General features: G+C 33.4%; 5 protein-coding genes across 6 annotated transcripts; 1 reads left to right on the top strand and 4 right to left on the bottom strand.

The window, feature by feature from the left end:
- Positions 1-4,389: 4,389 nt before the first annotated feature.
- On the bottom strand, positions 4,390-9,463 carry LOC124533676 (protein rogdi). Of its 2 annotated transcripts, none has more exons than XM_047109097.1 (7): positions 9,303-9,463; positions 9,144-9,215; positions 8,818-8,949; positions 8,202-8,359; positions 7,443-7,563; positions 7,151-7,360; positions 4,390-5,339 (listed from the first exon to the last, which is right to left on the bottom strand). In XM_047109097.1, the coding sequence occupies exons 1-7, from the start codon at positions 9,336-9,338 to the stop codon at positions 5,271-5,273; spliced, it is 798 nt and encodes a 265-aa protein (XP_046965053.1). In that variant the 5' UTR covers positions 9,339-9,463; the 3' UTR covers positions 4,390-5,270. The 2 variants fall into 2 exon arrangements, with proteins under 2 accessions (XP_046965053.1, XP_046965054.1); XM_047109098.1 differs by having other exon boundaries at positions 7,151-7,357.
- Positions 9,464-11,338: 1,875 nt separating this feature from the next.
- LOC124533369 (TBC1 domain family member 9) lies at positions 11,339-29,875 on the top strand. The gene is made up of 19 exons (XM_047108594.1): positions 11,339-11,553; positions 11,671-11,837; positions 12,216-12,383; positions 12,937-13,033; positions 13,703-13,966; positions 14,518-14,782; positions 16,874-17,076; positions 18,229-18,364; positions 19,225-19,504; positions 20,832-21,025; positions 22,233-22,427; positions 23,022-23,171; positions 23,960-24,148; positions 24,820-24,999; positions 25,266-25,474; positions 25,601-25,710; positions 26,382-26,579; positions 27,242-27,351; positions 27,493-29,875. Exons 1-19 carry the CDS (start codon positions 11,510-11,512, stop codon positions 27,724-27,726), a joined length of 3,393 nt encoding a protein of 1,130 aa, XP_046964550.1. The 5' UTR covers positions 11,339-11,509; the 3' UTR covers positions 27,727-29,875.
- LOC124533368 (alpha-L-fucosidase) lies at positions 29,861-33,297 on the bottom strand. The gene is made up of 7 exons (XM_047108593.1): positions 33,142-33,297; positions 32,296-32,552; positions 32,088-32,226; positions 31,528-31,994; positions 31,315-31,455; positions 30,494-30,852; positions 29,861-30,019 (listed from the first exon to the last, which is right to left on the bottom strand). Exons 1-7 carry the CDS (start codon positions 33,207-33,209, stop codon positions 29,924-29,926), a joined length of 1,527 nt encoding a protein of 508 aa, XP_046964549.1. The 5' UTR covers positions 33,210-33,297; the 3' UTR covers positions 29,861-29,923.
- Positions 33,298-34,772: 1,475 nt separating this feature from the next.
- Positions 34,773-37,718, bottom strand: LOC124533797. The gene is made up of 2 exons (XM_047109312.1): positions 37,200-37,718; positions 34,773-37,033 (listed from the first exon to the last, which is right to left on the bottom strand). Exons 1-2 carry the CDS (start codon positions 37,551-37,553, stop codon positions 36,515-36,517), a joined length of 873 nt encoding a protein of 290 aa, XP_046965268.1. The 5' UTR covers positions 37,554-37,718; the 3' UTR covers positions 34,773-36,514.
- A 601-nt stretch (positions 37,719-38,319) lies between these two features.
- On the bottom strand, positions 38,320-57,968 carry LOC124533721 (polycomb group protein Pc). The gene is made up of 3 exons (XM_047109173.1): positions 57,825-57,968; positions 56,741-57,138; positions 38,320-40,633 (listed from the first exon to the last, which is right to left on the bottom strand). The coding sequence occupies exons 2-3, from the start codon at positions 56,807-56,809 to the stop codon at positions 39,863-39,865; spliced, it is 840 nt and encodes a 279-aa protein (XP_046965129.1). The 5' UTR covers positions 56,810-57,138; positions 57,825-57,968; the 3' UTR covers positions 38,320-39,862.
- Positions 57,969-59,066: the final 1,098 nt, after the last annotated feature.

Below are 59,066 nucleotides of genomic sequence, written 5' to 3'. Positions count from 1 at the left end.
CGGATTGCCTTTGCGAAAGGAGAGTACCTTGTGGGAATATTTCTAGACATATCTTCTGCATATGATAATGTCCTTCTTCCGTTGCTCAGGCAGAAAATGCAACAGCTGAGTATTCCACCGAGGATAGTTCATTTCATATGTAATCTGTTAACTTGCAGATCAATAACGGTAAGACACCAACATCTCTCACTTCCCCCCAGATTCGTCTGGAAAGGTCTTCCTCAAGGCTCTGTACTCAGTCCTCTGCTTTATAGCATATACACTCATGACCTCAATTTGTCTGTTAACAACTTTTGTAACATCCTCCAGTATGCTGATGACATAGTTTTATATCATAGATCAAGTTCCGTTGAAAATTTATCATTTCGATTAAACTCTGCTTTGCATTACCTATCCCAATGGCTCTGTGACCATGGCTTGTCGCTGTCGATAGCCAAAAGTCAAGCAGTGATTTTTACGAAAAAAAGACGTATTCCTGCCTTTGATCTGTTTTATGAGGGTCAATGCATTAACTTTGTAGACAAAACAAAATTTCTTGGTATAATTCTCGATTACAAACTGAACGGAATTTCTCACTCCGATTACATAGCCAAGAAATGTGAAAAATCTATTAATGCCCTTAGAGCAGTGTCTGGAGTCTGGTGGGGAGCTCACCCTTATACATTAAAATTGATCTATAACGCAATAGTTCTTAGTCATTTGGACTATGGACTGTTCGTTCTGGATCCTTTTAATAAATCAGCTTCAGAAAAATTAAATAAAATACAATATAAATGTCTCCGTATTATATTGGGTGCGATGAAATCCACCCCTACTAATGCTCTGCAGGTTGAGTGTGTTGACCCTCCTCTACAGATAAGGAGGCAATATCTTTGTGACCGCTTTATCATCAGATTGTTACAGCTACCCTCCCATCCTCTACTGATTAGATTAAACAAACTATCCCACCTTTGTAACCCAGATAATCCGGCATCCCCATTCCTATTAAACAGTTTCCTCAAGTATACCAAACTCCCCCATCCACTTACCACTTTTCCCTCTAATCCTCTTTTTTCCACCTCCTTTAAAGCACTTATTTATAATCCTCCGGTAATAACAAATCTTGGAATCGTAAAAGGTTCCCCTGATGCTAATATCCAATTTCAAACAATTTTTCATCAAAATTGGCCTAATCATCTCCCTATATATACTGATGCCTCTAAGCTCTCGCCGACCGGCTGCGTTGGTGCAGCTTGTTGGATTCCTAAATTTAAAATAGCCCTATTATTTAAATGTCCCCCCGAAACCTCTGTATTCTCCGGTGAGGCCATCGCTTTACTGGAAGCCGTAAAGTATGCCCTGTCACACAATATTCAGCAAACAATTATTTTATGTGACTCACTAAGCTGTCTGTTAGCCATTAAAGAGAATCCTTTTCGTAGCAGATCAAGACTTTCAATCGTTTTTAAGATCAGAGAGGCCCTGTTGTCCTGTCATCAACAAGGGCTACAAGTCCTGCTGGTCTGGATTCCTAGCCATTCAGCTATATCTGGTAATGAGATGGCAGACTCATATGCTAAGATTGCTATCCAATCTGGTACATCTGAGCATTTTGCCAACACATCTCAGGATTTGCTTTCTCTTGCCAAAGCTGAATTGATTAAATCCTGGAATTCTTTTTGGGTTTCATCAAAATTGGTCAAGGGTAAATATTATTCGGCGTTACAACCTGAAATTCCGAGGCGACCTTGGTTTTCATCTCACAAGCACGCTGACCGTTGGGTCACCTCCACCATCTGTCGGTTACGCCTCGGCCATTCATGCACACCTACTCATCTAGCAAAAATCAGAGTTCGTGATCACTCGCTGTGTGAATGTGGCCTAGACGAAGGCTCTGCAACCCATATCCTGTTCCTTTGCCCTAAACTTCTTCGTCCCATTTATGACATCCTCCCTCCTAAAGTCCCTCGCCCTATAAATGTTGAATGTTTGTTGACGTTTGTGTTTAGTCCATTTTGTTCAATCTTATGTAAATATATCAAATTAAATAAAATTAAGTTGTGAATAGTCCAATTTTTCATATTTTATTACATATATAGTTTAGAATACTAACAACTATTTTTTTTTTTAATTATCCTATTATTAACTCTTAATGTTTGTGTTGTTCTAGGTTAAGGATTAACAAGGAAATTAATACTACTATTCTTGACTTTAAAATTCAATTGAGTTTAGTGTCTCAACCGTACCGATCAATCTCATTCGTGTCTTCTCCATCCTACGTGACATTGGCGAAATAATCTGTGCCCTGCCGGCACAACTAAAAGCCATTAAACTAAGAATTGAATTGAATTGAATCATTCACCTCAACATAAACCGTTTTTGTAATAATTATTTTTTTCTCAAATATATTTATTTATTAATTGTGATTTTTCTGTGACTATGATTCATTCTCTATAGTTCTAATAGATTAATAAGACATTAATTAAAAGCAAAATATTATAAAATTCTTAGTTTTGGTGTATTCTCGAGTAGATTAATAAATATTTCATCAGTAACTTTCATGTTTGGTTTCGCCTCCATTATCCATTGAGGATCTCATTGCCTCACATAATTTATTGACGATGCTTTACCTATTGTAAAGTAGAAATAGTTTAGGGAAATTCATAACATATATTTAGCGTCCAGAAGTACACAAAATAACAAAGCACAACAAACTTTTCTTAAACGCAAAAAGAAAAATGGGGTTTCAACTCATATTAAAATGCTTTCGTTCTATATTAGTTCTAGCTAGTTGTAAGAATAAAATAAATCATAAATATATGTTATTTAGCATACTAAATGCAATGACTACGCCCTATTAAAAAAAATAAAAACACGTATAACATTTCAATTTATTTAAATACAACACGACCACAAGAACTGTTATGTAATAGTATATTTTTTTTACTACTTATTTTAGTAATACTACATAATTATTTTATTGTCAAACATGTCAAATGTTGTTTGTTGAATAACTTATGTATGTTGTTTAAAGGACTGAAATTTAACACAATCATTTTTAAATTAAAAACTATTTTTTTATCACAATTGATTATAGAGCTTTTAAAAAAAGAGTCACAGAACAGAAATTATTATTAAATGAACCATTAAAACTACTATATAACTTCTACTATCATCTCAGAAAGTGCTTGAACAATTTTATTTATTATAAGTGCTTTAAAATACAATATTCATATATTTCCAATTCCATAATATTATACCTTAATTCAAAACTAAACAATCGTTAAATTAAATACATTGAATATCGACATGTAGACAGATTCATATCGGCACCATTTACAATAGAACAATTGAAATTTAGTCATGTATCAATAAAATAGGGGACATTGCACAATAAAGTACATTATCACTTATAGATATTATCACATTTTTATCCACCATCATAATTATAAAAATGCAATCTTTCACTGTTAATTTACTATCTATTAAAATATTTGAATTACAATTTATTATATATACATATATTTTTTATTATATATATATTATATATATATATATACATTCATTACAAAAATACACAGAGCAAGTTACTACATAATGTTTAAAAATTGTGATTTTTCTATTTCATTAAATATGTACTTAAACAATTTGAGAATCTATGAGAGCACTTAAATAATATAATGATAAATAGTTTATTATTTAAATGTTCATACAATACAATATGTTAGTAAAGTAAAGCCACTTATGTAGGAATAAAATAAAAAATCAAACATAAAATAAAATCTGACAGGTTCATAATTGCTGCATCAATAATTGTAATACATAATATATGCAAACTCTTACTTGTAGAGTTTGACATTCTTTATATGGGAATATTTTCATGATTATAGCATACACGGGGACCATAATGTCTTTACTGCCACTTTTGAGCTGATTAAGCTTGAAATAAAACTATGGAGCTGCTTTTTAAAGATATTAAATAACTAAATTATTAATTTTTGGTATTTCACGAATGTTGAGATTGACCTATTTATTTTTAATAAATTTCTATTATTAATATTGCTTTGTATAAAAAAGCTGTACTTATTGTATTGATTCTGAGACTATTCATCCATTCCTTTGCGTAGCACACTTCTCTTTGATCAAAAAAATCCGAGAGGCTTATCTGTTATCAAATTGCCTCTTGTTGTATAATGCAAAGATAGTCTGAACTATATTATTTGTGACATTTATAGCACTGTACTGAACAACCAAAAATTATGTTAAATAATATGCAACATAATATGTGCTAAAAAGTTCAGTTATGTTAAGTGTTGCAAATATAACATGGAAAATATAGTTGAATAAAGTAATATGATTGTACACATACTTAAAATTCGAGTAAATATACATTAGTAATAATGTTAAATGTGAAGATGTAGCTTTGATTTATTGGCTGTTATAACTGTCTAAATAATACATATAAAAACATTCAATTTATTTTCAGATCTTATCTGTATAACAAACATCAAATCTGATTTGTTATTTATCATAGTAGCCTCCAATTATAATGATTACCTGCCTTAGCAACATTAACATAATAGTTGAAACATAGATTTTTCTCTTTTTGACAATTATAATTTGATGTTTAAAAGAAGAATACGAAGCATACTTACCAAGAGGCCATACAATATTTTATCATACAACATTACCATTACTATCTTCTTCTAACAAATGTCAAATCTATGAGAGAAAAAGAGAAAACAATGCTTAACTAAAGTTTTATGTGTAAGGCCGTTACGCTTCTGTTATTATCTGACACTTGTATTAACTTTTCATAATAACAGAAACATTCAAATACTGGTAATAATAGAAATAAATAGTTACTGTAACTAAATATAATTTGACTAAATGCTAAAAAATATTAGAGCAAAATATAAATTTTATAGTACACCAGGAATACATCTTTTACACCAAAAACATTACTGATTAAAATTTTACACAGTTTACTAAATATACTTATGTTATATTAACATTATAAATATACATTATGGTACAAATATTACAACAAAGTCAACGAGAATATCAACAATGGACTCAATAACTATATATTAAATTAATACATGCATGTTTACACTCATCAACAAAGTCTTCAAAATAATGTTTCTATTTGGCTTTGTGAAATAATTATTTCAAACGATACTTCATTATAATAAATAGGAGAATTTGAAGAATTTGAAATAGTTTAATTTGAATAATGAGCGATGACAATAAAACTGTGTTGACAAGTGTAAAATTTGATTTATGTTGTTTTAATTTAATATCATAGAAGCAGATCTTGATCCAACGGTGAAATCTTTATATTGTGAGAAGACACATAGCTGAAAATTAACAAAGATCAAATAAGATATGTAAACATAGAAATTTAATTGTATATATTCTAAGTTATTACATCATCATCATCATGACATTGAATTAAAAATTTGAAAATCTAGTGAACTATAAATAAAAAATATATATCTATTAAACTACTGGAGCGATTTTACTTGAAACTGTAAGTATCACTTAAGTAGTAGTGTAGTTAACTTAGATTAAAAATAAGCATTTCAATACGACTCTTAGTTTTCGAGAAATTCATGGACAAAGATACATATACTCATAGACATATACTCAAATATAATTCAATTCTAACACCTGAGATTATTTTCCTTGTCATTTCAATATTTGTTATACTTGCAAAAAAATCTTTATTTTAACAAGTATTCACAATATATTTTGGAAATTATAATTGTGTAATCGCATATATAAATCGCATTGTATTTACTTATTTATTTATTACAAATATATACGAATTTAATAAATTATTGCATAAAATAAAATATTTTCTTAGAATCTAGATAAGAGTTGTTGACTAAAAGGTCACAGCTAGCACGACCACTCAAAAGTTGATAACCTTAGTTGATGACTATCCCTCTTATCACACACTGAACTATGTTTTAATAGTCATGCTGTATTTTATCCAAATACAACATTATTTTAGTAATATATAAAATATCCAATATAAACTTTTAAACTCTTTGCAGTTGAATAAATTTTTGGAAAAACCCAAGAATCCTATAAAAACGTCCAATGAAAATAAAATATTAATGTTGAATTTATAATGTAGTTTAGGGTATGGTTAATTTAGGCAGTGGGATTTCCCAAACCACGTCATCGCTGCTACGATAAGCTTATGCCCATGTTCAAAGTATATTTCTCTTTCTTTATATTTTATAAAAAAATATCTAGCTAACTTCTTCATATCGTATTTTTGTAACTTAAAATGGCCTTGCAAATTAATATACAACCTCAAGTTCATAGAGAAAAACAAAAAACGAATAGAGGTTCTAGTAATTCATTCATACAAATTTAAACTTTACACTCAATTGATTGCCGTATATGTATATAAATGACGTAATGGTAATCAATCCTACGAACATAACACCTAGTGTGTTAAACACGTAGTGATAGAATAAAAAGCAAATGATAGGCCGGATACAACACCAATAAATACTCATTAAAAACGTCATATAATAATTATGTTAGAATTTATCTGTATTTTTATGATATGGTTACATTTCATTGGATATCAATTAATCAAATATTGGAATCTTATCATTACGCGCCATCTGATTATCTATTATACTTTATTGAGCATTTCAAGAAAATTAGCAAAATTTTACTTTACATGTTTTTCTTGAAAAACGATCACTAGGTTTTATTTAAGATAAATGAGTTTCATCTTTAAACATTATCAACAAGTTTGAAAAAATATGTTCACAGAAAATACTATTTTGGAAATGAAAACTTACAAATGAATTGTAAACAAAATATACAATTATGTAAGTGAATCCTAAAGAGTTTCTGCACTTACATAGTTGATTTTAGACATTCAAATTTCTTACCCACCCTCAAAATCTATTAATAGGAATACTTCCTACTATTAATGTTATTACATTTGGGTTTGATAGAAAAACCATAAAAAAACTGTTAACATATAAAAATACTTTTTTCAATTATAATTTGAAGTGAAATTTCACTGTCTATGTGTAGATAATAAAATTAAACAGTTAAAACTGCCATAACATACAATATCAAGGTCATAAATGTCTAAACTTGACCAAATTTCTTTAAGCGGGTTATACATACATACCTTATCTTTAAGCTGTTGACACATGTGCAAGGCAGCTGTCAACATGAATAGGACATCACTCAGCCAAGGCACTGCACAGTCCGCTTGGCATGAGTCTATACGCATAGTTCCATGAACAGAACTCAACTGATACGCTACGAATATCAATTTGTGAGACTGTATGTAGAATGATATTGCCAAGTCCTCAGGTAGATTCGGTGAAAGAGCCTTCTGAAAAAATAAAAATGTTGGTGTCATATATAATCCATTTTATTATATCATTTTTATTTTTCATTAATAAAGAGGATCTTACCATATTCCTACTCTTCATGAGCTCATCAATAGCTTTCTTCTTCGGTAAGACTAGGGCAGTGCGAGCTCTTTGTAGTGAGCCTAGCAAACATTGTATAATATGTAACACCTCCTCTGAAGATCTGCAATTTTTATAACAAATATAATGTGATTAGTTAAATTTTTTATATATTTGTTTTGCATGCAGTAATTGTGTCATGTTGCGCAGTAATATTCTTACCCAACTCAAATAAAAATTCTTCAATTTTAAAATGAAAAATAGATTTTCTAGTGACACTAACCTTCAAAAACACACATTTATGAGTTATTTCTTTGAGATGCAGCATTTCTGCACAACACTATGCAATATAATAAAATATTACTTTATAGGTCAAGTTAATAAGTTGACCTATAAAGTAATGTCAATCTGTATATTAGTAGATAGTTATGGTATTTTAAACCTTGATGCTTAGCAAAAATATATTTTACATATAAATAAATTTTATTAATTCCACCCCTAAAGGGATAAAATAGAGGATGACAGTTAGTATAAATCTTTTTAGATTTTCGACAGCTTGAACAGAAATTAAAGATCAAGAGCTGCTACAATCCCTTATTTTAATATATATATATATCTGTATGGGAGACTCCAAGAAAGGACATTGGCTAATTATTGACTAAAACATGACAACTATCACTATAAAACATAAGAAAAGCCACAGGCGACTACTAGTAATATATAAAATTAAAGGATCAAGTGACAAATGAATAGAAAATATACCTGAAAACATAGTGTTTGTCTACGTTATCAATATAGCCAATGGCTTGCTGAAGATGATTAGCTGCATCTTGGATCTGCTGTAACTTCCAGGGCCCATCCTGATTAATCGATGTCCGGCATATTGTGTGCATCTGTCTTAGTACTTTGAAACTAATGTCCTTGATTAACAAAATAGAACATTAGACATAAAGAAGTAGCATTTAAGATTCAATATGACATAAAAATTAGGTATAATAATATACCAGTATGTTACATAATATTTTTAAACCTGTTTTATTTTCAGCTATAATAAATGGAATATTTTTAACAGTAAAGGTACAATTCTTGCAACATTTAATAGTATTAGAAATAATTAATTTTTACTTATTATGTAGTTGTTACACTAAAAAAGACACTTTTATTAATAAGCTAAACAATGAACATAAAGATGCTTTAAATATATTTTATCTAAGAAAATAGTGAATAATAATTTGCAAACAGCTCTTTTAAAGTGTCAAAATGTTAAGTACCTACAAAAATTATTGAGACTATTGAAAGAATGAGTTATTAATTTCATTTGCTATAATTTACCCTTAGACTATTTATAATTTATTATATCATAATTAATATTACTTACTGCATGAGTTATGCTGTCACCAGTTAAAGTAACAATACATTTTAACTGCTCAGGTTGCGATGTTAAAATGAATTTATCTTGTTTTTGACCTTCATTTCCATATAACGGTACTGGGAATCTGTGTGCACATTCCTGGCGATTAAAAAAAAATATCAAGTACTTATTTTGCATCTCAGTTAAATTAAACTTAAAAAAAGTCAAATAACTATTCATATTAATATTTTTGTTTGTCGTGTTTATATTATGCAAATTAGAATATAGCGAATACATACATAACGTAAATAAGATATAGAATTAATAATAATGATTCCATTAGTTATACAAACCACTAAGACAGAATGGAGCTGATGTAATATAGCGTGAACTTCCTCACGAAGTACCCATTCAAACTCCTCTTTCTAAAATAAATTAATGTATTGAATGAGTAAGTGTTCATAATTCAGCAGGACGTGACACTGAATTCATAGAATATTAAAAATTCCTACCAAATTCGCAGCTTCTTCTTTTTCGTTGTCATTCATTTCAATAATTTATAATAGTCTGTAATTAAATATAAATTTTCGTATTTTTAAATAAAAAAGCACTTTAATCCCGTCACCAAGTATTCCTGCCTGTCTTGTCTAATCCAACTCCTGTCTGATGTCTCTTGTCTATAATCTATATCTATAATAAATATTGCCAAGCAAAAAAAGTTTGAATATTTAAAAAATTATTGAGTCTTGATAAATAAATATTGTTGTTTATAATTAATTTTACTTTTAATTTTTTTGATCAAATGACCTCATATTATCATATTTCTGTATTAAGTATTAAATAACGGATCACAAAAACAAAAATTGTTAAATACTCTTTATTAAACGTTAAATTTTATTTTGACTGACAATAGTAATCATCGCAAGTAAAACATATTTTTACGCCAAAGGGAAAAATAAATAAGTAGTGACTATTTAAAATGGTGTTTCCCAATCAGATGCGAAAGCTTTTTACTAAACTGGAAACTATATGCCGAGATAAAGGATATATAGCAGGGTATTTTTTAATTGTATATACATTATACATATATAATACACTACTTTTTTATTCTTTTAACTTTTACTTAAAAAGTAAGACCTAGTTAGCTATATTCCAATTAATTATAAAAATAAGATCCACCAAAATAAAACAATTTTAATTTCAGAAAGTCTGGACGTCACATGAAATTTCCGTATACTATGTCAGCTAAACTGGCTCAGTTCCCATATTTTTTTTATTTGAAAAATAATAATATTTGGATGTACTATCCGTTTGGATGCTTCGCAGCTTTTTATCTTATCAGCAAAATACATAATTTAGCAAATTCTGAAGAAAATAAAAGATCTTGGGCTGAAACCCAACGCCGAGCTGCTGAAAAAGAACATCATTAATATTTTACTAACGTTATATAATCTTTAATTATAAAATCAAAATCCCAAAAAAATATATTTATTATAACACTACGAAATACCCTGCCTTATAATTCAACTGTTCGTTTTTTATTTATTAGAAAGTTAAAATAAAAAAAAATCAAAAAATGTATTTATAAAGTTGGTGCTTAAAAAAATTCATCAATCAATCAAAATAGTTAATGAAAAGTGTCATATTCTTTTTTATTTCAAGTACTAACTATGATACATAATTATTATACTAACCTGTACACAGGTGATCCACAGTGTACAAACTACAAGGTAGTCTATTTAAAATTTGCTACTATGGCTTTTAAAAGCAGTTATTTTAATCTCTTCTTGGCTATAATTTAAGTTAGGAACACATTATCTTAAATATAAAATACTTGATTACTATATTAATAATAATAATAATAAAATAGGTTTATTTATTCCACAGTACTACTCTAAGTTACAAATACTAGTTTAGTTGTATCACATACATACAAACAATATATTATAGAAACAACACATAAAATATATATAAAACAAATAATATGGAACAGTGTTGATGTTTATGATTAATTTTTATTTCGTGTGGACCCCTTCAGGGTAAAAGCCTCCTCCATAGAGTCCCATTTTCCTCTATCTTTGGCGATGGTCATCCAATCACTCCCCGCGTAGGCTACAATCTCATCTTGCCACCGGGCGCACGGGCGACCTCTACCTCTCACGCCATACGGCCCTTTCCATTTTGTAGTGTTGATAGTCCATCGATTATCATTATATCTCTACTATTTATTACTATATTACATAAATCTAACTAGAACTACGTCATTAGCAGATTTACCAAGATGTCCAAAATCTCTTGTATTCAAATTTTTTCTGTTAATTTGTAGTTAAAAAGATATATAGGAAGTATGTCTCAACAGTTAGTCCTCCTAATTAATGAAAAATACTAAATGTTAATAAAACCAGTGATTTTATTATTCTTAAGAAATTATATTTGACTGATAACATAACAAATTGTACTTATAAAAGTGTAAGTGATTGTTTAATTTAAACAGCTGTTTTAATATTGGAAAGTCGTAGCTAAATTAGTCAGTGGAAAATGGCAATCCTTAGACTAACTGTCAAACGTAACTTATCATTATTGCATTTTGGCAGTCCTTCGAGTTTTCGAGTTTATTGGTGTTTATTTCATTTATAAATATATCAAATCGAAACAAATAATTGAATATCCTTAGCATGTTTAGCTATGCTAGGTCATTATACATTTAAAAGTGTTAAAAATGTGGGTAAAACCTCAAGAAGTATTTTTGAAGACCCCTTTGTGGTAATTATTTGTTTTATTTATTTCTTACTTATCGTTAATGACGATAAATTATTATGAGTTTAATTTTTTTTATTTTGTGAATTTCGATATTGATTAAAAACATACAATTTTTCGTAGGGATAATGATGAAACCACACTGTATTTCGTTCTGCAAAGAAGAAAAGGACATGGAAAATCGAAAGGACTTTCGTCGCTTCTGGTGGGTACATTAGACAGTGTACGCGATACGAAGCCAGCTCCTTTTAGAATATTACATCAAACTCCTAATTCTGAAATCTACTATGGTATGTACATTATACTTCATAAAATGTTAAATTATTATAATACTAAGATTTTCCATCATATGTTACATATTATAATTATTTACTAAACTGTGTTCCTTGCATAATATATTGAATAGTAAATTGCAAATACACAAATTGTGCAATTATTAAACGGTTCTTAATTATGTTGATCTTTTGTTTCTTTTTTTTTTATGTATAAGTAAAGTACTGAGTGTGATTGATCTCAAACAATATTGAAATCTTATTAATGCAATCTAGTTTAACAGATTTACATATGTGTGTTTGTACATTGAATACATAGATATTACAGGTTTGTTTAAGCATTAAAACAAATTTAAAAAAGCCATTATTTTTCTCTAATGTATTATATTTTCACAGTCATTGCCACAGCATTAACTGAACAAGAGATAAGACAAGATTGGCAGTGGCTATTCGATAATGTAAGCGCAACTTTGCATTCATTCGATTCCGAAGAAGAAATAACAGAATTTGTCTGTTGCAAAATCAACTCTATTATTGCTACGGAACAAGAAAATTTTACTGAAGGTAAATATTTCTTATTAATAATTCAATTGGCAATATAAGTTTTATTATACTGAACAATTTATATTGACTGACTGAAGGTTGATTATTGTAGAAAATGAATTTATCGGTAATCACCAAAACCTTATAGCCAGATCCGAAAGATAACTAACACTAAGAATGTTCAAGATTAATAAGTTGAACTTTAATATTATTAGTCAAAATTATATTTATTAATGTCAAGCATATCTAAACAACGGAATGAGATAGTTAAAAACATTAATATTTAATTCATTAGAATTAACTTGATAATCACAATAAATATTAGTTTATCTTAAGTAAACTAAAAAACTAGACAAGTAAATAAACTCCTTCTTAAATAAATATAATTTTCTGACCATTTAGCAAATTAAAATTACGATAAAAAAAATCGAATTTGCTTTTCGTCAAATGGGAAATATAGGAGACCACTAGTCCTTTATGAATCAGTATAAAAGACATTCTAATTATATATAATATAGAAATATTAGTTTGGGTAATTATTTCAGTAAATAATTTTATTTAATTTAATTTTTAGATGAAGATACCATCACATATAAAAATGTTGTCTATGAATTTCATCAACGATTTTCAATGCCAAAGGATGAGAAATTGGTCTGTTATTATTCTTGCAGGTAAATTACAATATATTTAAATAAATCAAATAATATATTCATTTTTGAATTAATATTTTTAAAGACAATACTATGAAACAAATGGCTAACACTGGTCAATATTTTGGTAATCTTATAAAGTTTCTATAGTTTTTAGTTTGTTATGTTATTGTTGTATCAAGATATAAGACGCATTTAAGGGTATGTCCTTATCGATCTACAATGAGAAGTCATTTATTGAGTAGCTTAACAATAGCACAGTGTTATGTTTACCAATACATATTTGCAAACATTTTTATTTGAACATACAACATAGTTCATACAGTTTATTTTTTATGGTATTGATATTTATAGGTTGGCTGACGAGCATATGGGCCACGTGATGGTAAGTGGTCACCATCGCCCATAGACATTGACGCTGTAAGAATTATTAACTATTCCTTACATCGTCAATGTGCCGCCAACCTTGGGAACTAAGATGTTATGTCGCTTGTGCCTGTAGTTACACTGGCTCACTCACCCTACAGACCGGAACACAACAATACTGAGTACTGTTGTTTGGCGGTAGAATAACAGATGAGTGGGTGGTCCCAGACGGGCTTGCACAAAGCCCTACCACCAAGTGAATGAAATGAAATGAAGTGAAGAGAAAGTTTCTAATTTATATGTTTAATAAAATATTATTTACAGTTATTGGAAGGGTAAAATGCCTCGTCAGGGTTGGATGTATCTTTCCGTTCACTACATGTGCTTTTATTCGTACATATTTGGTCGCAAGACTGCTCTGAAGATACGTTGGGCAGATGTTACAGAGCTCGCTAAAACGAACAGCTTACTGTTTCCTGATTCAATTAAAATGGTAACGAGGGACGGTGAACATTATTTTACAATGTTCTTAAAGAAGAATGAAACGTTTGCACTTATGCAGCAATTGGCAAATATTGCAATGAAACAGTGAGTACAATTAATGATACTTATTTCTTTAGTACTAAGTAAAGATGTGGTTTAAAGTAATGTAGGTGAGGTAGGGATAATTGGAATTCCATATCACTGGTAAATAAATGAATGTCACTCATTTTGAATCACTATCTGACATGACTGCTGCTTAGACACAGGCGCGTAAATAGCAAGCAGCTTTTGATTTAAGAGGTTTAGCTCGTTCTTAAGCTAAGCTAATCCTGCACCTTTCTCCTCCCCCCCCCCATGTAGGTGTAATTGCGTCTAGAAAATGGTGACTTACATTTGAATTGTTTCATAGGAATATACATATGTATATCTCATAACTAGTTGTCAAGTGTGGCTTCGCTTGATTTTTAGGGTGTTGGTTGTCAAGTATTTGTCAAAAAAAGTTGGCTATGCCCTTACTTGGAGTTCAAATTTGCTTCATACTAAATTACATCAAATTCGTTTCAGCGGTTTGTTTGGGAAAGAGCGACAGACATACTGAGTTAATTTTACATTCATTATTTTGATATATCATAATAACCATGTTAACCTTGTTGCAGGTTAATCGATGATAAGTCCGGCTCGTTTAACATTGACAAAGATTTGTTAACCAAGTTGAGTAAAAATGTACCCAAAAAGCCGTCTTTTCTCAAACGCGATTTAGACGCAAGGAAACAGTCGAATTTGTACACGTTACGGTTTCGTTTGCCCCACACGGAAAAGTTGGACGGGACTGAGGAATGTACGCTGTGGACGCCGTACAACAAGCGACATAACTGGGGCAGATTGTATTTGTCGCAGAACTTCATTTGTTTCGACAGCCGAGTGAGTATGATGACCTTACTTATGAACTTTACTTGCTAGCAGTACCACTTTGTCACGAGTATAATAAGAAGTAAGAATTATAAGATTTTAAATTAACATGGTAATTTTTATTATTAAAGTTATTAATTTCGGGATATTTAACATGTTTTTTTATTATTGTTCGGTGGAGCTCGATATTTCGACATTGTCTACGAATGTCTTGTTCACGAGACTGGACACGAGAACAAAATTAATAACTTTAATAAGTAAGAATTAGTCAAGTGCGAGTCGGACTCGTGCCTGAAATGTTCCATACCGTGTTTGGAAGCCAAAAAAATATTAAGTATATCTTTTGATAACACGCCGGTTAAACTTTTATTTGGCATAATTTTGTCTGACAGTTTCAATGATCATAATAAATACCTTTCGTGAAAACGGTGTGAAAAACCGGTCTGTAGTTTTTGAATTTATCGTGTTCAGACAGACAGACAAAACGCGATGAAGGAACTTTTTTGAACATGCAATGATTCAGGTCTCTAAGGGATGTTCTTCTTTCTTTCTCTTTCTCCCTGTCTCCTTCTATAATATTCGGTTTATATAGTACTATTTAACATTATTTTTTGTTATTTTTTTAATAACAATTTTATTTCATGCCAATTAATTATTCGCCGACGCGCCGTTGGTAATTTATTACATTGTGTCATTTGATACATAATATACAACGATAGCAACTTTGTTTCTTTGTTAGTGTCAGTCAATGTTTTAAAGGAAGAAAATTTTATAATGGAATTTGACATCCACCATAAACACCATAAAATTGATAATAAAATCTTGTGCAAGTACAGCGTTTGAAAGATATAGTTGTATTACATTTCACATTACATAACAATGTGAATAGTGTTTTTCTTTACTATGTTTCGATGAGTCATAAACAAAACAGATGTATTCTATTCTAGTGTGAAAACGTGACATGTCACTATCTTAGTATGAATTATAAATGCACAAACAGCAATTTGATCTACGTTTCATTCAATTTAACATATATTTTATAGTATTACGATGGTAGGGCGTTGTGCCAGCCAATTCTGGTTTTCATACATCAAATATTTGACCGAGAAATAGCTTTGTATTGTTGTGATTCGGGTTGGATAACTGATCCAGTGATTAATTTCCATAATAAGTATATAATAAGTATTAGAGATAAATGCTTGCTTACTATTTCGTAGTGTCAATGAGCGATGGTGACCATATAACACCAACTTATTTGCAAGCCAATCAAGCTTTTTTGAAATAAAAAAGAATACTTATCAAATAATTTTGAGTACCGTTTTAGTACATTAAAACAACGACTATACATCTATTATTATTGTTTACAAACCGTTCTCTCATTAACCTAATTAAACGAACAATTAGTATAAAAAATTAAATTTTCTCATTGTTTAATTAACGATTGGTGTCATGTGATATCAATGGAAAAATATACAATGGAATCCAAAAATAGAAATTCTTGTAACAATGTACTTGTAACCAGTTTAATTTTAGCAACCGTTGGTTTTTACCATTTCTCACCACTTAACAACTAATTATTAATTGGCATTACCTTCGCACTATTATGATAAAGTTCTAAATAATTTCGGTCATGGTATCCATTTTGAAAAACTGCATCGCAGATATGACGCATTCTATTATGATGAGACTAGAAATCCAATATAACCGGAAAAAGTTCAGACTTAAGGTAGTTTTCGATCAATACTCTGTCAATTTCTAGACTCCTGGCCTCTACTAATTCTTTTTTTTATGGTGTCGGTTGGCGGACGAGGCATGTGATCACCGTCATTCTATTCAACTATTCCTTACATCGTCAGTGCGCCACCAATCTTGGGAACTAAGATGTCCCTTGTGCCTGCAGTTACACTGGTTCATTAACCCTCCAAACAATAACACAACAATAATGAGTACTGTTGTTTTTGAATAATTGATGAGTGGGTGGTACCTACCCAAATGACTTCCCATAAGTCCTACCACAAAAGAAATTGTTGATTGTTATTTCTTGTATGAATATGATAACTGCTAGACAAACATGGTGGACACTACTAATAAAGTATGTTATAGGTACGTCATCTTGTCCGTCTGACTATACCTCTCCGCAACGTCCACCAAGTGGAGCGTGCTGATTCGGGTGGAACGGGCAGTTCTGGAGATTCGGGCAACATCCTCATCACGACCGCCCACCACACCAGCTTCCTCTTCGGGAACATATCGGACAGGGACTTCCTCGTTCACAAGATGTCTGAGCTACTCGCTAAATTGCCAAAGTGAGTGGTTCTTTATTAATTTGTGCATGTGCATTGTGTTGTTAAAACTAATAGTTTTGGGGATATTTCATATTTTAGCTTCAAATTTGTTTGTTCATTAATAATGTGTACCTCACATAAAACTCGGTTACTCATATCAATAGGCTATTAGACAGTGCGAAAAATAAATTGTGAATTATTGTAATCAGTGTATATTATCAGTTTAAAAATGGTTATTTACTAACGAAACTTGAAAATAATACTTAATTTATTCAAAAATCAATAAGTAAAAATGCATTTTTTCAAACGTTTGTCACGTGACACAAAACGCTCTTGATTGGCCCGGCTTATGATGAAGTCACTTTCTTGTAAACCTTGCTTTTCTACTCTATGTACCACAGATTAAAATACAGCAAAGTGACGTCACCGACCCCATTGCAGCACCATATTGTCCAAGTAGCGTTTTCGCGCGTTATTTAAATATGGAATTTTTTAATATGATATTTTTCGGCAAATATGTACTAGAAATAAAGAATATAAAATTTTAAAAACCAGTCAAATAGCCTATTGCAATAACTCGACCTGGAGTTAGATGTTTGTGTTATCTGGGACGTATGCTTAATTAAATACTGTGCAACTTGTTTGACTTGGTAAATTTAAAGATCGTACATTGAAAATTCTAACAAATATGAACCGTGACCTTGGAATTCCGAACATACCAAATGGTCAAATTCGTTACGGTAACATATTAACAAAGCATAATAAATGATGCCTAATTCTCGTAATCCTGCGTTTTATCTTTAAAATAACTAAAATTCTTGACAATTTATATTTAGTAGAGGATGTATGGGTTGTGTGCATGTTTAAATATATTAAAAACTTATACGCTTAAGCATGTCAATTTTTTTTTTAATTAAATATTCTTTCTCGATGCATTTGGTTTATTAATCCTAAGAAATGCCATCTTAACATTTAATCGTTAACTGTTTTAATCTTATTATTATTGAATGTTTTGATTTTCAAAACGTTTCTAATGTATTGTGTCTAGTTCAGGTCTTTCTATCAGGGCATCATGGCAGCTAACCCGGAATGCTCATCGAGGACGCTACTAACAATCTTGGTCGTTTTAAATACGTTCACAGAACAAATTCTAAATGTTTTCGTGAATAACAGTGATGTGTACAGGGAGAAACCGAAGACGCTGAAGCAGAGTGCGCGCGAAGAAGACAAGTGGACCCCGCAGCCGCCGCTCATGATACTGTTCCGGACCCACCAGACCTCGACGATCAAACAGATACAGCAGAGGAAGGTAAAACGTCCCATTTGTGACGTTAACAAACATACAAACAACAGCTTGTAAATTCCTCCGGGCTAAAGGCCTCCTCTCCCTTTGAGGAGAAGGTTTGGAACATATTCCACCACGCTGTTCCAGTGGTTGGTGGAATACACATGTGGCAGAATTTCTATGAAATTTGTCACATGCAGGTTTTTTCACGATGTTTACCTTCACCGCTGAGCACGAGATGAATTATAAAGACAAATTAAGGACATGAATCAGCGGTGCTTGTCTGGGTTTGAACCCGCAATCATCGGTTAAGATGCAAGCGTTCTAACAATTACTTGGTGGTAGGGCTTTGTGCTAGCCCGTCTGGGTAGGTACCACCCACTCATCAGTTATTCTACCGCCAGATAACAGTACTCAGTATTGTTGTGTTTCGGTTTGAAGGATGAGTGTGCCAGTGTAACTACAGGCACAAGGGACATAACATCTCAGTTCCCAAGGTTGGTGGCATATTGACGATGTAAGGAATAGTTAATATTTCTTACAGCGTCATTGTCTATGGGTGATGGTGACCACTTACCATCAGGTGGCCCATATGCTCGTCCGCCAACCTACAACATAAAAAAAAAACAATTTAAATAAGAAATAACAGTCTTTGAAATTATGCTATAAATAAAATTTGATCCCATCCCATATGTTTAACATTTGGGACTGTATTCGTCAAATTTAAACATATACATAATAAAAGCAGGATTTTACAAATACGATACGAATATAAAAAAAAACGAAACAAACATAAAAATACAATTGAATTGAGAACTTTCTTTTTCATTTGTAGTCTTTTAAAAGTAATTGAGAAGGAAGATTTGTTAATGTTTCAATTACAGGAGAAACAGTGGGAGGATCATATGGCCGAAGTCGGGCGCGGTGTTAGTATGTACCGCACAACCGAAGGTAGCGAGCTCGTCGTTAACGGGATACCGGAGTCTCTTCGTGGAGAGCTGTGGAGTGTGTTCTCAGGGTCCATCCTACAGAAGGCTCAGAACAAGGGTCTGTACGAGAGACTGGTGAACGAGGCCTTGTCGTCGAAGAATCAGGCGAATGACGAAATAGAGAGGGACCTGCATCGCTCCCTCCCCGAACATCCTGCTTTCCAGAACGATGTTGGTATGTTATGTATCGAGTTTTTTTAAGAATTTATTTTTATTAAGAAACACATGAGGTTTTGTGTACATATGCAAATATATAAAAAAGAGCCGAGATGGCCCAGTGGGTAGAACGCACGCATCTTAACCGACGATTGCGGGTTCAAAGGCAAGCACCACTGATTATTAATGTGCTTAATTTGTGTTTATAATTCATCTCGTGCATGTGCCTATTTTCATAGAAATTTTGCCACATGTTTATTCCACCAACCCGCATTGGAAAAGCGTGGTGGAATATGTTCCGAATCTTCTCCTCAAAGGGAGAAGAGCCTTAGCCCAGCAGTGGGAAATTTACAAGCTGTTGTTGTTGTACATATGCAAAAAAGGGTCAAGTTTACTAACGAATTGTTACTTATTTCCAAACGAAACTTAAACGGTACCGTTATAGCTATTCTACTCACCCAATGATTCCGTTGAGTATTGATCGAAGTGTGAATTGGATCAGAATCGCGAATTCATCGTAACCATTGGTATTTTTTTTATTAATTTCATGTAATAGGTAGAAGTGGACCTGATGGTATGTGTCACCACCGCCGAAAGATCTCGACGCTGTAAAATATAATAACTATTCCTTAACACACCAATGACTTACCAACCTTGAAAGCTAATATTTGATGTCCCTTGTGACTTTAGATACACTAGCTCACTCACCTTTCAAAACTGAGCATAAGATCACTCAGTATTACTGTTTGGGAATAGATGGTGATCCTATCCAGATGGGCTGGTACAAAGCCCTACCACCAAGTAAAGTGGTAGATTAGTTCGCAGCTACACTAAATTTAATTCCATTTTGTGATAAATACAAGAATTTATTGAGTTTTAAAGTAAAAAAATATAAAATTAATGAAGCAATATACTATTATAGACAATTGCATATTGCGGAGATGAGAATGCTGAGAGGAATGTGTGGAGTTACGCGAATGGATAGAGTAAGGAATGAGTACATAAAAGAAAGTTTGAAAGTGACACCGATGGCCGAGAAGTTATGTGGAAGGCGGCTATCATGGTATGGGCATGTAATGCGGAGGAATGAGGAACACATTGTGAGGAAGGCCTTGAGCATGAATGTGGATGGATATAGAGGTAGAGGACGACTAAGAAAACGATGGATGGACTGTGTGAAAGACGATATGGTTAGAAAGAACGGTAAATGTTACTTGTGATATGACGTCTGACAGAGAAGTATGGAAGGAGAAGACATGCTGCGCCGACCCCAAATAAAATTAGGAAAAGGGCAGGAGTATGATGAAGCAATATACTATTATATGATATAATATTGATCTATTCAGGTATATCAGCCTTACGTCGCGTGCTATGCGCGTACGCCCTAAAGAACCCCACCATCGGCTACTGCCAGGCGATGAACATAGTGGCGTCCGTACTGCTCATCTACTGCCCGGAGGAGCAGGCATTCTGGCTGCTGGCCACCATCTGCGAGACCTTGCTGCCAGACTACTACAACACTAGGGTCGTAGGGGCACTGGTGAGATAACCTAATGTTATATACATATCGGATTATCGCTATTTTCGATCTCTCGATCCATGGTATATACTGTGGACTGAGAAGTGTTGGTCCAAATAACGAGCAATTGGTAATCAAAGATTTTATTAAATTAAAATTTTATTACGAACACAACAATCAGAACAATTACATTACAAATCACTTAATTATAACGCTGATTCTAACATCTTTATTTTAATCACTTCACTTTCACTATTTACACTCTATGTAGAACGCGAGACAGTTTAGAGCTCCTGTAGATGGAGCTGGCGTTCCAATAGTTGTGGTTATGACTTCATTTCCGACATACATATTATTAGAACCAGAAGTAGGAAGTTGGCTAACCTCTAAAATAATTATCTTTAATTTACCATACCAGTCAATCTAACACAAAAGAAAACATTTAATCTACAAAACAAATAACCATCAATAATCACATTACACAGTAATAATCATAATGGCGATCCAAAATATGTCAGCAGCAAAACTCTCGCCTTTTCTTTAATTTGTGTGTGTGACGTTGATGTTGCTTGTTTCATTCCAAATATTTATTTAAATTCATCCATCCATCATCATTATTTTGAAATTTAAACTCTTAACCTGCTTTCCTTTGAGGGATTCTCTCTTTTGGGATGTAATTAGTAAAGAAGAAATACTTATAGCCTTTTCGAATGGAGATCGGAAAAAAGTTAAAAAAACCCTAGATTAACGTATTTCATGCGATTTGATAATAACTCAGCTATACTGTGTACCACTAAGAGTTAACGATCAATATATCTCTATTTATAATACAACAAAATTACATTTAACTTCTTATTTCCACTTCAGTTTTACTTCCAAAATTCCGATAACAGTTATGTCGACGTTCAAGACGCCATTTTTCGCAAATCCATAGTGTTTATCTATCTAAAGGTTAATTATTAATTTGGCTTTATTTCCGTTATTGTATTATTATATTATATCCGTTATCCGTAGTTGGATAGAGTATACAAGAGCTACGACATTATATACACAATACGTACATTATACATTAATTATTTTTTTAATAATTATAACTTCATTCTGTCCGGTCTCCTCTGTGGGATCTTAATTCTGAACTAGCTAGATTTATATTAAATTTAAACTTATGAAATAACGGTTTAGTTATTAAGAGACTCCATTTTTAATCACATTAAACATTTTTTCTAAGGTCGATCAAGGCGTTTTAGAAGAGCTTACAAAGGCACATCTTCCCGAACTTCACGCTAAATTAGATGAATTGGGAATAATGAAAATGATATCCCTGTCGTGGTTCCTGACTCTCTTCATCAGCGTGATGCCTTACGAGTGTGCGGTCAACGTGATGGACTGTTTCTTTTATGACGGCGCTAAAGTCATATTCCAGGTGAGAAACACAGTTTGTGACAAACAGACATAATTTAATTTAGTTTATAGAGAATTTGTCGTTCAATAACAGACCAATTATTGTAACTTTACCTATTAAATAATTTTAAACGATATGTCAAAAAAGTTGATTAATAATGCATAGTACTCAATATACGATTATATTCATTAAAAAAGCATATATTTATTATATGTTTATGATTTCGAGACAAGATATATATAAATGTAATTGCACTTTAAAAACTTGCTCTGTAGTTGCAATGGTACTCTGTAGTTGTAATACAGTTACTACTAAGTTTCTTGCCGGTTCTCGTTAAAACACCTTGAATTTTGCTAGATTATTTACGAATCGGTGATAGTAAGTGCTTTTATGTGCCTACTAGAATAAAGCATGTTTTGAATTTGCTTATATACACTTGCTCAAATATACATTAATTGTCATTGTGATGGCTTAAATTGTTTTCAAGCTGTAGTGCCATCTAGTGGCGAGTTACATCGACACTAATATCTAAAGTTTCTAAAGTCGCTTTTGCATTCATAATATTAATAACTAATACGTCGTATAAGGCTGATTGGGGTGATAAAATTGTTTTAGGTGACTCTCACGATTCTGGATATAAACCGAGATAAACTACTGAAGTGTACAGAAGACGGGCAAGCGATGCAGATCTTGAGTGACTACCTCGAGGGCATTTACAACGAGGAGGCAATGGCCCTGTCCACAGAACCTCGGACTGCACAGAAGGTGAGGAAGATATACCCTTATCGTTTACAACAACAACAACAGCAGCCTGTAAATTCCCACAGCTGGGCTAAAGGCCTCCTCTCCCTTTGAGGAGAAGGTTTTGGTACATATTCCACCATTATTCCAATTTGATGGAATACACATGTGGCAGAATTTCGATGAAATTAGACACATGCAGGTTTCCTCACGATGTTTTCCTTCACCGCTGAGCACGTGATGAATAATAAAGACAAATTAAGCACATGGAACAGCGGTGCTTGCCTGGGTTTGAACTCGAAATCATCGGTTAAGATGCACGCGTTTTAACCATTGGGCCATCTCGACTCTGGGCCTTATCGTTTAAGTCATTTGAATTTATGGCTTTTAAATATATGTAATATATTATGTATGCATTGACTGTTTTATTTGCATCTAGCGGCTATATATAAGGCCGCAGATCTTAAATCCTAGGTTCAAACCAACGGTCAAGCAAAGAAAGTAATTAATTTTTCAGTTTAAAATTCTCAGTAAAAATATATTTGCACACTTACACACACTCACAGAGTTTGCGCAAGCATTTGTGCACTATATGTTTGCAAAGTTGGCTAGTCTTGTTTGTGGTTGGCCGAAATCGATCAAGACATTATTTTGACTTTTATAGTATGTATGTGTATTTTAATGAGTTCCATACATTTGTATAATCATATATTTATCCATCCATGTCGTTTGATTTTAGCTTTTTACAGCTATCAGAAAGAAGTGGTGGTACCATAGAATCTCTTATAATATAAGTATATAACAACTTTCAGACAATAAAAATACAAGAGTTAGTGTACCAATCGTACCGCTCATACGGCGCCAGCGTCAGCGGAGAGACCATCGAGCACCTGCGGCTGAGACACCGCTTACGGGTCGTGCGCCAGCTGGAAGACAGCTTGGAGCGGAACACCCTCCGAGCCCTACAGCAAGATCGCTTATTGGAACCCGAAGAGCTGCAGGTAACGCAAACAATTCCTCGTGGTAACAGCTGCTGGCATTTTTTATTGGATTATAATTTAGAAGACAGGTTTAATCATGGATCATCTAACACACACTGGAGAAGAAAGAACTAATAGTTACTGCCAAGGATGTTGTTGCCAATACTGGCCTATCAGTGACATCGTCACCTGTACGTCTGATTTCAAGGAAATTTTCTCATTTTTTTGGGACCACATCAACTACATGACTCGTGATAGGGTAGGCTCCCCACCCAAGTGGAAGATGAGGTCTAAGCTCAGCTATGAGTCGTTTCCAGGCTGTTACTATAATAATAATTTATTTATTCTCTTGCGAATTTCCGTGTATGTGTGTGTGTGTGTGTGTGTGTGTGTGTGCGTGCGCGTGTGCGTGTGTGTGTGTGTGTGTGTGTGTGTGCGCGAGCGTGTGCGTGTGTGAGAGTGCGTGTGCGTGCTTGCGTGTGTGTGTGTGCGTGTGTGTGTCTGTGTGTGTGAGTTAGTCGGATCGTGGTTATGTATAGCCATTACATTATTATTTTTTCTGTCTCGTCATAGTCAAGTGTTAATAGCCAATCAGTTAGTTTTTTCTTACATGAGAATTTAATTAAATTTGAGATTGTAACTATTCTATTTATCTTATTATACAGCCTTCTATCACACTCTATTCCTTTCAGGAACTTCTGAGCGTAATCCGCGAGGAACTGTTTTGGGCCAAGCGCGTCCCGTGCGAGCGGCTCGAGGCTCCGTACGAGGCCTACAGGCTCGACTACGGCCAGTTCAAGACGCTGTTCACGGCCCTCTCGCCCTGGGCCAAGGGCGACTATGCGGAGGCGATAACCGCCAGGATGTTCAAGGTTACTCATCGATATATCGACAACGCCTCGCGTCTCAATTTTGTATCCGATTAAAATAGTCCATTGTATTACAACGTGTACGTTCAAACGCGGCACGCGAGAGGTGTGCGGCGACTGTAGTGTAGCGCTCGGGTTACTCATCGAAATATCGACAACGCCTCGCGTCTCAATTTTGTATCCGATTAAAATAGTCCATTGCATTGCGAGTACGTTCAAACGAGGCACGCGAGAGGTGTGCGGCGACTGTAGTGTGCGCTCGCCCGCAGCTGATGGACCACGACGACGACGGGCTGGTGAGCGCGCGCGGGCTGAGCGTGGCGCTGGGCGTGAGCGCGCGCGCCGACGCGCAGCGCCGCCTGCGCGCGCTCTACTGCGCGCACGCGCCGCCGCTGCTGGGCGCGCTCGACCTGCGCGCCGCGCGCTACACCGACACCGGCGAGGAGCTGGCCGCCGACGCCTTCTCCTTCTTCGACAGGTGCGCCGCCGCCGCGCGCCGGCCGACATGCACGCGCACCCATACTCATTAATAGAGCCCCTCATACTTATTAATAGAGTCCCTCATACTTATTAATAGAGTCCCTCGCCGCGTCCCTTGTTACAGCATAGAGAATCCGTCCACGCCGGAGCCGGCGCTGCAGCGGTCCATTAGCGAAGTATGCGGCGACGGCAACCCGATGGATAAGTCCATCGACAGCGCTTACAGCCAGAGCGGTGAGTTTACTGATTTATAGTACGACACAACTTAGATGTCGCATCGGCAAAATTCGTAAAACCGATCACATCCGAATTGAGTACGCTATCCCAAATTATCAATATTTATTTCTCATGCGAATATGGTCTTTGCACAAACGTAATAACTTGTAATATCACATGACCTAATATATTCGTCAATTTGACGCGTCGATTTTACATGCACTTGCTTTCTCTGACGCTTGAATCTATAGCGACAGATAGCGTCGAATGGCGCGATAGGGAGCCATTTCTATTGGTCGTGTAAATTGGCAGTGATCGGGTTTTATTTTCATTCCATTGCATTTTCCGATGCTACATCTAATTTGTGTCGTACTATATTTATTAGCCGATCGTTCTCTCTCATCTCTCGAAAACGTCTTGATGTGGATTACAGTGGCGTAGCTAGGTGAGAAAGGGCCCCGGTATATAGAAAAAGAATCCGGCCCTCACCCCCTCTTTCCCATCCCTCTTTAACTAATAATTACCTTTTAAAATTATAGGAAATAAGAAATGTTGTGTGCAGAGTCGTGATTTTCTAGCTTCAGAAGCTTAAGGTTTAGTTTAGAGGCCCCTTGAACTCCGGGGCCCTGGTGCACTGCACCACCTGGCCCTACGATAACTACGCCACTGGCGGATTATGTTGTCGTCAGAGTGCGCGGGGAGCGCGGAGTGGGTCCGCGCGTGCGCGCTGGCGGGGCTGGCGGGGGGCGGCGCGGGCACGCCGGGCACGCCGCCGGCCGCGCGCTCGCCGCCGCCGCTGCCGCGCGCGCACTTCCTGCGCCTGCTGGCCGCGCTGCACGACCTCACGCACCACTCCACGCCGCTCTACGAGGCCGTCGCCCGCGCCGGTGAGAACAAACAAATACAACCTGCCAGGTAGCTGGCAGGTTGTATTTTTTTTTTTTTTTAAATCAATCGATCAATCAAAATAAACTTTATTCAAGTAGGCTTTTATAAACACTTTTGAATCGTCATTTTACAATTAAGTGAAGCTACCACCGGTTCGGAAAGTAGATTCTACCGAGAGGAACCGGCAAGAAACTCAGTAGTTACCCTTATTTAACATTTAAAAAAATACAACGTCATGTTAATTAAATACAATTATTTCAATTAATGTAATAATATGAGACAACATCACATACATTACTCTGATCCCAATGTAAGTAGCTGAAGCACTTGTGTTATGGAAATCAGAAGTAACGACGGTACCACAAACACCCAGACCCAAGACAACATAGAAAACTAATGGTAATCTACATCGACTCGGCCGGGAATCGAACCCGGGACCTCAGAGTGGCGTACCCATGAAAACCGGTGTACACACCACTCGACCATGGAGGTCGTCAAATTTGACTACTTATTTAAATTTCTCGGCAATAACGCAACAATTCGAATGCCCTGTCATCCGAACTCTGCTCGAGCCTGCAACCATGATCGATTTGAAAATAATATTATATTACTTTTTTGTTCGCTCACTTTATTTAGATCGATCTTCGTCTACTGTTTATAGGTACGTTACTCCTGCAACTGGGAGAGCTTAACGGCCATCGTCCTGCCATGGACCGAGAAGTTTCGCAAGACAGCCTTTTCCTGGCCGCCGCTGCGCAACCCACCATTGAGGTCAATATTTTATAATTTACATGATATAACTGAAGCTATAATATATTTTATATTCATTAAATTTAGTCATTAGTACCTGGTCCAATCAAATTAATTAAAATCATTACAATATTATTGATTGTTAAATAATATTACTTTTAGGTTGACCCCAATGGTAATAATCCTGAGGTCACTGAAGACAGGAGACAAATACCACCATCGCCTTCAAAGGAAAGTGATCCTTCTGATGAGGACACATGGTCCATAACGCTAGAACAATTTCTAGCTACAATGCTAGCTGAGGCATCATTGGAGGAGTTCTTCAATAAGCAAGTACCTCTAATGCCCTATTTGGAAGCACTCCGGCAACGAGACAGGTTGCACTCAGTTTCATAGTTGATAGCTACGCTTGGTTGATACGAAATTTAAAGGTAAGCTAAAGCTTTTGTAATTGTACATTATATATAAAAAAACCTGTAATAAAAAGTAGCCCTAAATTAGTACATTTCGAGTAGATGGCTAATCAGTGTTTTTAATCAAAAATCAAGAAACATGTTGAGTGTATACAAAATACCCATGTTTCCAATACCTCATGACATACTATTTGTAACATAAAACTTATGATCTAAAAAAATAGAGCTTAGAAACCAAATTATTTTTTCCAATATATATGAAGAAATAAAATAAAAACACAGAATGTATTTAAAATAGTTATTTGCACAACCCTTCAGCTTTCATTTATTAACAAATTAAAATTTATAATTAAGTCTTTTTGTTTATAATTTTTAATAAATTTTCTATTCCTATTTGAATTTTTAGCCTTGCCGTAAATAATGTCATTGGTATAACAGCATGTTACTTTAAATAAATTAAGTTAAAAAGTGTAATAAAATTATTTGTTAAAATACATGTTAATTATTTTATGTGTATATTTATTAATAAGTTATTTTTCTTTAAGTTTAGTATATAAAGCGCTTTAGAAGTAATTAGAATAAACTTCCAAATAAAACATTCCAAAATGTTGATTATTATTATTACTAATAAAATTCATATAATTTGTTTTATTTTTTATGAGAGAAGACTAACAATAAAATTTAGTAATCCAAATTACCTATAAAATTAAGCATAGCCATATTAATATAAGTTAATTTAAGTCAAAAAAATAAAAACATTAACCAAATGGATTATTTCTTAGTTCTAATTTGCAATAATTACATAAATATTTTATAAAGTAAAAATAACACTAAGGTGAAATTGAAAATATTATGCAAATGAGTACAAATAACTTTTGAAATTGTTAACAATAGGAAAGGGTCTTACTTTCATAGCATTTTATTACTAATAATGCTTCATGTACGTAAGAAATGGTGCTTCTCAATAAATTAGGCTTTCTTCAAAATTAAATCATATAAAAAATAGTAAAATAAAATTGCTATAGCATACTATAGTCACAGTATAACGTATGCTTTATATATTTTTATATGCTTGGAGTTTTATAAAACCATAAAATTTAGATATACTTGTTAGACAATGCTACTATATACTTGATTATTGGACGAAATATAATGGCTTCCACAATCGAAACTAATCAAATAAAGGATAAATATAATCTTAGAATTAATGGAAAATTGTTACTTAAATATAACCTTTCACGAGACAATACGCGTTGCTTTTAGCTTTATAAAATCAATCGCATTATGCTTTGCCAATGAATGAATAAATACGGGTCCATTAAATATAAACGCAATATGAAAGTGGATTCACAATTTTAATTTTTTAGAAAGATAAACCGAATGTTTTAGATATTTATTTAGTATTCATAGCGCGTACTATTTTCACGCTCTATAAATATTAAATATTCTACTATTTCACTCGGTGCAAGTAAAAGAATTAAAACTTTTAATTAAAAATGTTTTATTTCAAACGTGTCGCATCCAAAGAAACATAATTTAAACATTATGTCCTAGAACTACGAAGAAAGTACCTAATAGTTATATGTTTATGCAAAAATATGTTTTATATTTAATCGATTGAAAGCAATGTGATTGTTTGAAGTCAATTTTGTATTGTTTTTTTTTTATCTGTAATTTATAGGTTATTAGTTTCTGTGCATATTATTACAACTTAAATTATGTGTTAACTACAAAGAAAAAAAAATTAAGTAACCGCCTTACTAATAAAAGTTGTAAGTCCATCTCTCTGTTTTAATTGTGATTGGCAAGAAAGAAATGTAATCACTGTTATTTACAATATTTATTAGTAAAGTTGTAATAAAATAACTAGAAAAACCATAAAAAGATTATAATTACGTTCATTTTATTGCGTAGCGACGAAATTATGTGAATAATTTTAAATCAATTTCACACATACCATCAAAATAATTAATGAAGTTTGGTTAGAAATTAATCAAAGCAATAATTTTGATGTAAATATATCTTCTCTTTATTTGTCTATGTACTATAATCCAAGTGCACAACTGTTATTATTTTGTCTGTAATTGTACACATGATATGTACCTTCTTTAATAAAACACATTTTATTCAAATTTATGCCTTTTATTTCACAAATAAAAAGTATATTTACTTCACAACACTTACTGCTGACTAAACTTTAAAGCCCAAGCGTTTTTCGATCTTACCGTTGCTTTATCAGGTAACATGATAAATAACATGCCACTGCTTATTTTCCACTGAAAAAGGTTAAAACGACAATTTATAATTTGAAGATATTTAATTAAGTGCAATACTGTTTTTATTTTATGTAATAAGCAGCTATTCGGGTAAATGGGCTACTTTATGGTAAGTGGTCATCACCAGCCAGACATAGGCACTAAGAAATATTAATCATTCCTTTTATTACCAATCCACAACCAACCACATAACCTAAGATGTTATGTTGTGCCCGCATATACACTGGCTCACTAACCCTTCAAACTGGAACACAACAATACTAAGTATTGCTATTTAGCAATAGAATATCTTATAGATGGGTGTTTGTGCCAGTGCACAGATGGACTTGTGCCAAGATTTTTCCTATCTATAATATTTTATCTGATGTGCTCAATTGATGATAAATAGTTATCTTTTCATTGTAAATAATAATATAAACAAATACTTCAGATAGAACTTATAAATATTATCAGCGATTGACCTAACATACTTACATTCAAAAATCCTTGATTGCCAAGCATCTTTATTTTATAAGTGCCAGAGTGTAGATAAGGAGCTAGGTCACTGACATTAAGCACATTATTTTTAGGCCATCGTAGGAATATGGCATAAATGGCTGTTATGGTATCGGACTTTTCCGGAACTGATGATGGCCGGTGAGCATGGTATTGGGTTTTAGTACAGGTATACCACACATTGGCATTGTAAGTATCATTTTGATGTTGCCAAGGTGAAGTACCATAAATGGCCTCTCCATTAATTGCAAGCCATTCACCCAGCGCTAGTAATCTTTCTTGAAATATTGGTGCAATTGTGCCTTCTTTGGTTGGTCCAATATTAATAAGAGAATTACCTAAAACATGTACACTTACTTTAATGTGTTAATTTTATATAATACATGTTATTTATTATATGGTTTTATATATACTAAATTTTAATGTTCAATAATTTAAAATTATTACAAAAGTTTGTAACTTGACTGTAATAATATTTGCTTATTATTTTTGCTATGATACAAACATCGAAATTGTTTAATAATTTATTATCTATAATTGAGCAGTTAAAATTAAATAATTTTGTGGTCAATGACCAATTTGTTATTTTACAATTTTTATCTAAAACAAATATGCTTACAATAGAAACATTTTGTTTTTTAAATGAATCTATTATATGATTGCAATTATTTATTATATTTCAGAGTGATTAGTAAGTTTTATTTCTTATAACACACCATGAACAAATGATTTAATTTTATTACATACTTTATAGATTTAATTAAACATGACCTATAAAGTCTTATCAATAAAATACATACCTCCGCAACTTACTGTTGATACAACTTCTTTGAGCAACTGATTGATTGAGAGTATTTCATTTAAGGCCATGTTTCGCCTATAACCCCATGACCTTGAATCAATTGTGAAGGCATTCTCCCATTTATGATTTTGTAGTTTACCTAGTTTTAGAAATGTCAATTAGCGTTTAACATATACATAGCTTTTAGAGTTTTTTAATATTTTTAACATACCAGGATTATATCTATCAGCACAATTATAGAAGTCTCCATGATGGCAAGGTATCCCTATACCCCATCTATCATTGACAACAACTTCATCTTTCACTGGGCTATCATTGTAGAGCCAAGCAAGAAAATCTGTTGAGTTCCAGTATGCATCGAAAGCCTCCCAGTCCCCATCAGACCATATCACAGAGGGTTGGTAATTATTAACAATCTGTTTTAAATCAGGCCACAACTTTGTCTTTGGATACTCTTTTGTTAAAAATAAATGTTTCTTGTCTTCTAAGTATATGGGATTGTACCATTCATAGAGTGAATGGTATACACCAAATTTCATATCCTTGTTACGCACTGCCTGAGCCAGCTCGCCAACTAAATCACGTTTTGGACCAACTTCCATAGCATTCCAACTGAAGGATCGTTGAGATGGGAACAAAGTGTATCCTTCATGATGTTTACTTGTAAGCACAACATATCTAAAAGTACAAGTAAAAACGGAAATTATAATTTTTTTCAATTGATTTAAATTTAATTATGAAATAAAAAGTATATATTAAAGTATCACTAACTTAGCTCCAGCTTTTCGAAACAAAGATGCCCAATCATCAGGGTTAAAAAACTCTGCTGTAAACATTGGAGCAAATTCTTGATAAGTAAATCCAGGCGGGTAATTTTTGTTCATAAATTCAATTGTATTGTTTTCTCCCGCTAGAAACATTGATATTTTAAATAAATAAATCTATAAATTCATCAATAAACTTAAGTTACAATACATACATTTCCAGTTGCTCCAGAACCATTCTGATCCGAAGCTTGGTACTGAAAATACTCCCCAATGCAAGAAAATTCCGATTTTCGCCGTATCATACCATTTAGGCAAGGGTCGCGTGTCCAGATCTGTCCATGTTGGTTTATATGGTTCTCTTTCAGTTGGTTTGCCCAAATTATTTTCTATTAGAGTATTCCGCACATCTATTTCAGCACTCGTCAAATGTATTGTTAATAACGAAAACAGCAAAATAAATTTCATTGTCCTAAAATATTTATATTTATGAAATATCAAAAATGTTTGTTGTATTTAGACACAATCTTTAAACTGGAAACAAAACATAGCACATCTTCTTAATCAACAACATTTGAAGATTGTGATTATATTTTTAGTATAGTTTCTTATATATTTATTGTCATTTGATTTTTAAAGCTTTTGCCGCGGAATGGAATTACCAAAAACAAATATTAAAATAAGAGCTTGTATGTACCATAGAACAAAATGTATTACCCACAGATAAGTAATATAAAATATAGTTATCAAAGGATTTTTATTAAAAATAAAATATAAATTCGTAAACAATAAGTAATATTTTTATGTATCGTGATTTTCTTCTTAATAGCCTTTATCGGACTAGTTAGACAACTGTACTAGTAACCCAAACAATATAATATTTATTAATTTATTAATATACTTATATTTACACTTTTGCTTGTATAGATATAATTAATATATACTATGTACGGATAATAATACGGATATCGTGAATATAATACCTTGATTTTAGCTTGCAGTTATTTAATAATCTTTAAAAGTATAAGTTCAATATTTTTTTAATGAATAGCACAACTTACGTTATTTTATAAAAATTAGAGCGGCGTTGTTTCCTCGTATAATGTAGAATTCTTACTGCACAACTCATTACAAGCTCTTATCTAGCATAACTAATGTTGACACACTAAATAGCCATATTATGTCCAATCATTGATTATAATATGCTATGTTATTTTTACATGCATTTAAAATTGTAAGCAAATAGAAATGAGATTTCGTAACCCTTCACAATGTACATGTTTTTTTTATACTTTATTAATGTATTTACTAGACACTAATTAGCTTAGTCGATATTGTAAACTAGAGTATTATCCCATGGTACTTAATTTTAGAATTTTATGTTAAAAGCCCTAGGAATTAACTTTTAATGAATTAAATTAACTGGTATCCACATAAATTCTCGGCCATCGGTACTACTTTTACCCACTATTATACTCATTATTTACTCTACACATTCGCGTAATGCTACACATTCTCAACTCCGCTAGTTTTATTTGTCTTTCAACTTTCATTCAACCCTTTTGTGACCCAACACACTGATCCATACATTTTATTCGTTACAAGCTTCAAAAAAATATTTTTATCTCAATAGCTTTGTATTGCACCGTTTTAGTCATATTTTTTTCTAGTTTAGGAATTACATACTTTAATATTCGATCAACAACAACAACAGCCTGTAAATTCCCACTGCTGGGCCTTTAGGCCTCCTCTCCCTTTGAGGAGAAGGTTTGGAACATATTCTACCACGCTGTTCCAATGTGGGTTGGTAGAATACACATGTGGCAGAATTTCTATGAAATTTGTCACATGCAGGTTTCCTCACGATGTTTTCCTTCACCGCTGAGCACGAGATGAATTATAAAGAAAAATTAAGCACATGAATCAGCGGTGCTTGCCTGGGTTTGAACCCGCAATCATCGGTTAAGATGCACGCGTTCTAGCCACTGGGCCATCTCGACTCAATTATTATAGTTACAAAATATTCTATCATTTCATTAAAATAGAACAGATATTCGACTTTAAAGAATTGTCTTAGGACCTCTAGTCCATGCGGGGCTAAGACTATGAAATACAGTATCATTTCAGAATCAATTCTAGTTTAAAGGTAGAACCGTACATTTTCGTACAACCAAAACTACCGGTTTTCCCGGGCATCTAGCAAGCCAATGCTCTAAGGCTTACACTGCCTAATAGGTAATCCAGTTACATAGTACACATAGTATTTTCTTAAATATGATAGTAACCAATTGTAACCAATTAAACCAATTGTCAAAATATTTATATAGTCAGTATAATCCGTGAAAGTTAACAAATAATCAAGCATAGGCAATTTTTTTAAGATAGTAAATTCTTCGAAAGATACCTGGGTGCTGGGATACCGGAATTATGTAGGATTTTTACCATCAATTTATTATTTATATTTACATGGAATTCGGCGGAACTCTCTCCAATGGGCGTCAATAAGTAGTGACCTCGCCCTTCCCTTCATCCCTCTGTGTGTACGACCACAGCAGCGCGCAGTAATCCCAGTTAACCGATCACACAAAAGCCTTAACATGACACATTCACCAGTATTAGGATCACAATAATATGATACTATACGAATGTAGTAATTATTTCATTTGCTTGATTTAAGAATTAAACAAAACAATAATAATAACTGTTTATTTACATGGTTTTATGGCTCGATACTTAAATGAGATCATTCTTAGACTATATATGATTGTTATTTACATTTTATTCATGTATCACAACATTTTTTTTTATTTATACATGAATCACACATAAAGCTTACCGAAAATAATAATTATAGGTACATAAAAAACGAAAAATACGAAAGTAATCTTCATTGAATACGCAATACTCACAACGGCTTTTCAAACTTAAATAACATAACAGGGCATTTGTATATTATGTACACATTCCCATTCATCTTCCGATAATACAACGATTCTTTTAAGACTAGAAATGTACACTTAATAATATGATATGAATGGATTTTCAAGTTCCAAGTTTGGCTTAAATTTTCATGTCAGAAAATAAGGTCTGCAGAAAAGATTAATATTTAAAACACTATATTCCTCTATAAACCAACTTTAGAAAATTGCGTTAAGAAGAATTGAGGATTGGACAAGTTGGAAGAAACTGTTATTGCTTATAGGCTGTTTGGTTCATCATTATTTTTTATCATGGACAACAGTTATGCAGAATGGATGTAGTCCTCAAAATTTTCTGAAAAGTGGATGTTTACTAAGATTTATAAATCAAAATAATCGCTATTAGATTTGGTAGAAGTTGGATACTTTTTGCAGAGATTAAAGTACATTTTTTTAGGTTTTTGAGAACTCAAGTCAATTTTGCATAATTTGTCCTATTGTCTTTACACAAGGTTATATAGTAACTAGTGATAATAACAACAGTAACAATTACACTATTAAACTAGCTTATAACAATATTTTTACAGATTTCATTACAAACAAGTTAACACTTTTATTTAATTTAAGCATACATTAAATAAAGAGTTGACAAAAATTATGCACTTGTGATATAAAAGATATTTTTTTTATTATAAATCTTTTGTAATCTCACAAATCTTAATCACTTACTTTCAAAGCCTCAGTTATTAATGCAATAAACAAATATTATTTACATTATTTTGTTATGAAATTGTAATTCATAATACATTTGAAAGTGCTTAAAAGGCCCTATCCATATCATGTTTCCTTTTAATCCAAAAAAAATTGTAATTAATATGATCTTGTAAGTTATATATTTTGAGAATATAAAGTCAAAGCTTGTCATGATAATAATATAAATTGAAAGCAGATGATACTTAAATTCATAAATATTTATAGAAAAATATATAATAAAAATAAACCTTCAAAATGGACACCATTTCTCGGTGTTTTATGTATATTGGTTTACTTGTTTATTGAGTTGAACATTACATTATACAAATTTCCTCCTTTATTTATATAGATAATGGTTTATAACATTAAAAACAAGCATTTTATAAGATTATAAATTATCTTAATATATAGTTATGATAAAATGACTAGATACACTAAAAACATTATCCTTATGCATAATATCATTAATAATTTTAGAGCAATGATGCATGTTTGGTTCTGCCGATTTAGAGTATATAAAAAGAATAAGATACAATTGAGGATATTACTTTCTTACTAAAAATGTACGGACATTTTTCAGTAGCATTCATGTTCTATAATTATTAACAAATTATACATAATATTTATGGCACAAAAGTATTGTTAATGCAATACAAGTACACACATTGTACCAATGTATTCACAATATCTTTAAAAAGTCTCTTTAATTTGTGATTGTGTAGTTGTCAGTTTTATCCACTTCCACAGGAAGTGGCTGACATTGCTATTGTTCATCAACTTTGAAAGTAGAGTAGTGGCAGGCACCATTGATAATTATCTCACTTATACCTGTGGTTGGAGGCGTATGAGAAGTTGAAAGAGGTTCAATACTGGCTATTGTGCTCATAATGGGAGTTGTATATATTTTTCCATTGTGTATAGTTGAGGAATGTGATTGGGTGGCAGGTGTAGTATAAACTGTACATGTAGTACCTTGCTCTGCTCTGGGTTCATTTATTAAGCCCATTTTCACTTCAAATATTACATCTTGTATTTTCTTCTTAGCGACTAACAAGTTCTTCTCACCTTTAAGTGACCTTAGTTCATTCGCTACATATTCACCGAACACTGTAAACTCATCTCTATTTATAGCGGCTGTGGGATAAACAATCTCAGGCTTGAAAGAGTGTAACAGTTCAGTTCTGGCAATTTTAGGTGGCGGAGAGAGGTTATCAAGTTTGCAATCATTCACTGAGTTATCTGCATGTGTTTGTAAAGTTCCATTGATATCAGATTGTTCTTCCTGAAATTAATGTATGTTCATCTTTTTATATTTACTTTAATACAATATCTTAGAAAGTAAAATTAAATACAACTATTTTTATGAGAATTAAAGTACAGTTAAGTTTAGTTAAACAACATATTATAAATTGTTTATATGGTCCTTAAAAAGATTCACAATAGCTTACCGATTGCAACACTCTATATGGTTTGTTTGAGTCCTTCATAAAGTGCAAATATTCATACGCGTACCAATTGCTAACGTATCTATTGTTGGGTCCTTCTGAATTCGCTCGTGCTTCTCGCGCCGACTCTCTGTTGTATTGTGTACGCAAATGCTGTATTTTCTTAGTGGCGTCAAAAACAGATATTCGTAATATTTCAGCAATACCACGCAACTCTTCTTTTCGTTTTTGTTTATCTCTACGAGTATCACAGAGCGACGGATTCCATAAATTAGCGTTTAATTGAAGTAACTCAATGAGTTTCAATGTCTTGTCCTTCGACCACTCGTAGTTATTATACTCCTTGGACCACTCCATGCCCCAATCCAAGATCCCTTTCGACCAATGGGATTACAATTGCGTACAAACATTGGATTTAAAGCAGAACAGAAACTAGCATTTGACGATCAATCGTTAGATTATACAGTAAACTACGTGTTGTCAATCTAGTACGCGACGCCGACTCGTCACTCGACGCACCGGTTGTCGATTGATTAGTTGAGTATTCGATCCAGTGTTGCCACTTGTAAGGCTTGTTAATGTCTCTAATTGTTTTGTATGTTTTTACATTGGAGTGTCAAATATATTTATAACAAGTTTTTCCTTTCTTATTTTTATTGTCCCTGTAAGTAAAAAATGATATTTAACTAGTCAAATTATCAAATTGAAAAGTGTTTCTTTTTTTAAAAAATATATTATGAGAAAAAAAAATTAGCAATTATGTTTTTTTAATTAAAAGGAATTGTAAAGATATTTTTTTTATTTTTTTAATGGTATTTCTGTCGTAAGTATTTCTATAAAAGGAACTGTACAACCTTCGTATATACATATATACGAAGGTTGTACAGTTCCTTAATATGGTGATGAAAAACTGGTCCATCATTAATTATTTTGAAGTTTTATTACGTTTCTTTGACATGGTCACTGACACTAAGTTATGTCTTGAATTTATTGGAGACATATCATGTTTAATTTTTAAAATCTCCTATTAAACGTAGGATTTTATTTTTATTTTAATAACTTTAAATATTAGTTCATTAAACATTTATTTTTTGAATGTGACTAGTAAATAAAAGTCATAAAATCTAATTTCATTGTCATTTATTTACAGGCTACAATGTGTGAGGACTATCACATTATAAAACAAGTGCTCTATCATAATAAAATATTTACAATATTTACAACTCTTCCTATTAAAATGCACTATTTAACTCAAAAATACTTTAGATAAAACAATTTTATGGTTTTATTACTTCACATTATACTGTGACAGTTTTATAATATGTTATAATAATTAAAGATATATTAAAATACGTATAAAATGTAGTATTAAAGAAAATGTATGCTATTATAAATTCCAGTCTTAGACTATTTTAAAGTCAAAATTTATTGTAAAAATTGTTAAAATTGTTTTATTAAGTAATGACCTAAAACTTAAAAATACGAGTTCACGCCTCCACTTTTTACTAAATAAGAGGAACCAAATAATAGTTATAACAATAGACAATAAAGAATACATTATGGTATTCAGAACCACATAGCCAATAGCCAATGTGAAAAGAGTTACCCTTGCTGCTACTTTATTAATATTAAAAAAAAAAGTGGCTGTAGTATTCATATAAATTATTCTTTTAAGCATATTTCGTATCAGTATGGTAATAAATAGAGTATTGCAATGAATGTTATTTTGACATTTCTAAGCAATACGGTAACTCTGATCATTAAATTTCATAATAAAAAAAACATATTTACACAAACAAAACAATCAGTTCATTTCATAAACAAACAGAGTTTTGGATTAATAAATTAAATAATTATTTTACTATTGTATTATAAGATGATTATGTCACTGAATTATTATTTTCAATATACTTTTAACTAAGTAGTACCATAGACAATTTCTCATAATAAAAAATTAAAATAACCTAAGAATCACATAGAATAATGGAACATTTAAAATGAAGCTCACATAAATAACAATAACAAAAATAAAACAAAGAATATTTAAACACATTCACCATTGTTTCAATTACAAATGAAACTAACTTATATACAGTTCCCTACTAATAATTATAAAGGTCGAGTCACACGAGATTCGTTCATGAATTTGGATATTGTTAACATTTTAATTCACCAAACTAAACTGCCTATGTTAATATATATATAATGTTTATTTAGTGGTAATTGAAATTTATATTACACTATGGTAATTGTTTACAAAATTAAGCTGCAGATATATGTACTTGTAGTTATACCAGATATTATATAAAAATTCACATTAAAGCAATAGAGCTATTAAACTAATGTACATTACAGTAAAGTAGTATACTGGGAGGTACAATAACCAGTCAATATCATTATTATTATCAATAAGTCAACAAATAATAGACATTCTATGTTTAACAATTGACAATAATTTGCCTATTTGTTTACATGTGGTGGTTACACTGCCCTTGAGGTTGCGCAGGGAAAATTATCTTTATATTATGATTCAATGAGGCATAGCAGAATCAAATTTATCACTCGATGGTCTAAACACCATACATTCAATGCAACAACTAAATAAATACTAGCTACCTATCATCTTTACAATGTCCATTAATAATAATTTGTACGACACACGGAGTTTACGTTATATCGAGCGGCCGGCTTTCACGCGCCCGAAAAAATCCCTTTTCAGTGCGACACTCTCTTATCGTGACCGTTTGTAGATTGACGGTCACATCAGTTATGAAGATTTGATCGGCGACCGGAGACCGCGCCAGCCAGTACGCGGCTCCGCGGCGAGGTGGGGGTGGAGGAGGATTCGGAGCTGTTACGGGCGCTTCGCCCCAGGAGTCCTCGTCTTCGGGTTGGGGTGCGGGCGGCGGCGGCCGAGCGCCTTTCGGCTCTGCCGGTGCCGTGGCTGCAGGTTGGGTGTCGGTCCGTCGTTCTCTGTCTGGCGGCGTATGCGCGTCGGCCTCCTCAGGCGAGTGCGGCGCTCTTCGCGGGCCGGTTCGGGGTGCAGCGGCCTCTACTGCCGGAGAGGCCGGGGCTGCCGCTCCGCCCGGCGGAGCTGCAGGGGGTGGGGGTTGCGTGTGCGTTCTTCCACCATTTAGTTTCGTGGAATCGTGACGTTTCGCCGGTGGGCTCATAGTGATGGTTACTCCGATTTTCCCAGATTCCTTCGACAGGACTTCCGCCTTGCGTTTCCCGGGCGGCGGATGCCGTTCCTCGGACCCGCTTCGCAGTCGCTCGACGGGCGAATGCTCCCTCTCTCTCTTTCGGCCTTGTCGCCGCAACTCTTCGCCTCGTTCGTAGCTCTCTATGAGCCGCGGGTCGAGAATGTTTTCCTCCGGCTCCCAGGTGTTGTGTTTCGGTTTCCAACCTCTCCATTTCACGTAGTACTCCACTTTGTTCTGCAATAAAAGTAAGGTCGTGGTTATTCGTTGGACATTGTAACACGAGCGCGCCGGTGCGCTGGCATGGCGTGACTGGTCGGTGGCGTGCACCGACCGGAGGGTTGCACATAACCCCGCTGATTATTCGCGATTCCTACATTTTAAACGGGGTAAAAACTTTTATACAGTTAATTTATCTCTACCTATTTTCACGCAATCTTGAGTTGCCTACTACCTAACCACTACTGAAAGCACTTTTTAATACTTTGAGGGATTATCCTTATGAAATATGCTTCATTAATGCAATTTAATCTGCTTTGAATGTTATGATCACGAAACGAAGTTAAACGAATGATAGTACATATATCATTTATTTTTTTGAAGTAGACTATGTATAATTAGTACCTATCTAGGTTTGCAGGTATATTTATTCTTATTATTATTTTATTTAATATGCCATAAGCATTAAGATGATAAACATATGAAAATAAACATGCTTTAACAAAAATCGAATAAGTAAAAGATAAAGACAGGCACAGGTCGATCCGGGTTCGCAGTTTTGGACCGCACCTGCTTCAAACAGCTGTCGGCTATCTCCCCCGGGATCGAACCCAAAACGTACCCCGTGACAGAAAACATGCCGTTATATCTAACTAATTGTAATAACATGCAATATTGTACACTAAGTATAAAGCATTACGAGCTACTTTCAATGCGACACGATTTAGTCGTGGTTGATACCTATTAAAATATCAATATAATTAAGGTTGTAACTATATAGAAATAGTATTATAATAAATGTAGTAATAGGTATATGGAATAAGGAATATTTGAAAGCTGAGGAACGCTCACAGTAACGTGCAATTGGGGAGGCTTATGTCCAGCAGTGGACGAACATGGGCTGTTGGTGAAAGCATTCATATCTTAAAAATAAAGTTACACGTATGTTTTTTTTTTAAAGTGTATGTAACTAACTACTATGAAATGTTTATGATTAATACGAACATATGTTCAATAAGTGATTACGGTCTGAGTCTACCGGTTTGAAGTTAGGCTCGCCAAGACATTTGTGTGTATCAATAACATACAGATAATTTACTATTCGTGGTTATCTACTAAGTTACAACGCTATATTCTTTAACCTAATTGCACCCACTCGTGACTAATTTCAGAACGGTTCAATTAGATCGAACATAGGTCTTATTTTGATGATCATTGTTTGATAGTTACAAATAAGATCGAATGTATTATTGCAGGTTTATTTAAATATGTATTTCTTATACTCAGGTATACATCTTTAGGATTAAAATGTTTATGACTATTATTGTGGTGAAACAGCTTTATTTGTAGACTGGTCAGGATGCTTTTCGGTCACTCCTTTTTTATTCCAACATAAGAGAAAGGGATAACAGTATTTTAGTAAAAATAACTTAATCTTAAAACTATCCCGATACGTAAGTAAATGGATGACGTATAAAGCGGATGTCCGGAAAGAAATTCAGTCAGTATCTAAGTTAAAGCTCTGGACATAAAAGTAAAATATATCAGTATGTATATTTATATAAATAGTTTGGAGTTACTCGTCGAAACATCGAGACCAAACAGACAAGATGCATTGTATAAATTTAAGCATTAACTGCTAAACTACCTATAACTTATATTGATAACATTATTTTTTCCTAAGAGGATAAAAATTCTATGACCAAAATATTAACTATTTCTTTCGTTATAAGAATATTAAAATAAACTAAGAAAATCATTGAAAGGAATTATCTTAATTCCTTTCCGAGTGAAGTTTGATTAGGTAGGTATCTAATTAGATACTAACACAATTTTAATACGTAGTAATATATAAGTATCTAAGTTTGTAGGATATAACATTGTTAGGTATTGTAAAAACGAACAAATATATATTTTTTTAAATATTGCCACGTAAATAAACTAAGACAATATTTCTAGTGACGCCACGAAAGAAAACTTATCAGTATCTATCTGTGGGAAGAGGGGTTGTTTGCATTAAACTATAGCTAGCTTACAAGCTAACTGTCTGTTCGTAATTATTGAAGATGTCGAGGGAACGGTCCTCATGACACCTTCTTAGCTACCTAGCTACCGAGATAGGGATCTCGAAGAATTAATAAAGTTTTATCTAGATAGGTACCCAAATAGTACTAAGTACCTCCTACACCTTTGTATTTTCGTTATCTGTCAATTAAACGACAAACAAGACTTAATTATCTTCGTGTAATAAAAATTACTTCCTTAGATGCTGATTTTTGACTTCATATCTCATCAACAGTTTCATCAAAATAGGTCAGTAAAAGCGTAACGAACAGGAAAGATACATTTATAATAAGTATGGAATACATGCATCAAATTAATTAGATATCAGTAACAGACAACCGATCTTATATCGAACACCTGTGGCGACACAAATTACACGAACGATCCAATATAAAACCAATGTTTATTACGGACCTTTCGTTTCCAACTTTTTTTTTAATACACTTAAAGTTGACCTTTAAATCAAGGTATTAAAGTTCATTTTCAATTCAAACTTCCTACACATACTACGTTTTAGAATTATGTAATATTGTGAACCCTCGCGTCTTATTGGTTTTAGTAATGAAGGGTGAGTTGGGTATGAGAGGACGTTGTGACTTTGTACGGACGTCTTTTTAAAGAAATAATAATTTCGTTTTGCTGATTTTTTTTTATACAAAATTTGTAAAAGTTATAATAAATAATATTATTTGTGCCACTTCACAAGGGTATCAGATATTTTAAAAATTAATCCCAAAAAGGTATCCATGTCCTACGTGAAATAAACATTCTATTAATTAATATCTAATAATAAAATAAAAACAACAAAGAAAAATATGTATTATTATTATTATAAATGTACCTACTAATTACTCCTTTTATCGCACTATTATAACACATTATCCCAAATTTAATAAACTTTGTTTACATGTTATGGTGTGAAGTGGTTTATTAATGGCGACTTGTCGAATTAAGAGTTAATTTGCGATTTAATGAGTAACTCCATCGTATAGATTTCATGTCACACTGTAAAAACGCATCATATTCGCTTTATTTCTCAACTTTTTAAGCATAATTTTCCTATTGTTCGACCTAAATTATTATTTTGCTTTCATCTTTTCAACAGATATACATATCTAGGTATATGTTTAACATATACCTACCTATCTAGCGATACCTACGTGTTGTAATTCTACCAGCTCGGTAGGTAGGTAATTGTTTGGATGGATGGATGAGTGGTGCGTATTGTCAGCAACGGCATCGTCACCATTAACTTGAACCCTATGGAATTAACAACTTATACATGAGTATACTAGGTATTAGGTGAAAACTAAGTTTAAGCTATAGTTAAATAATAAGGTCTAAAAGTTTTGCGTTCCCATATTTAAATACTAAGAAATGATTTGAAAACTCTCCAGTGTATTTATATGATAAATTGAAAAGTGGTTTACCCACAGCTTAGACATTGAAACATGTTTGCAGGTACGCAAATCGTACTTTAATTTTTAAACGACATAGTTTAATTTATTGCTAATAAATATTTTTTATTGAGAACATAGGTAAAAACAAGATACCCGATTTCGTTATCTATAGAGTCAGCTGCTTAAAATAATTCTGTAGGAAGTTAAAAGCTAATTCAACTTCAATCACGCCATATTCAGGTACTATGGTCTTTGTCATCCTCGTTAAGCTCACCTATAAACTTATTAGTTTATTCATACGAGTTCTTTAGACCATTCGTTTATAACATACTGCAACCATTTGTTAACCATAAGTACTTAATTGCGATCATTTTATTTTTAAAATTATGCGTTCCACGAAGTCCAAACTATAAAACAATGTAGTTATAAATATTCATAAATACAAAGGTCACTTCATTTGTAAAAATGAGAATCATAAATTTTAGTGTCATTCATTCCTCAAAAATAAAACCTTCAATTCAAAACTAAACAAAAACACTTCGTATTATAGAAAAAATAAAAAGGATCATTGGGACGTACGAGCAAGGTGAAGTCGTACGGCTGAGCGGCGATTGGACGGCGGGCGGGGCGAAGGGAGAGGGGCCCCGCCCCCGCTCCATCTGCCTCCACCCCCGCAACGCCTGAGTCGAGCCCACCACGGTACCTATGCGACCCGCCTACCTCTAACACCACGAGATAAGGTCGGTTTTCGGTCAAACTGGGCGTATGTATAAAATGGCGCTTTTGATGGTTGTAGTATTGCCATGGGCGGACCACGTCTCGGGATCATAGACGCCAATTAGAGTCGATCGCAGTAATTAATGAGTTAATTAACAATTATAAATGCGATACTCGGGTGATGAATTAATTGTATATTCAAGCCTTTAGAGGTTTTGTTATTTACGCTTTATATGGAATGTTATAACAATCGTGATTGTAATTTGACCACGTCTTGGCGCTTTTTTTACTTTGATACGCAACTTAGGCAAGTTTTCTTGGAATAGTATCGAGTAAGTCTTGCGTCGACATTTAGTGTAAATTGAGTCGCGAATTATTCGATGACTCGATTGTGTCATGCCGCTATACTGTATCAACGTGAAAAATATAGCAATATTTTACGTGCTCGTCATACAAAAACTGTTGGAGATAACGAGTTGCAATATAACTTTTTTTTATAAGAGAACATTTATACTACATTTAGGTTAATGACCTAAATAGCCCAACAAAACATATTTTTCGTAATGACCATCGTTATGTGCTATGGAGAAAACGTCACAAGCACGTTACCAACCTATGAGATAGCTATTATAAAGAGGTTTTCTGTTTACGTCGTTTAATACATCTGTCTATACTTTTCATCGAACTACTTATATCTACAAGTTACTTATTAAAAATTATATACCGTAAACAACAACAACAGCCTGTAAATTTACCACTGCTAGGCTAAGCTCATGAGAAGAAAAAAATTGTATATCACGTCAAAGTCAGTTCGTTTTCTCTATCTTCTCTGATAAACGATGTCCAGGGAATATCTTACGACAAATATATCTCAAACGTCTTCTGTTCACATAGAAACATGCCACGACTAAATTTATATATTTAAGTAAGTGTGGCATGTTTGATTGTGATTTCAAGGCATTTTTGTTTAAGAAATACGTTCTATAGACAGGCATTAAAACATGATTATGTGACTTTGTGTTTTCGATCTCACGAGGAGAAATTGAAGGAAATCCTTCAATCTATAATGTTTTGTGAAATATAAGGTAAGTACAATGTGTGAATTTAGGTAACTTACGATCTCTTTCAAAGCTAAAATTAGCGATCGAAAACTTAACTATGTAGTTACTGTAATAAATATACGAATGCAGCAGCATTTACGGTATCCGTTTTTCCGCCATTTTATTTCTAACGTTTTTAGTTGTGAGTAGTACTTTTAATGAGGAAAAATGTCATTCAACAACAGATATTTAGAAGAACAAGATATTCCAGTCTATTACAACAGGACCGAAGCCAAATAAACAACCACTTCGAATTGACGAGATATCATTGGTTAAGAGCTTGAATCTATGATGGGATTGCGAAACGACAACAAATTTGTAATAAGAACTTTGGAATTAAAATTAAAGTTGATTTGATCAATTGGGTGGAATAGTGATGTATTATAAATAATGATATACGTACCTATTAGCTGAACTATTAGCAAATTGTATGGCACTTAGATCTAAGATTTATTTTTATTCCTTCTTCGATGAGAGTGGCTTTTATGCTGTGTAATATTATAAATGCAATAGAAACTATATCTCTCTTGACACGGAAGTAGTTTAACGGTACCTAGGACCTAGGTTCTATAAACATGATTGAGAGTCCCATGAAAAAACATGTTTTATATGGAATACCTTTCATCTTTTACTAGTAAAGTGTAAAGAATAAACTTAAACTTAAGATAATGGCGCTATTGTTATTAAAATTTAATTAATCATGATATAAGTGATCCCGTTCGAAAGACCGTACATTCTTTTGTTTATTTGTGTAGCAGTTATTAGCCGTGATGACATTTTCTTTGCTTTAGTGTTGATACGATTAATGTTAGCTAGAGGATTTAATATTGCTTCGTTTTTTCAAAACTGGTAAGAATTAGCAAATAATACATTGTACGGACTATGCCATGATAATCTTGGAATGCGCTATTATATATAACAAATTTAACAGTGCATTATCAAAGAAAATGATGTTTCTAAAGTGCTAGGAGAAATATGCTATAAATAGTTGTATTGGTTTAATCTTATTTGTTGACATTCCGTATAATAAATATTTATAGATATATACATATTATCAAAATAAGTCCAATTTCATCTTGTAAGCGACTTATTGAATCATTTAATGTTATAAATCATCATTTTAAGATACGTAAATAGCTCGTTAGAATAGAGCCCGCATATTTAACAGTTCATCTATTTTGATCGATAAATCAGTTTATGCTTTTTAGATGTTAAATTTAAACTTACAGCGTCATTACTAACTTAACGTAGACACATTGTCTTAGTTACAGTATTAAAAGATAAAATGAACGAGAAATTTTAGAAGTAATCTTGTATTCAAATTGTACTACGTTCTTTAGTATCAATGTGAGGAAATAACCCGTATATGTGATTTCAGCATTGTTTTAGCGTAAATTTTGCTTTTCAATTATTTTGCAGATCTATCGCCCATAGGTACTGGCAATATACTGGATACGACCAAACACGTGCGATAATTTTATCACTTTCGAATTCGTCTATTTTCGATTTTTGTTAACGGCGAAGTATAACTCTCAAATTCACTTCTTAATTTTATTTAATATAATTACTTATAAAAGTTTGAATATTTATTGTTAGGTAATCTCAAGCGAATTGACGTAGCCGATAATTACATCTTGAAACAAAATAATACATAAACACTGTTTACTTATTTGTTTATAATATGTACTTATCAATTCTAAGTAAACTAAATACTTTAGTGAATGTGTAAATAAGCGCTAACCGAAGCGTGCCTATTAATTTGAATACGAGAAAATCAATCTTTTAATTGTAAAAATATATATTTTTCTCTGTGTAATTGCTAGTTACATTACATATATGATAGTCAATAGTTAAATCTGTTCATCTTTCGAAATTATTCAGTTTAAGACGATCTAACCAATATAGAATACGTATAAAGAATTTGCTACCGTTTTAATTAAAATAGATTCACAAATAATTTGAAGCATTTAACTGCATCTATCATTAATAAATACTTTAATCTCTGTTCAGAAGGTAAACTCGTCCATCTATTGTATAGATGGAATTTTTGACTTTTGAGCCGTTTGTAGGTTTTCTTTGAGTGTTTTCGTTTGTCATCGAACAATTGAATGATAATAATAAGTAATGTCAAATCCGTAAACTCTATGCACGCATGGGTTCGTAAATTATATTTTATTGTGAAGCTCATTTCCATTCGATCGCTGCGATAGTTAAGTCAGAGGTACCTACTAATATACTTCTACAATTTCCAAACAGACAATCATGATGATCGTTATTATTGGTAAAGACAGCTATTATTTACAACGAAGTCTTAGAACGCCTTCAAAGATACTTCTACTTTCTTTCCATAAAAAGATCGCAGTGATTTTTGATAGCCATACACGAATAGTTATGAAATGTTTCAAAATGAGAACGAATAAATTGTCCATATAAATATATTCATCATCTTCAAGTTTCGGATGTGGTGAGGTTGATATTAAGTTAATGACGGTTTTAAGAGAACGTTTTGTAGGCGAGCCGAGTTGGACGCGTGCCAGCTCGTCTAACGAGACATTTTGTACCCTCATTATGATCGTGGCTCGATTGTCTATTATATAAATATCAACAAAGCTATTATTTGTCTTTGCGGTAGACAAAAAGATATAGGTGTCGAGTCCATAGATAAAATAGATAGTTAAAGAGCATCGTTGGCCGGTTGCCAGACAGATAATAAATTGTTCGTTCGCTGCAGAGATCGCATTGCAGGAATTTCATTGGTTTCGTCTGCTTTGTTTTAAAAGAATTAGCATAGTGAGACAATAGCTTGTAATATAAGCGTATAAATAACAATATGTTTGTCTTAATGCTTACTAGCTATTCTCCGCAATTTGCGTTAATACTTTCTTATTTATGTTTCGTAGTATATGAATTTATCATTATCTGGGTTCCAGGTGACTTAGATTTTAAATATCATCACGATCGGTTTGGGCGTGGTTAGGTAACCAGACAAATAGATAATATTGGGTAAGTGAAGACTAAAAGCGAGTTTGCCTCAAACAGTTGTGGTGAAATCTAAACATTTAGTTTTTCAAATATTAACGTATTCAAACAAAGCGCGTATAACTGCAAATTCCATAAATAAACCCGAGTTAGACCACAATATTTCAGTCGACATCGGTCTGACGGTCACATTTCGTCGTCGGGTCTGTCACAAATTGCTGGCCGACTTTAGCTGCGACAAAGAGGGTGGTAGGAGAGAGGAAAGGGGGAGAGGGAGGAAGATTAATGGCTCGGGGGCGGCCTGGCCCACGGGGACCGATCAGGCGTTTAAACATGAATCCTCTCAAATTGCTCGAACCACGGCTGTGAAACGTCCGTGAAAGTGTTTGTTTTGGTTTTGAAACTGAGTAACTGCACCCACGTTAGTGACATTGTTTATTTTATCAATTTATGAGACTGTTATTTTGAAAAGCAAGGAATTTAACACTTTTTAACAGTAACACAGATTATCTTACATAAAAGTGCTTTAGCTACTTACATTGGGATCAGAGTAATGTATGTGATGTTGTCTCATATTTATTTATTTATTATAAATTAAAAAAAAAAACCTCCGACTATTATAAATATTTTTTCGCGTCTATATTTTGTCATACGGATGAGGAATCGAATTAAAAGTTAACTATGGGAGATCAATTAGTATTATTTTTACAGTACCTATCTTAATAGCTTAATTCTCGAAAGAAGAGCTTAGACCTATAGTTTTATTTGTCGTTATAATACCTATTTTACTATAACAAATATCAATACATTAATTTAATGAGTCATTTTGTCTATAATATAGGTACGGCATTGGTACGAGTAGTGTAGCTGATAAGACGCGTGACCGTGTCGGATGGCGTTCAAAGAGGCTGATGACATTCGGACATCAATTAACACTTAAGTATCTTTATTGCTTCTTCAAATACTTAGAAGATGACTGTCCTATTTATATGTAATGACAAGGATTTTGTTTTGATATATATTAATTTTCTTACCATAAGATATTTTTAATATTCTCTGAGCACATTTAAAAAAAAAACCATTTAAAAGAAAATTCTTCGTTCGATATTGGATAGGTTAAGATTTTACGTCATACGATATTGATCGTTATTTTATACTACTACGGTATAAATTCGCGTGGACATTTTGAGTTTAAGCGTTTAATTTCGAACCCTCTTTAGGCGCTAAAAGGATGGAGATACGGGGGAGGAATACGGATAAATCCGACTCCTGAGGCAATTGAAGTAATGATCGTGTGATTAATATTCCATTTGGTTTTACATCATAGAAATTGGATATAGAGGAAAAAGGCGCAAGACTTACTTATATATATACTTACCTACTATGTGTATTAAATATTCATAGGTATAAAAATATGAGAAAGAAATAATTTGTGGTTCCAGGACTTCGGGAATAGCTAAGGTAAGGGATCTTTGATGCTATAAGATTCTGCAAAAGGATCGAATCGTTGATTGGCAAACAAAGCTAATACATTATTATTTGAGTTTACAAGTTATTCCTTGGTAAAATATCATATAGCTAAGTAATAAGTGTAACCACACTTTTGTCTTCACAAGTAAATAACAATAAGGAATCCACATTGTGTATTCCAGTAAATTTATTTGATTTTAAACTAAGACTGAACTATGCACATTCTGTGCACGTACAGACCTCCACGTCGACGTACGTGATGTCTATCACTAACTCTGTTATTTCATTCACTACAACAATAGGTATGTGGACATAAAACGCGAGGAAGATAAAAAATTCTCTGTGGAAACTTTATGTAGCGAAATTTGTGCGGACGAAAGAAGAATGTCATTATTATATAGTTATAGTAAGTATTATCTATCTACTTTTATTATTTACCAGATATTATAAAATTTACACTTCCTGTAAAAGTTCACTAATATTAATTAACATACTAAGTCTTCTTTCGATCGAACATATACAAAGTAAAGAACAAAAAATATGGTATATTAATTAGTAGAAAGATAATCCAAGTTTTCATTATTTATTTCGGTGTAAATAAAGAAAATCCTTTTTAATCGAAGAAGGCCCGGTATCCGCGTATTCTTTTGTAACATAAGTACTAGGAGCATAGAACGACTGAGGAGTAACGCGGTTAGTTACGTTTGCAAGCGCGCTGTGTGTGCAAGAGAAAATTGATATGTCAGACAAGGTAAGCAAGTTTGTGGGACGGTGAGGCAAACACGACTTGGCATTTTGCAGACGGCGCATGCCGCGCACGTCAGTCGTTACCCAGCTGTTGCTCGGGAAGGATGCGCCACATTATTATTCTTATCGTTTTTCGAACACTGTAATCAGTAATTATATTTACACGAAGTCGTTAATTGTATTAGTCACAAGTATTGGCTTTCTAAACTTAATGACATTATTAATAACTAAAAATCAAAATAAAATTTTATAGCACCGTCCTTTTATTGGATATGGAAGTTTATTGACCTCTTACACTTAAATGCTTTCAGGGGTATATTTCGGGATTAAAATGATTTGTAGTTGAGTTGAGGTGTAATAAGATGAAACTGTAACAGTTTCGTGTCGGTACGATAGAGTGCACTTAGCGGTCCACGGTCATCGACTCGACGACAATTAAATCAATGCACTGTCAAGCGACGCGCCTCGCTTGATAGCTACTTGAGTTACTGAACTGGTGGGAACGGTATTGAACTGAGATTTATCTTTACATTCTAAGAATCTTATCAATGGTAACTACGCGATGATATAATAACGCTACTGAAAAAACAAACTTATTCGAGAGATGTATAAATTCACTGTAATTAATGTCATCAATGATGAATTTATTTATACTCATAATGTAAGTAGGTTCAAGATTATGTTATAACAAGGCATTCGTGAAATAAGTACGTATCTACTATTGGCAGTTCAATCGAGATTTCAGTAATGTAGTACTGGACAAGTATCACCGAAATTATCATAATGAAATAAGTAATATGAGTTTCAGCAATTTCATATGAATTGCTTTATGACCTCATTACCTCAATGAATTGGAAATGGCTTCGACTTTAAAGTCTTGATCTTCTGGTATATAATAACATTACAAATATGATCATGAAGTACTTACTTACTTATGCGATTACTTGATCGAATCACGTTTGTAGATTTGTACAAGAGATATTTTTCCTTTTCAAATAAAATGACAGTTTTGAACTCGAGACTAGATATTTGAAACTATACTTTACCGTTAACACTCTACTGGTAAGAAAAAATCTATAAATTTTGCATCATGTCGGTAGGTTTGTGTAATCTCGATATAAATACGTCACTAATAACTCAATTAAGAGGATCGCAGCCCGGGGCCAGACGTGTCCTGGAGTCGGGTCAGGACAGATAAGAAAAAAACACACAATGCCGAACGGGTGGATCTGACACGAGGGGTCGGGGGAGATTATAACAAATATTTCTCGATACCCTGACCCTAATTCCAACCCTTCGTAACATTCTGATTAAATTCCATTGTTATTTAATGTGAAGCAATGCCCTAATATAACATTTTTGCAAATAAAAAAAGGTTGAATTCAAATAATTTCAAGTTTATATAAAATGTAAGATGCTATTAAAAAATGATTCGGGGTTACACGCATGACGTGGGAATACCTCCGTTACTTCTAAGTAATAACCACTAATTACTATCCTTATCTGAATCAGATAAGGCGAAATACAAAACTAAATATACCTTTTTCGTATTTACATAATAATGCATGGGGTATAACGACCGGCCGCACCGCTGATCGAAGACGCAGTGCTGTAATGACGGCACGGCAACGGCTGTTCTGAGTTTTTACGACGATGCACTCGTTCGATGCTTTGATGAAACGTGTATTCAAGAAGTTTTGAAAAAAATCGTGATCGGTGTCGGTAATGAAGGTATCATATTTCAAATGCGTTTTTTCGACGTTAGTTTATTGCAAAATATTTTCTAATTCGATGACAATAAGAGCGACATTGGCGCGATAGTTGCGATCATCTGATCGTTAGTTCTCATCGGCGTCTGTTCGCGGTAACGGAATGTGTCGTGCGCTGGTGTGCGTGACAGACAATACCGTCTACACTTTTATTGTGTGGGGACTGCAATATGACGTTTCTCCATTCACTACTTTATTATTCGGAGCGTACGCGTTTGCGATTAAGTATGCTTTCTAAATATAGGGGGGTCCCTTCACATAGGAAGTTTTTATGTCAAGAGGGGTCGTGAGCAATGCGGTACATAACGTATATAAGACCCTAGTTATAATTGATCGTTCAACACAGAACAGCGTCACCTATAGAGTATAGTCGAACTTAAAATGCCTAATTAAATACATTCATTTGTATAAACATTATCTTGATCATATTTAGATTTGATAGCACTTAGCTAGGTAGTTACGATGTTACATACGTAAATCTTAGCAGCTACCTACGAACTTTCTTAGATTAGGATTTCAATCAACGAATTAGTGTCTACACATACCTAAGAAGTGTCTCAATCTGCAGAAAAATAATGTTTCTTCTAAATCTTAACATAGGTGAAGCATATAGTTTTGTATCTTTAAATTTACTTAAAGCAGCTCTCTTGACTTTATTTTAAAATAAAATCGAATCTAGACATCATATTACAAATAAATTTAACACAAAATACTTTAAATAACAATAGCATCTATTCTACTCTATGAATTTCTTTCGTCTGTCCTGTTCGACCTTTTTTTATAAGAATACGATATAAGGATGGATAAAATTACAACGAAGCATTGTCAGGCGATTATTTATAGAAAATTTGGTGGCTTTGTATTGCTTCCGAGTGCAGCTATTCGTATCAAATTGTTGTTATCCCTGTCACGCGTCACTGCCCTTCTTCGTAAAAAAACGTAAAACCGTTGCGTCAAATGTTAAATTTAAAGGAAGATGTTCTTTTTTTAAATTCATATTTGTAACGTCTTTCTAACAAAAAGAATGTCTTAATATCTTTACCTTTATCTTGTTTATTAATTGCGTTGTAATGTATAAGAAAATGACGGAACCGATTGCGAAGCTACAATGGACGATCTACTTTTCGTAAACCATCGGAAACTTACGATTTTTATTCCAAAGACCAAGTGAACAATTTTGTAGACAAGCAAGTAATTAAGGATTTTTAGATAGGCAATCGTTGAAATATTTTTTTTGATAAAAATTGCATAATAGCGCCATCTAACCAACAATCACAGAATTATTTCGTCCGTTACTCGGCTTTCGTAGAATAAAATTGCAAATATTTGAAAAAAGCTATAAGACACGTGTACGAATGCCTTCCCTATTTTATAAAACATATTTTTTATTGATAATTAATTCAAGACAGCATTCTTACAATGCAAGCTCTGTTAATAAAATAATATAATGTAATTGTGGAGCATTTTCGCTTAGCACAATCTGCTCGACGCTCATTGGCTGACAATAATGGCGGGGAGCATGCGCGCTCGACGTGGGTTCGGTCAGTGCCGAATACTGGCGCGTTTACTTCGAGATACCAGGGCTACAGCGCTGTGAAGGAGTTTCTATACTAGGATCACGCCTATATTGGACTTTGAACCGTATCACCTTCTGATAAGAAATTATTTAAAAAAAACCAGCCTTACATTTATGTTAAGCCATTCTGACAGATAACGAGGTGTTTGGATAACGTTGTGAAATAGCCTTAAAGTCTACGGAGAATAAGGTTAAATTTAGTTTGTGGTGATAAAACCGCGCTTATTAAGTAGTTTCCAAAATTTGACACGGCGCTAGAGAAGCCACTGGAAACTAGCAATGGGTTTACAATGAACTCATAGAAATGAATAGTATAATAAAAAATAATGTTTTTGCAGATTGTAATATACATTTTTATAGAAAATTAAGATTTTTTCGGAATGATCATCAGTATTATTTTAAAAGTAAGATTCATAAATTTAACAGCATCATATTTTTCTTTTTTAGAAGTATTTTATGTATGAAAAATTAATTAGTTATGTAACCTTATTTAATATTATAAATGCGAAAGTAACTCTGCCTGTCTGTCTATTTGTTTGTTACTCATATACGTCTAAACCAATGAAGCGAATTTCATGAAATTTGGTAAGTAGCAAGCTGGAATCCCTAGAAAGGACTATAAGCTACTTTTATATGTTGATTGCCGTGGACAATTTTACCAACTTATATTTTATCAGCATTTCCATACTTACTTATTTTTATTATGAACTATCAAAAATATTGAGGACTAATATGTATAGAGTTGTGTAACTTGAATTTGTTTTTCTGTTTGCATTCAATAGATGGCGCTAGTAGTATCCAAAGTATGATTTTCGTTTCAAATAATACAATCTTGATATTAGTATTAAAATATAATGTATTTGTATACATGTTGTATTTAAATCAAAATGATATATAGAAGATATAATTTTCGTGATATTTATGAAAGAAGTTTTTAAAATGAAAATATAAAACTTTGCTATTTGTGCAAACACTAATAAAGTTAGCTGCTAGTTAGGACTCTGAGAAAATTACGTAAGTAGCAATATGGAATTGGCATATGGAATGCAATTACTAGGCTGTTTTTTAAGAAATACGCCATTCTACAAAAAGTAATAGCCCATTTTATATGTTAACAAAGTTACATAGTAACAACCAAGTAAAAAATACCAAAAAAATGGGGTTTGAGTTCAGAATTTAGTTCTGGTTCTTAGGTCTACAATACATGGACAGTAAAGGAAGCCATATGCTTTTTTATTTATGAAGTAAAGACTTGTCTTAAATAGGACATTATTTACTAAAGTTATTAATTCTAAGGCATTGTGAATATTGGTATATCTAGGTGAATTTTTATGCCACAATATATTATGAATAGTAGTTTTTTTGCAACAAACAATATAAAGTCATTCATCAGAATAATATTAGTATGAATCTGAGCTTCATGTGTATATATATTCAATACAATGCTAGAAACGATTTTTATTCTTTATTTAAAATGGTTACGCTATATATACTAACAAATGAACGTAACTTACTAATTTTATTTTTGAGATGGGTACTACTACTTGAGTTGCTGTGACTATTTGTCCCTAAGTTTTTGTTACAACTATAACTTACCTTATCACGTCGAAACCATTAAGAAGATTGACGAAAACAACACATAAGTAACGAGGTTTTTAAATACACAAATCCATTTAAATTCGATATAATTCGTCAATCTTCTCTAGGTTATTATCTCCGGATACAACCGTACCAGATAATCTGCAAGTCTTATTAACACCAGAGATAAACATGCGCAGAATCCTTATACTATCAGGTTAGTAACAAAGTACAATATCTCACATTACATTGACAATGCGACCCTACACCAGAACCCAACGAGCAAACTTGTTTACTGTAAAAACTGAATATGATCTCAAGAATGGCACCATTCAAAAGAAGCATTGCGTTTCTCAGTGCCCTCAGTTTCCGAATATAAGCCCGCAAGGGGAGCCGTGATAATAATAAGGGACGAAACGTCGCTTTAAAAGGAACACGAAAACCCTTGCGATACGTTCTAAACAGCTGCTCCCGATATCACAATACTCGGATTAAATACACAAAATCTAAATTAAAATACCGAACGATGCATATTTTTTTTAACTACAAAGCATTAATCGAGAATGTTTTGATGCAAGCGAAGCGGGCACGTTAGTTGCGAAACAGCGGCTTACAATAAAGCGCACCAAATACATAAGGCGATATGTGATATGTGATCTCGAATGTGAGTTTCGCAAGCTCAGAATATATTGCTGTGATCGCTTTCGCAAAATAAATAAGCTCACCTTTCTAATTCTCTTCTTCATGATACGCTCAGCGGCGTACACGCTGTCGCCGAGCTCCATCTTGTGCATCCCCAGTTTGGAAGGTGGTTAAAAACAGAAATCCAAATCCAAAAATCACTGTAATCCAATTGGTGTGATCCGATCACTGCATCCAAGTTGTAGCGCACCGTAATCCGACACACATTTCTATCACAATTCACTCTGTGTGCACTGTCACTGTTCAAAGTTGCCGCGCGAACGCTTCTGTTATCTTCTCGCGCAGCAACACGTCCACTCCATACGAACTCGCAGCAGAAACTGAAGTAGGGGGAGGAAGCCCCCGCCCCGCACGTCTCGCGACCTCACGCTGCTAAACCCCGATAGAGTGCGCCACGCATTCACAAACACCCGCTCGATATCTGTAAACAAGTTTTATTTTCATCAGTGTTTTGAGTTTTCAGAGCATTATATTATTATAATATGCATTCCTTCGTACCTAAGTATTTCAGATTACTGCATTTTGCTTATTTGTATAATAAATGAATTATAGTATTGTATTGATTTTTTTTAAATACTAAGAGTATATAATGTAAGTACATAAGATCCTATCGTGGGTCTGTTGGTTCGAGTAATTCCTATATAATTAGTAATTCGGTTTACGATTATTTTCTTAAGTAAGTGTAGTCTAGTCTAATTGGCAAAACGACAAACGACGTCGTCATTGAACTTCGTTTTGGTATAGTAGGTATATTGCGTTGGTGAATGCGTCTCGCTCGAGTCGTCGTGTCGAGCGCGGCGGGCGATTCCCCACGGTGTCGCGGTGTGGCGCAGCGCGGTGGAGGCACGGTCGCGCGCGAATGCGGCGTTGCCGCTTTGCGCCAGCTGCGAGAGAAAGACCGAGCGCCTACCCTATTATTTACACGCGGCGTTGCCGAACCGACCGGCCTACGTTGATTACGAGGACACCGCTTTTACGTTCGATCATCCGGCACTAAAAACGCTCGAGTATATCTCAAGTTTTAAACGTTAATTAGGCTTTGAATATTATGTGACTTATTTTTATATGACAATATAGATTATTCCTAATAGTTTTGTTAATTTTTACCTGAACTGGTCACTCCATATATTGTCCAAGTAAATCACACACAATTTTGGTGACGTTAACAACCACTGAATCCACTGCAGGAATAACCGGTATTTTTTATTTTTTATTTTAAAGAAACTAACAGCAACAGCGTCCGGTCCACAGTACGCACGTTTAGTAACTAAGGCATTTTCGGTCGTATCGAATCGGTTCGGCATTCGTGAAAGGTCGGTGTTTTGGGGTTCGCGGGGCGCGGGAGGAGAACGTAGAGAGCGAATAGGATTGGGCGGCGAGCTGAGGCGGCGGGCGACGTATGTCCATAGCCAATGATAACGCGCCGAGCCGCGCCCCGTCCGCGGCAGACCGGCCGACGTGTATTTCCCTCTCGTTCTATTCAAGCGCTACGCTCGATCAGTGCTTTGTTTTTTGTGACGGCGCGACTCACATAGAAAAATAAAACGGACATTTTGGATTACGTACAACGTGAAGGGTCTCCGGATGCGGGCGCGGCGCACACATTTATTTATTCTGTCGGTATAACATTATAGGGAGATATGGCACGATAAATATAAACAGCTTGCAGTGCGCCGTGCCGCGTCGCCCAGATTTTAAGTGGCGGTATTTTCAACATACCATTTTAAATTATGATTGTTTTCGGTCTCATAAGCCATGTCACTTTATAAATTATCCAGATAAACGGTGAGCTTAAACTGCTTAGCAATTATAATTTAGTATCAATTTTTGTCAAGACTCGTTTCTTCAAAATAAAGACAGTTTACGGCAAATCAAATCACATTTAAAATAAGAAACTATGATATTATATTTGCTCGCCTACCGAAGAATGACCAACATACCTAATAACGTAAGAAGTAGGTAATGTAATGTCTGTTTGAAATGTCTATTGAGCCTAATAGATTTATAATTCTTTATAAGCTACCCGTAGTCACCTTATAAAGATTAGGTATGTGTAAAGTATTTATGTATAGGTAAAGGTTGTGTTTTCATAAAGGTACTACCGTACTGATACTACTACTCTGTTCAAAAGTTCAAAAGAGCGATCCGCCTCGCCGTGTGAGAAGAATTAAAGTAACGCGCACGGAGAAATTTGGTAACTCTTTTCTTCGTTGCATCGACAAAAAAGGGAGAATTCTCTGCCAGCACACGTGTTCCCCTCTTCTTATAACCTGGGTACCTTCAAAAGAGGCGTGAAGAGGCATCTTGCGGGCCGGCATGGCGAGAGCAACTAGTGTAGACAATTCTTAC

This window comes from Vanessa cardui, chromosome 11 (assembly GCF_905220365.1).
Source record: "Vanessa cardui chromosome 11, ilVanCard2.1, whole genome shotgun sequence".
NCBI lineage: Eukaryota > Metazoa > Arthropoda > Insecta > Lepidoptera > Nymphalidae > Vanessa > Vanessa cardui.
The sequence above is the reverse complement of the archived record's forward strand: the minus strand, read 5'-3'. Positions and strand labels throughout refer to the sequence as shown.

Excerpts from the sequence above, each read along its gene's own strand:
- LOC124533676 (XM_047109097.1), bottom strand. The coding sequence starts at position 9,338 with ATGAATGACAACGAAAAAGAAGAAGCTGCGAATTTG. Across the intron at positions 9,216-9,302 it reads AAGAAGAAGCTGCGAATTTG|AAAGAGGAGTTTGAATGGGT; the intron begins GTAGGAATTTTT and ends AATTTATTTTAG. Across the intron at positions 7,564-8,201 it reads GACAAACACTATGTTTTCAG|ATCTTCAGAGGAGGTGTTAC; the intron begins GTATATTTTCTA and ends TAAAAATTGCAG.
- LOC124533369 (XM_047108594.1), top strand. The coding sequence starts at position 11,510 with ATGTGGGTAAAACCTCAAGAAGTATTTTTGAAGACCCCTTTGTG. Across the intron at positions 13,967-14,517 it reads GCAAATATTGCAATGAAACA|GTTAATCGATGATAAGTCCG; the intron begins GTGAGTACAATT and ends ACCTTGTTGCAG. Across the intron at positions 24,149-24,819 it reads TGGAACCCGAAGAGCTGCAG|GAACTTCTGAGCGTAATCCG; the intron begins GTAACGCAAACA and ends TATTCCTTTCAG.
- LOC124533368 (XM_047108593.1), bottom strand. The coding sequence starts at position 33,209 with ATGAGTTGTGCAGTAAGAATTCTACATTATACGAGGAAACAACGCCGC. Across the intron at positions 32,553-33,141 it reads TCTAATTTTTATAAAATAAC|GACAATGAAATTTATTTTGC; the intron begins GTAAGTTGTGCT and ends TAAATATTTTAG. Across the intron at positions 31,995-32,087 it reads TTTCGAAAAGCTGGAGCTAA|ATATGTTGTGCTTACAAGTA; the intron begins GTTAGTGATACT and ends TTGTACTTTTAG.
- LOC124533797 (XM_047109312.1), bottom strand. The coding sequence starts at position 37,553 with ATGGAGTGGTCCAAGGAGTATAATAACTACGAGTGGTCGAAGGACAAG. Across the intron at positions 37,034-37,199 it reads CATATAGAGTGTTGCAATCG|GAAGAACAATCTGATATCAA; the intron begins GTAAGCTATTGT and ends CATTAATTTCAG.
- LOC124533721 (XM_047109173.1), bottom strand. The coding sequence starts at position 56,809 with ATGCACAAGATGGAGCTCGGCGACAGCGTGTACGCCGCTGAGCGTATC. Across the intron at positions 40,634-56,740 it reads TGAAGAAGAGAATTAGAAAG|AACAAAGTGGAGTACTACGT; the intron begins GTGAGCTTATTT and ends CTTTTATTGCAG.